Source organism: Lissotriton helveticus, chromosome 1_1 (assembly GCF_964261635.1).
Source record: "Lissotriton helveticus chromosome 1_1, aLisHel1.1, whole genome shotgun sequence".
NCBI classification, from domain to species: domain Eukaryota; kingdom Metazoa; phylum Chordata; class Amphibia; order Caudata; family Salamandridae; genus Lissotriton; species Lissotriton helveticus.
In genome coordinates, this window is record NC_136057.1 from 408695271 (window position 1) to 408767359 (window position 72089).

Genomic DNA, 72089 nt, shown 5'->3' on the forward strand with positions numbered 1-72089 from the left:
ATGCATCCAATTAAATGGGGGAATTGCGCAATGTTGTAAAAATCAAGCTTGGTTTGATCCAAGTCCTGTTGGGTGGTCGGGAATGTGATGTAATGGTGTAGCCGGGTTAGCATTGCCTCCAGGAAACTCCTTAGGCAGCGGGACATGGTGCTCTGGGAGATCCCCCCTCCAACGGCAACTATCCCCTGGAAGCTTCCGGAGGCCAGGAGGTGCAGGCTGCACAAGACCTGGGCATGGGTGGGCACGGCATTGGTCCTCCTTGTTGGGTGCTGCATCAGAGGGTCTAGGTCCCGGATCAGCTTTGTAATCATTGCCCCATTCAGGCGGTACTTAGAGTAGATCTGCTCCGCAGTTTGACCCAGAAGGGTGATCCGCAGGTGGAAGATTCGCTCCTGGATCCTGCGTCTGTTCCTTGCTGCAGCCTGGAGCCTTCGCCGCCTGACCACCATGTAGAGTCCTGACATTGTGAAAGTCCTCATGCTCCTACTGTGTCTCCTTAAGTGTGTTTGGTCAGGCCCACACCTGTGGCTAGTTTTTTTTTTTTTTTTTTTACTTCATGGTTACCACCTGGTTTGGGTTCTCCTTAAATTACGCCTCGCAAATAGCGATTTAGCAATTTTTCGCTATTTGCGATTTTTCATGAATTGGCTTTGCGAGTATTTAGCGAATTCGCAAAATATTTAGCAGAATCCTTGGAATCTCGCTAATTACGAATCGCTAAGGGGGTTCCACCTAGATTCTGTGATTTATTTTGCGAATTCGCATTATGGATTTTGCAAATTCGCTATTTATTCAATTTTCACATCATGAATTGCATTTCATTTAATTGCAATCGCAATAGATGATTCGCAGCTATTGCGATCACAATTTTGTTTGATGAATCTGGCTGCTAGTCCCTTCTATCCTGTGGTTTTCCATAGAGCCAAAGACTATGGGATGCATTCACATCTAATTTAATCGAATGCAGCAATCCACATAGATTCCACCACTGTGGTTGGTATCTCATTTTGCATGTAAATTAATTTATCGACTTGGTTACCTAAATAAGGATTTTTAGTATTGTTCCGTATTGCATGGTAGTTTTATTTGGAATGACATCTTCATTAAGGAATGATTGTATATCACGTTGGCTTAAATGTAAACATAAGTCTCAGCTTGTAGCTTTTCCTAATTTATTAGGTAAAAATCTAATATTGAGTTACTTCGATGCACCTGAGAGAAGTGTGTCCGTAATTATTCTCAGTTTTATGATTTTGTTAATGAAGCTGTTGTAAAATCCTGAAATAGAGTGTAAGGCAATTGTACAGGTTTCAACTATCTATGAGTGATACATGAAAATAAGGGGATTTCTCTGCAGTACCATCTTAGCAATTGCAGGCTCTGAGACTGTGGGGAATCTATACCCATCAAATAGGTCCCGGATTTCATTTTTTGTCTAAAATGATACAGTAACAGCTGCGTAGCTAGGGGGGAGCGAGGGGGGCGGTCCGCCCCAGGCGGCACAATTTTAGGAGCGGTGGCATTTACAAGGTGCACTTGCTCTTTACACGGGGGCCGCGCGGCACTGGCGGTGGCATTTATAATTTATTTGGGGACACTTAAATTCTATAATACAATTAATTATAAAGGCCGCTAGTGCCGCGTGGCCTCCGTGTGAAGAGCCCACCTTGTAAATGCGCAGCCTGCGCGTCCGGTCATCTTACCCCGTTTGTGTTATTAAAAAATCGGATCGTCCTAGGGCCCTCTGGTAGCAAGCGAAAGCGATACCAATGATGGCGGCGGCCCTGGGAATTATGATTGGCCAGCCTTCCCGCGAGTCACGCGCTCCACAACCACGGTTACGCGCTCACCTCTCGTGAGCAAATGCCAGCACGCCTATCACTGGAGGCTGGCCGGACCCGGGCGGCAAATTCAAATTGCCGTGGCCGGACCCGCTGTAACTCATGGACTGAATCTGCCGGCAGCCAGCCTTGCTTACACGGTACACCTCTGCAATGTCTGTCTTTTAAGGGTGGTGTTTACGTGTTTCTCTCTGCAGGATCTTTCATTGGCTGCAGTGTTTGATGAGCATGTGTGTGTGGAAGGCGTGCATGTGAGTGCCGAATTGAAAATCTGTGTCGGTTCTCCAGCGCGTTATGTCCTCTGCACTACAAAGATCTTTACGATCTGAAAACAATAGCTGCTCTCTGAAGCCTCCGATCTTCACTGCAGCAGCACCCACCCCATGATGAATGCGAGAGAAAATAGGAGTGGAAGGGGAAATTAGAGAAAAGATAGTAAGGGGGCATAAAAGAGAAACGGGAGGATACATTAAAGCAGTAATCTCAGAAAAACAAAAGAGGAAAATAAAATTTAAAAAACAGATCATTAAAAATATAGGATAGGAAGGGAAGGGAAGGAGAAACCATAAACCAAAGGACAAGAAAGAGGGGCAGAAACAGGGAAAAGAATGAGCATTTAAAGTAATAAAGAAGCTAATTTGAATGCTGCTGGATAAAACGTGAATGAGATGCCACTTAGAATGTGCCCATCGCAGAGTTATTACTGTAGTCTGAAGTTTACAGATACAGGCAGTTCAGTGGGCTAATAACATGCTGCAGAGATGCACGTTTAGCATGCAGGTTCACAGATTTAAATTACAAAACTACGCAAAGATCACTGTCTATTCCTGAAGGTCCCATATTAGAATCACACTGAGAAAGCTGAATAGGTTAATGCTACCAAAGAAGCGATTTTATGTGATTTATTGATCAAAGTTTGGAGTCATCGTACTGCATAAGTGGGTAACGTGCACATTGCATGAATCTACATGTAACCTTTGTATCACAGGTTCCAATTTCAGTATACTAGCTCCACACTAGAAGAGCACTGATAGTATGATATCTATACCAGCAGAATTCTGGGGTTAAAACTTAAAAAATAAATACAAAAAATAGTAATGTGTTTGTTCTGGCCATCTGATTGATTTAGGTAGTATGTGGGACAAGCAGATTTCCTAACAAGTATATTTCAGTTACTTTTGCCCTCTGGACAAGTACTTTGTGAAACAAAATGTACAGCCCTGTATACGCCAACAAAGGCAGGCGTTGGAGAAAAATTTGGCAGGTGAACTTCTGGATTACTGGGACAAGATCCCTGACACATACTTTTTATCTCGAGTGGGCCTTATGGTACTTCTGTAGGCCATATAAACACAAAAACAAATTATTTCCTTTCATAATGTAGCTTGTGCTACTTTCTAGCACATCATCAATGAATGTACCTTTGATGAGGGGCACTGTTAGAGGGTGGCAGTGAGGGAATCCAAGGAGGAGGCCATGGGGGGTCTGGGCTATGGAGTGATGAAGGGCACTCATAGAGGGTGGCAGTGAGGGAATCCAAGCAGGAGGTCATGAGGTAGTGAGGCTTTGGAGAGATGAAGGGCTGTGTTGGAGGGTGACAGTGAGGGAATCCGAGGAGGAGGTCATGGGGGTGGTGGTAGATACAGAGAGATGAGGGGCACTGGTGGAGGGTGGTAGTGAGGATGTTTGAGGAGAAGGTCATGAGGAGGAGGGGCTACGAAGAGATGAAGTTGCACTGTTGGAGGGTTGTAGTAAAGGTATCTACAGAGAAAGAGGTCAGTGGTAGGGCGCCAATAAATAACTCTCCACATGTTCTGTATACACACAGAAGCAATCCTTGTATCATAGTGACTGTTGGCAAGTAGATATGACAGGCCCGGCAGGTTGACAAATATTTTAAAGTATTAAAAAAAAAATCACACCAGTATAATTAAGCGAGTGGCCCCAGGGTGCTGTGCGCAGCCCTCTACAACTGCGAGTTCAGATAGTTAACACTTACTTGCACTAGTTAATAGACCAATGTAAAACTAGCATTCAAATGATACATGTGAGAAATATTTGGGCCCGAAGTTTGACAGTGAGGTGAGATTCAAAATTCGAGTCCGAAACTTAAGCTCACACAATCACAGTGCTGCGGATGCCAGGGGCGGCAACTTGAGGGATAGCCCCGGGCGCCACAAGCTCTAGCTACGCCCCTGTACAGTAATAATCTCTTGAGAGTGCATAATCTCTTGTGGTGCTACAGATCAGTCCTGTGGGGTCTTTGCACCTCCTGCAAATGAAAATCGAGTACTGTGTGTAGTATAACTGCCATTCCTTGCTTCTTTAAGCAGAGTCGATTGTATGACAAAATAATGTGTACATAAATATAGTGAATCATGAATATTGTGTCAAAAATATTGTAAAATGTATTATCCAGTTTAAATACTTTGTATGCAAATGACTAAAACATCAAACCAATATTTTTGAACAGATTACCACCATAAAAGGTAAGCATATCGTAATACATATACATATAAAAATGCAATTTATTAAAAATAACTTTCAAAATAATAATAACAAATACATATTTTAACTATTATCATAAAGGTGTGTGTGTGTGAGCACAGTGGTTGTGGTGTTTTCAATCTCCATGATATTCTCCCATTGGACAATCGTCACTAACGAAGGAGAGAGGACTGATACTCTAATGCTCGTAGGATGTTATCTGTGTCAGCCATAGCTGCTTGATACACATTCTGCCTCAGTCCAAATGGTAACCCATACGCCGCACCGATTGTACTGATTGTAGTCTGCAAGGGCTGAGTGAGATAAGGAAGTGTGGCAAGACCTATCAGTAGCTGTCAAAACCTTTGCCATATTATTGCACATGGCAGGTGCCAGGTAACTCCCAAGGTAGATTTCTACATTCAGCCACAAGCTTGGGAAGTCCATTTTTGAGGATTGAATGTTGACATATAAAATGAGACCCAAACCAAACTAAAACACACAAAATAAACCCCTACAAAGCGCTTGAGCTCTCCATTCACCATGCATGATGAAACCAAAGAAGTCAGGCAAAAGCACTCTCTGTGGCAAGGTGCCCATACCCGACAAGATTTCATGTAATTTATTTGTTTCAGAACACCATACATAAATACTTACATAAATAAACTCACTACTAGTATTTTAGATGGCACTGAAATACCTCAATCCAGTATACAAAAAAAGGTACCCATGATGCTCCCTGTAACTATAGGCATATTAGCCTAATTGACATTCCCCCAAAAATCTTTTGTTGCTAGCTACTGGGGAAATCATTACATGGATAGAAGACCATAGAATACTATCTGACCTACTTGCTGGCTTTAGGAAAAAGACAAGCACAGTAGATCAGGTCTTTAGTTTTTTTTCCATATATTGGAAGACATAGTAATTAGATAAGCGTCCTCTCTATATTGCAGTTGTCGAACTTAGGTTAGCTTTTGACTTGATCTCCTGCTCAAACTCTTGAGTACGTTAGGCTGCATGGTGGTTCCAGAAAACACCTTTTCCATTCAAGGCTCTCTAACAATAATTATGCACAGGTGAGTTTGGGTAGCAAGTGGGAACTGAGGGGCATATTATCAAGGGGGTTTATCTCCGCTTTTTTGGCTTTAAAAGCCAAGAAAGCGGAGATAAAATTATCTCCCTATTACCTAGCTGTTGCTAACACCAGTTAGCGACAGCTAGTAGGAGATAGCGACCCTCTTGGGCCCCACTCTGCATATCAGTGATATTTATCACTAATGACATGCAAAGTGGGCGTGCCAAGATGTTAGCGACTGGAAACAGTCGCTAACATCACTATCTCCTATTACCAACTTATGGAGATATTTGCGCTAAGCGCGAATATCTCCAAAAGCTAACACCTGCCCTGAGCAGTTCTTAGCCATGTTATCTAATGGGAGGTGGATAACATTGCTAAGAGCATTAGCTCGGTCATGCATGAATATCGCTGACTTTTCAGCGATATTCATGCATTGCGGCCGATTTTTATCACATTTGCGATAAACCTTGGTAATACCAAGGTTTATTTGCGATAAAAATCGCCGCAGCTCAGCGGTAAATTTTTGTCTCTAACCAAGCAATAGCGATAATTATTGCTTTTGCTTTGTAATATGCCCCTCAGAGACTAAATAGCAGTCGAAAAAGGACTAAGGCAATGGGTGCAGCCTTGGCCCAATCTTTTTTTGTTTTGACTTTACATTAATGATGTGGTTGCCCGTCTGGAAATCCTGGGTAGTAATGCCCTAAAATCAGAACACTGATAGGCCTTGCCCTGCTCTATACATACGCTTCTCATATCTAAACATCCAGTGGGCCTGTAGGCCTTATATATAGCTTTATGGGCTTCTGCAAGCAGTCTGGGCTGGAACTGAATGTGGCCAAAACATACTATTTCAGTTTCTATTTGTTGTTTGATTAATTACAATCTTACAATATAGTAGGAATAATTCTTATTATAATAAATATATTATTAATACAAGTCCGATTTAAAACTGTTAAAAACATACATTTAACAAACTAATCAATTTCATCTTCATGGTTAAATGTAGCAGCACTTAATAGTTCAAATTTCATAATACAACGTTTCCTATTATATACACCCTATATTAAATCTCGCATTGATCTCAAATTAATCTTGCTGTTCTAATTTCCTTCCTACTATTAATAAACTTTTACAAAAGCTGAGGTCCATACTATGACATCTCAAAATAATCTTACTGGTCTAATGCCCTTTTTACTATTAATAAAAAACTTTAAAAAAGCTGCGTTCCCTGCTATGTCTTCTACATGAAGGCATTTTATCAGGGCTTGTCTACATGTGCATCTTCCTCGGGAGTTGAAATTAAGTATAGCTTTCCTTACATCTCAAAGTTGTGGGCATATACACAGCAAATTAATAATTTTCACTTCTCACATTTCACGTAGGCGACAGGGCATCATCTCCAGTGATCGAAGTCAAGGCATTACATTGAATGATCCTGGGAAAACACCAAAGCGAGCTTATGTGAACAACTTTTTTTGCTTTAAGGACCAAGGAGTTTCTAAATACGATTGAACTCTCAATTTTGTATACCCCTTTATTACTGACCAAGCATGCATTCTCATTGCCAGGGAATTTTTATCAGTAAACAGTGATAGATGTTTTGTAATTTTGTTCATAGATTTTTTTAATGAATCTGTAGTTATTGGCATATCCAAAATTGTATGTGCTGAATAATCATCTAGAGCAGTTAGTAAATACTTCCAGAATGAAAACTTCTGATTTGTTTTTATTTTCTGCCATAACTAAGTGTACATTTAATTTACATTATCCATTTTTATTCTTTTCCATATTTTTATGTATTGTCCTTATCACGCAAGTAGCTGATTAATTAGGCCAAATTCCAAACTAATCTGTGGAGTCAATTAATTATATGGAAGATAAAAAAGTGATTTAAAGATTTTTTTCACAGCATTATTGATGTTTATAGCATCTTTTCCACAAAGTGCTTCGCTACGATACATTAAAGATGGCAATAACTTTACCGATATCACTTTTAGTAACGGTTAGTAAGTCAGCCTTCCTAATGACTTCTGCAAAGTTCTAAATACAGTCAATAGGGTATTAGATCTTCTCTGGATCTCATTCTTATGTGGATCAAATGATACTTTATCATCGAATAGTACTCCCAGATATTTGTATGTTCTTACTTGTTCTGATGGCAAATTTTGGAGGAACCATTCATACTTATACTTTGACTTTAGGTTTTGTTAACCTCCAAAAATTTTGGATTGGCGTCGTTTATCACCATACCATTCTCTTGGGAGTACCCTGATACAGAGTCTATATAATGGTTTTAACTATCCAAGTCTATCTTCCCAGGTCATGCACCTTTGCTTGTTTCGCACACCTTTTATGCTGCTTCCTTGACATCATGTTCTGAGAGTCGCACAAGGGGGAAGAAATTGATCAAAGATTTAGGCTGCTGGTGGAGACAATTGAAATCAGTGCATTTGTATTGGATTTTACATTGTTGCATGTGCGCCCATATATCATTTTCCAACTATGATGATAGTATTGCAACCTTTTGCCTGTCTATTCAGTAGACTTATCTATAACTCAATTTTTCACCAGGGACTTTTGACTGCTCCACTTGAATTATGCTGTTTTTTATGTGATCTTTATTATGATTGTATTAATTGTTGAGACGTTTTTACAATATTGTATTGTATTTATTCTTTTACGTGCTTTTATGGCAGTCCTTTGCAGAACAAAGTTTTCTAATGAAATGAAAGTGGGGTATAGTAAAAACTCTTATGGAAAGCTGAGAATTACTAGAAGGCACCGAGAGGCCTGGATAGGATAATTGCTTCCGGAGAGGGTACAGTACTCCTGTTAAGATACTGTAAATAAAACGACTGAACCCAATACAGCTGGAGCTCATATTGTTTTTCTGATGAATTTTCAAAGAAAAAGGGTGTTTGAAAAGGGTGTTTGAACTTCCATTTCTGAATTGTCCACATTTGTTGAAGAAAAATGGAGAGTGGACTGTCAGATGCTCTTCCACCCAGAGTAACAGGAGGCAAACACTTCCTGTGATAAGAGCAAAATTACTAGTATTGTCTTTGTATCATTCTACCAGGAACCTCAAAAGCGTGCAGTTGTACATTTGTGCCTTAGTGGACTTTATCTATGGATTACAAAATAAATTAAAGTTGAACAGAAAACCCATATTCTGTGCTACTTCCCCTAAAGTAGACAGCTGGCCAATTTGTCAGTGCCGGTCTATGTCCAGGGGATTCGGGGGTTTTGTGAAAAAATAAAGATCTAATTTTTGTCATTGTTTAGGTAAAGGCCATTCAGTCTGATTTAGTTGTTGATGGCCAACTGTTGATATACATTCATCTCTCTGGAGTTACTTATTCGGTTGACCTGGACTGTGTGTTCTCAGTGTACTTCTGACAACGAGCAACGTGCAAACAGAATACCACTTTAGTTAATTCCAGAGTGACCCCCCCCCCCGAATAGTGCCATTGATGGGTGGAAAGATAAGCCTGGAACCGCTGCTTAGTAAATTGACTCGGCTATAAAAGGCAGTTATTGTGCTACGCCTTCAATATATTTGTTGGCAGCCAATCAATCAAGGGCATGGTTTTATGATCCGCTTACAGTATATGCAAATGCACCTCTAACATGTGTAGTACAGCGTTACCGGCTTTCTCTTTTAAAAAAAATCTTTTTATTCATTTAGACATTTTTTACCAAGGATCAGCACAAATTCATAGACAAATTCATAGTATGAGGTTTAGAACAAAACTTCTCCATTAATTTTACATAGCATAATTAAGGAGTAGAGAAGAAATTTTAAAGAGAAAAAAGCCATATATCTAGCAGAAAGCAGTAATCTAGGTTCCACAAAACATTTGAACTAATACCACCCTAGATAAATCATCTAATCCAATTAATCTTATACACCTGTATTATTACATTTCCTGTGGAACTTGATCTTGATAGGGGGGCCCAGATACACCGTCCCAACAGTTTCGCTTTTTTCCCCTTCCTCTCATACATAGCTCTTTCCACTATATATATTGAGAGTAAGCGCGAGAGCCACTATTGAAAGGTAGGCGGCAAAGGGTCAAGCCAGGCAGAAGCGATAGTCATCCATAATACAGCCATAGCCATAAACAGAAATTGATAAGCCATATCTTGTCATTCACTACTGCTGACTCCCAGCAAAACCAGAGCAGGGGTTATTGTAACTTTCGGACTAAGCGACAAATCTAAAAATTTCGTAATAGATTCTAACAAATTTTGAAGATGTGAGCAAGATGCGAACATGTGTGCGAGATCAGCAGCCAAAGCACCATACTGCGGACAGGTAATCTCTGCTAACCCACCCCACTTTGCTATTCCCGCCGGGGTGTAATATAGGGCAAAGACAGTTTTAAAATGTTTTGCTTGAAGCCCGGCAGAGCACAAAGCCATCTGAGCTAGTTCTAGAGACTCAGAAAGCCTCTCTGGAGCGACCCCCACACGTCCCATCCATTTGCTCTCGTGCTTAACTAGATCATCCTGTTTTAATGCTATCAGTTTGGCAAACAATAGCCTAATAGTGCCCTTGGAACTACCCCTGATAATATCTATAATTTTAATTCTGCTAAACCCATTATACCCACCACCTTCTTACCAAACAAACTGCGTAACTGTAAGTATTTAAAAAAGCTACCTCTTTCTAACCCAAACTCCAACTGAATATCCCCAAAGTGACAAAACCTGTCATTCACTATTAAATCCCCGGCCATCCGGACCCCCTTCATTGACCAAACTGCCATAACCTCATCTGAGAAGATTTCCGGAAGAATAGGGTTTTTATAAAGCTGGGTGTAGTGATTGAGTCTTCCCAGACCAGTCTTTCTTTTTAATGCCACCCGGATCTTAAGGGCAGCTGCAAGAGTCTTAAATGTTGTCCTTTTGTAATAATTGGGCTCCTTAAATTTTATAAAACAATTCTCTTCATGCTCCCCCAGTAGTAACTTGTATACATCGGGTAGCTCTGTTTCCCCTTCCAAAGCTCCAGAAGGTATGCCAAATAATATACCCATATATTGGAGAGCAGCAGCCAAATAGTAACTTCTAAAATCAGGAACAGAACCCCCCCTCGCTTCCATTGCATTGACCAACTAATGATAAATGAAGAATATTAATTCTTTCAAAATCAGCTCTCGCCTTCCTGATTACTGGCTCGATGTTCCTGGCTACCAAGTTCCCGAGATCTGACATAATCATTATTCCCAGATATACTGCTGATTCTGTGACACGAGGATCTTCAGTTGTAGCATACTGGTTCTTTATGACTTGAGTTTTGGTTCTGTTTAGAGCATACCCTAAAAATTTACCAAAATCTTGTGCTACTGATTCCACCATCGTCAGTGCAGAAAAAGGGTCGGCCGTAACAATAGCCACATCATCGGCGTAAGCCAAAACCTTAGAATCCAAACCCTGGCAGATTAGGAGAATTCCGTTGTTGGCCTAAAATAGCCGTATTAAGGGATCCATATATATAGCGAATAGCTGGGGTTAACATGGGCACCTCTGCTGAGTCCCCCGTTGAATAATAAAAGGAAATGTATAGCCACTGTTTACCCTTAGGCGAGCCGTAGGTGCCTAGTACAGTATCTGGATGGCTTTAATAGAACCCTCCCCCAACCCAAACCGTCTCATCGATTCCCACAAAAAATCCCAGGAAACCCTATCAATGCTCAGCATCTAATAACAAGGCGGCCATAGGGTCTCCTGAGATCTCTGTTGCATCAAAGAGTGTTATCACTCGCCGTACATGCTGTGTTGTCCCACGTCCCATTATAAACCCATTTTGGCAGGGATGGATAGTTTTCTTTAAAATAATATTTAGCCTTGTGGCCATAACTTTTGAGAAAATGTTAACTTCACTATTCAGTAATGTTATGGGTCGATATGAACCTGGCTCCCTAGGTGGCTTGTCCTTTTAAAAAAAACTATAACATCTGCTCTAGCCCAAGACTCAGGCGCACCCCACACCCCCTTTGAGCCAGCAGAATAACCTCGATCAGGTCTGGTCCAATTATGTCTAAAAAAAATTTGTAAAACACTAGCGGGATCTGATCAGGGCCAGCCGCCTTGCCAGATGGTAAATCTTGCAAAGCCCTGATTATTTCATCTTGTGTCAACATCCTCTCGAGTATCTCCCTGCCAACGGAATCAACCTTATGTATGGATATTCTGTCCAAATACTCTCGTATTTCCACTGGCATCTGTGATACTTCTTACTATATAAATGTTGGTAAAAAAGCCGGAACGTCTCTCGAATCCCTAGAGAGTCAGTTATAACCCTCCTATTAACATCGAAAATTTCTGAAATGTCGCCAGCAGCCGTTTTTTGTCTTACTCTTACAGCTAGAGTATGCCCCACCCTCTCACTATGTACGTGGCAATGCTCTCTTTTTGCCAAATATATTTCTGCGGCTTTGGCAGCAATACGTTCACCAGCCTCAGCCTTATTTATAGCTAGATGAAGTATAATGTCTTCAGTCGATACTCCCGTACTAATAGCAGTAGCCAGCACCTCTTCTTGCTTAATTAACTTGTCTCTGATCAACTCCTCTCGCTGTAAATCCTTCGTCTGACGGTGCAAGCTATAGCTAGTAGTTTCCCCTCTGACTCCCGCTTTAAAAGCATCCCAGACTATCCCCGCATTCGTACTCCCACGATTAAAGTCCCAAAATTCTTTGATCCACCCCTTCATATGTGAAACATAATCTGGATCGTATAGCAGCCTCCGTTCCAAAGTCCATACGCGGATTTGCTTATCCCCCCCATAAAAGCTGACTGTGAGAACTAATGGATTGTGGTCCAAAAGAATCCGAGGGTACCTCTCAATCCTAGAGTTAGAAATGAGCTGGTGAGATACAAAAAAATAATTTAATCAGGAAATAACCTTATGTGGTGCAGAAAAAAAGTACTACCAGGATCTCTAGGTTTCACTTATGCCCATACGTCTGTTAAACCATTATTAATAGCTAGATTTGTTAAAGCTACACCAACCCTTCCTTTTCTGCCAGAGTATCTACTTCCAGGGAAGCCCCACTGTACCCCAGACCATTGATATTAAAATCCCCGCAATCAATCATTGGAGTAGGCCACATTGCTAAATTAGAATATAAAAATTCTAACATTTACGGGTCATCACATGTTGATCCATAAAGAGAACATAATGTACATTAATTGCCTCCTAGTACACATTAAGCCATCACCCTATGGCCCCATTGATCAGCGGACTTTCTAAGAATCTTTATATCACTTTTCCGGGTGAGAATAGCTACCCCTCGTGTGCAGGAGCCCTGTGTCATATTCACAACCAGTATATATCCTAATTGTTCCAAAATGCAAGCTCTGCCGCCTTCCATATGTGTCTCTTGCACTCAAAGAAAATCTGTACGTAAAGATTTAGACAAGATTGTCGCCCTATGCCTTTTATTTTGATCGTTTAACCCACAGTTGTTAACTGTCGCTATTTGTAAACTCACGATTTAATATTCCCCCTTTCCTTACAAAAAACCCTCATCTTCCTGTCATCTGTAAATCTCTCAGTGCTTAGAGTTGTTCTCCCCACACTCCTTCGACCACCATTTTGCCACCAGATACAAATTTTTTGCATCCAGCTACTCTGTTCGTTCCTTCCCTTCACAAATTGTGCTACCTCATATTGTGCTGATCACAAACCGAACCCCCCCTTGAAGCCGAAGCACCCACCCACCCCCACCCCCACCCCCCAACCCCTTACAGGCAAATAGGTCAAACATGACCTATGTATGGCAGCGGATCTTCTATCTCAGGCAGCGCCAGCTGCCCCCCACCCAGAAATCCCCCATACCAAATAACAAATAACCTCCATGGACTCATCCTCAATATTAATCAAGCCCACTGGGCCCTAACCCTTAAGATGCTTAGACAGCCAGCTTACAACAGCACAAAAAAGAAAATGTCAAATTTCATGTCATGCTTCATATCTCCAATAAACAAACTCAGTGTCACAGTAGAACGTTAATCAGCAACTGTTGCCACTCCCCCCTGCAATATTGCCTGTGGCCCTCTGCCCACACTTTTCCTTTAGCTCTGTGAAAAATTTCTGCGCCTTGACCTCAGAAAAAAACACTCTGACCCTCCCCTTGTTGATAACTTTTAGCCGGGCAGGAAAGAGCAGAAAAGCTTTGCAGCCCACCCCCTGGAAAGGGGTTATCATCCGTCGAAGTATCCATCTCTGCTCGACCGTTGTGTAGCAAAAATCAGGCCGAGCGAAGAAGGTGTGTCCCTCATAAGATCGCTTTCAGTCAGGTCTGGCCCAATCTATTATAGCCTGCCTTAATAAAAAGTTGCCAACAAAGATCAATATAGCTCTAGGTCAGTCACCTTGACTTTTTGCTTGAGTTCTCCTAAACATTGGGAAGCGATGAGCCCGCTGTATTTCCATCTCCCAGTTCCAGTGGGCAAGATCCGGAAAGGCACCCTTCAGCAGAGTGGTAACAAAGGCCATAATGTTCTCTCCCTCCACATTTTCTGCCAAGCCAAGCAGCCGCACATTGTTACGGCGCTGCCGATTTTCAAATTCCTCTAGCTTCCAGCATACTTCTAAGGATTGTTTTTCCTGCGTGGCCTTGAATGATTGTAATTTATCAACCGGGATCTCTACAGCGGCAGTTCATTCTTCCACACAGGGCAGTTGTGTGTGCTGCCGAGCAGGGGGATGATTTCTCCGTGGTATGGGCGTATTTCGTTGATGGGGACCTGCGTGCGCTTTGAAAAAAAAAAAAGCAAAAACGAATTTCGTTTTGCACACATAGGTCCCCATCAACGAAAGCATCCCCCTGCTCGGCAGCACACACAACTGCCCGGTAGCCAGTCCGGCCCTGCTTCCACATGTGTGACTCGCTCAGACATATCCGTGCATGATTTACCCATTTTACGGATTGCTCCCTGCAATTTCTTGGTGGATAGTAGCGATCTTTTGCTCTCCTGTCTCGCCTCCCCCTGCATCTACTTAAGAGCGGCATACAGTAGCTCCAGTTTTGGATGGGGAGACACGCTTCCTGAATTGTTAAATTCTCCAGTGCCACATTGTACTGCATTTCCCAGGTCCGGTCCACTACCGGTGCACGCCATCAGAGTAGTTGCAGAATAGTCCCATTCAAGTTTCCGAGTAGTCGAGTCTGAGGATCTGCATTTGGTCTTAACACGCCGCTCTGAATTCGTAGATGGACTGCGATGTGTCTTCTGTGTGGCAGATGACTCCCCAGATGCCATCTCCTGAGATGACTCCAGCTCACTAACCTCAGATGTATCTGAGTCATCATTTAGCAAAAATAACTTATCCCCTTGTGGGGAGAGCAGGGGGCACTTGACCATGATGCTATTATATCATGGTTATTCTGGTCTCCAGATGCACTACTGATATTGCCTCCATCAATCCTGCAGTGCCTGAACTTGCGCCAAACTTTGCGGTTGGTTGTGAGCTAGTTGAGAACTTGCCATATCTGAGGATGTATCTAAGCCTGCCAAACTAGTCGAGCCATTACCATTTTTATCATTACTGCCGTTGGGTGTCTTATGCACCGTCACTAAAGTCGCTGCGGAATGAGAGTCTAATGCCACATTAGAAAGTGTACTGGGAGGGAGCCCGCCCAATAAGTTTGAGTCTAGACATCTTGCTCTGGTCAGATCCAGACCGGAGTTTACATCTACCGGCGTAGCATCTGTTAGCAGGAGCAAATGACTACCATGCCCAGAATCCCCCTGGACGGCCACTGACAAGTTACTGCCCGTTACCGGCTTTCAATTCATATAATCAACATTCTTTTTATGTAGCACTTCATACCACACCATTTCTTAGTGCTGTACGTAACATGATATTACTCAGTTTAATGGCGACTGGAAAACAGTGCATATTTTAGCAGTGAGCTTTTAAATCACTATGCAATCCTACTAGCTTTCTATATAATGAAAAATCACATATGTGACGCATGATCACCTCTGGTTCAGCAAAAAGGGTACACATTACACAGAAAATAAAAATATCTAACAGTGGTAGTAGTCGAATGTGTTACCAGGATCCGTGAAAGGTATTTCCAGATAGGGTGTTTTCTCGTGCTGGGCGCATACACAATTAACTCGCCACCTTGATTGCCTTCGCTTGTCAGGAAGGAGCCACGCACCATCTCAAGCTGCTCCGGATCTACCAAACCTCACGCGAGAACCTGGAAGCCTCAACAAAAAACCCGCCGTCCAATAAGAACTTGTTTTGGAAATACTGTTTCATATTCCAATTATTTGCTTTCTAAGCGCTATACATAAAATATGCTATTATTACTAGGGTGACCATATTTTCAGAACCGAAAACCAGGATGGCCAAAAACACGTAACGACTTAAGGGCCCGATGTAGGTAAATCTAATTTACCACTTCTAAAATACCGAATCATACCGATTCGGTATTTAAGAAGTGGTAAATTAGAGGGGGGGAAAATGTAGGTAATTCTGATTCGGTAAATACCGAATCAGTAAGATTCGGTATTTACCGATTCTGTAAATACCGAATTGGTATCCCCCATTGATTCCTATGGGCCATGAAGCCCATAGGAATCAATGTGGAATACCGAATCGGTATTTACCGATTCGGTAATTACCTATTCTTGCAAGGGTGCAGGGGGTGTCACTTTGACACCCTCTAGCACCCCAATTACAGGCTTGTGTGCCATGTGGCACACAGACATGCCCAAAGGTCATGTCTGTGTGTCACATGGCACAGGTGTGCATGCACAGATGTGCATGCACACCTGGATCCGGTATTTTACCACCCAAATGGATTGGGTGGTAAAATACCGAATCTTGAAGGCCTGTGGCACTCTTCAGAGTGCCACCTACATCTCTATTTACCGATTCTGTACATTTACCGATTTGGTATTTTACCGAATCGGTAAATGTACAGAATCGGTAAAATTACCGAATCTGTACTTATGTAGCCCCCTACATAAGAAAACCGTAATACCGGTCAGAAACGGCCGAATTCGCCCGTTTCCGACCGGTATTAGGGCTCCTACATCGGGCCCTAAATGTTAGCACCAGCCATGGACACCAAAGCCTACTATAGTGCAGTGCACCCCCCCACCAAAGAAGGAATGTAATGCCATATCCTACAAGCCTGTACCAAAGTAAAAATACAACAAGCATTGGCATAGCCAATAGGTCTCGCCTTTGGAACCTTATAAGTGTTTAGCCATGCAACACATGATGATGTTGCACCAAGGATATTGTGCTGGATAACTAAACGCTGATAAGGTCCCAAAGGCGAGACCTGTTGGCCATGCCAATGCTTATTCAGTTTGAAGATGGCAAGGGGCAGGAGGTTCATCTTATGGTTTCAGAAATAGTGTATGGCTAAAAATACAAAGGATTTTTATGATCTTTATAAAGCACCACACTGCATTTCAGTGGGTAAAGCTGTGGGAAATCCTGCTGTTGCTAGGTGGAGTTCTACTACTAGTTAAATGAATTGTAGATTTATATCTGACCAACTTAGTACAAGTTCGGTAAATAATATGAAACACAATAAATGATTTGTTCAGGGCTAAAAAAGCTTTTTCGTTGTATCCTTCTCGTGCAACTAAAAATAGTTTGTGTGTATGATGCACGTGCATATGTTACATGGAAATATGTATTTATTTACTTATCATGCATACAATGTATACTAAAGAAGAAAGGGGAGAACAAGGAGAAGCTGGGCTGCCTGCTCCTATGTTAGAGAGTTATAGTAAAGGGGAAGGAATCTTGAGTGAGTCTTACAGGTAGGGTTGTAGTATCAAGGTTTGGGGCATATAGTATTAGGAATTGTGGGGAAGATATAATGTTCTCAACAATATTAAACCTACGATTGTGGTTGTTGAATGATCAAACTGCCTGAAGTGACCTTTTGTGAGTTCAGAAAAAAACAGCACTCTCGGCCAGATGTACGAATGATTGGTTGTAAAATACTGGTCACAATTTGTGTCAAGTAATTTTGCGACCAATGTGGTATTTGGCAAACTGACCTATCTACCAATAGGTCAGTTTGCAAAATGGCTATTCATAGTAGGTCGCAATTTGCCCAGTCTCATGAATGTTCATGCGGTAGGTCACAAATTGTGACCTACTATGAACCACAGCCATCACAGGGATTTTAATGCAACCCTTTTTCCTAAAAATATATAAAGTGTGACTCAAATGTTTCAAGAGTAGACAGTGGTAAATATATAAAGTGTGACTCAAATGTTTCAAGATTAGACAGTGGTCCATGCAACCACCGCCTACTCTTAAAAACTATTTTTTTCAACATTCTCAAATGGGAAGGGGTCTCTTGGGAACCCCTTCCCATTTTGAATGGGGTACAACTACATTTGTGTAGTTGGTAATATATTAATGTTTCGCAACCTAATTTTGGTCACAGAACATTAATACATACTGTTAGAAGTTGAGGTTTCTGGTTGGTAGAGTATACACCTATTCCAAGCAGGATCCACAGTCCTAGTCAGGGTAAGTCATATACACAACCTAAGTAAATCTGAGCTCACCCTCTGGTAGCTTGGCACAGAACAGTTAGGCTTAATTTAAGAGACAATTTGTAAAGTATTTGTGCACACTTTAATTAATGTAACACAGTGAACTCACCACAAAAAGACTCTACATCGGTACAGAACAATAGGGAACATTTAACTGAGTAGAACAAGACCAAAAGGACACAAATCCAATAAGTAGAACTCAAGATATGAATTTTCAAAGATTAAACCTAAAAATAGTGCTTAAAAGTCAACAGCACTCAAGGGATAACTGAGGTCGCGCTAGACTGGGGTAAATCCAAAGTTCAGACCAGCCACGATGGAGGGCAGGTGAGCTATAGGACTCGGACAGGTCCCACTGACAATGTACGTTGATTGGAGCAAGCGTGGAAGACTTGATGAGAGGACTCAAGGAGGCGTTGTCATCTGTGGAAGGAAGAGAAGCCTCTGCGCAGATTAGTAAAGTCAATGAAGGCTTCAGCGTCAAACCCTTTATGATGCAGGCACTGCATCGATATTGAGCCGCGTTGTTGAAGTGATGTTGTCGGCTTCAAACCTCATGGTCGGGACCCGCATCGTTGTGAATCCACGCAGGGATGCATCAGCGTCAAAGGGCACACAGCTGGTTCCGATTGGCCCAAAGTCTTTACTGCATCGATTTTTAAGCTAAGACAGCTGCAGAACCCATTTCTGAGGCCCTGGACTGGATTGGCACATCATGCAATCCAGAGTCTAGCAGCTGAAGCAGAGTTGAAGGAAGCTTTTGATGACCCTGAGACTTCAAGAACAGGAGGGAAGTCAGCAAGCCTTTGGAGAAACTTGGGTTCAAGGATTTGGAGATCAGGTCCAGCCAGTCCTTCTCACTCTCAGGCAAGAAGCAGCAGGCCACCACAGCAAAGCAGTTAGCAAAGTAGCAGTCCCTCCTGCAGCATAGCAGCTCCACTTCCAAACATAATGTCCTTGATTCCAGCAAAGATCTGATTTCATGGTGTCAGAGGTCCAGTACCTACATGCCTTTAAAGTTGGGGAGACTTCATAGAGGCCTTTGAAGATCACATGGTCCCTTGCCTTACTGCCATGGCTCCAGACTCACCATAAGGGGGTATGCAGCTAATTGTGTGGGGACAGCCCTATGCAGGTGCAGGTGTCAGCTCCTCCTTCCCAATCTACCTCAGAAAGGCCCATTAGCCTGGTCATGGGCAGGCCAAACAGTCATGCACACTACTCATGTTCTCCACCCAGGCTACATTACAGCCTGGGTGGACAGCATGCCCAGGCCCCTTGTCCCCATCTGAGCCCTGAACCATGGTGCTCAGACCTATCACAATGCTGCATTGCAGCGTTGTTATTGGCTTAGGGGAGCCTGGGTGCTTTCCAACTCCTGATACGACCGCAGAGAGGCGACAAGGAGAGGCGCCGTGATCAGGTAAGCCTATTTTTATTTTTACACACACCCAACTGTCCTTCACCCTACCTGCCCGCCTAGCCACTCTGATTCATGCAAGCCGCCCCTGTATATGATGACAATTTTTGACTGGTGGGCGCTTTGTGTAGTATGGCTGTCCCTGAGCACATGAAAACCATATCGGACAGAGTTTTACAGTGCATTCTACCATATGGACATATATTAGCAAAGCCTAGCTGTGGCCGCATTACATATTATCACTGTTTGCGCCCCGGCACACCTTTCAAAAGGTACACCGGGCACAAACAGTGATAATGCGCCTCATCATGGTGTATGTCCCCAGGGCAGCGCATTCATGTGAAAACACGGAGCAGCTGCTCCATGTTTTCACAGTGCAGGCGGCACCCGCTTGCACTTTCAAAGGGGTTTAGAGACCCCCTTGCAGGTGGGTGCAGTCAGAGACTGTACCTGCCTGCAAGGGGATGACTGGGGGTTCCATGGGACCCCTCTTACTCCCTGCAGAGGGCTGCTGTAAGGAGGCACACTGTCAGTGTCCCTACTGAGGGCTTCTTTGACTCTGCACCCACGTCTGTAATATGATGCAGGCGCAAAGTCAAAGGAATTTCCTCATTTACATAGGGCACACCCCTATGCAAATGAGGGAACACCCTCTATTGATAGCACTAGCGCATAAAGTGCACCAGAGCTATCGGTATTATAGAAGGGGACGCACAAGCGTCTGTGTCCCCTTCTGTAATACCAAAGTACCCCGGGGCGTACAAAGTGGGCGCAAACACCTGTTGCGCCCCAGGGCACAGTCTGTAATATGGCCCCTAGTGGTCAATATAGTGCCACTACCTGGCGTTAGAGGGAGTATGTGGATATAAGAAGGCATTACCTGGAATAGATCATGAGTATAAAGGCACATGACAACAATACATGGCTGATCATGGGAGTTTAAACAATACTGTGATACTATGATAATAATAGGGAAATAACTGCTATTAGAAGGGAATATGTGGCCATTTGATAGAACTGCCTGTTCTGCCTACTTCCACATGGCTTGGTAGTTCGGACTGGACTGTTCCCATGAGGCACAGGGTCAGAGCTGATTTGCATATAGCCAGTGTCTAACCCAGGGTGGTGTGGAGTGCAAAAAAACGATGGATTTAGGCCCAGATCTCTGTACTGGGGTGAATGTATGACATTGTTCTACATTCTGTCCATCAACTGTGTTTTTTGCAATTTTCACCCCGAGTAGGCTGGGTATGCTTAGACGTGAGTCCCAGGCTCTCCACACCACTGGAGTCAAGCTATCCAGGCTGATGAAGGCTGATAGCCAGAAACCGGTCCTTGGATGCTTGATTCCGGTCTGGGAAAGACATGGCTTGGTAGTTCGGACTGGACTGTTCCCATGAGGCACAGGGTCAGAGCTGATTTGCATATAACCAGTGTCTAACCCAGGGTGGTGTGGAGTGCAAAAAAACGATGGATTTAGGCCCAGATCTCTGTACTGGGGTGAATGTATGATATAGTTCTGTCCATCAACTGTGTTTTTTGCTACTTCCGCATCTGCAGCATGCTCCAAAAGATCTTCAGATGGCTCTTCGTCAGCACCAGGATAAACGTCACTCATGCCCTAGTCACCAGCTGGCTGGACTATGACAATGCCCCCTATGCAGATATTGCCCCCAACTCCTGAAGAGACTCCAGGCGATTCAGAACTCAGCTGCCAGACTCATCCTCGACATCCCCAAATAGACCTACGTCACCTCCCACCTAAGGATATTCCACTGGCCCCCCCATCCAGGAAAGATTCCAATTCAGGATGATGATACACACCTACACAGCCCTCCACAACAACGGGCCAGCATACCTCAACCACAGACTGAACTTCTATTAGGACTCCTGACACCTGCACCTCACCTCCCTTGCCCTCGCACACACTTCCAGCATCCTCCAGAGCTACAGTGGAGGATGTTTCTTCTCCTAACTCGTCGCCAAGTCCTGGAATTACTTTCTCCTTCACCTCTGAACATCATCTTCTCTCCTGGAATTCAGAAAGGAACTCAAGCCTGGCTTTTCACCTGATCCCAGTAAGAACCTAGTGCCTGGATACCCTTGTGGGTGATTAGCCAGGCTTTGTAAATCCGAGTTGATTGATTAACTCCCTTACATGCAGTGTGAGCACCTGGGTCCTTTATAGACACACCGGCCTCAAGGTGTTAGTACCTGGGTGTGTGTCGGTCTCAGTAGCTAGGTATATGATTGCAGTAGTTGATGTGGTGGTGGGACATGACCCTATTATATCATTAAGGAGCTTCTTTTAGAGCTTGGCAGACAAGGTACTCTGTTAAAAATGAGGTGTATGTCCTGTATTACAAATGTATTATAATTGATAGTATACTAAATTTGTAATACAAGACATCTGCCTTGTTTTGGCACAGTATCCTTTCAATCAAACTCTGAACAAGGCCTTTAGTTGCCATATTATGCCATATGAGAAAATTACTGCAATCAATATGAGTAATGTTTCTGTCCAAATTATCACAATATTTGGCCTATTGTGTAATAAGCTGGAGCTATTCTATACGTGTGTAAATAGTCACTTTGCTAAGTGGACGTATGTTGTTTATGTGGGCAGTGATACTTTGATCCTCGTTGCCAGTGTGTGTTCATATATATCAAGTTATGTTATCAGCTGTTTGTAGCTAGTAGTTGATGCTAGGTTTAATTCACTTTTTTGTCATGTTCATATCATTTACTATGGAAAACTTTCTTGAGGCTGTGTATTTTTACCTCGGGCTAAAGAAAGTATTTCCTCTCTCTGTTATGGATGTAAAGAAAAATGTGCGCTACCAAAGGGGCTATGATTCTAGTTTGTTGTTGACCTGGAAACATCATGGTTGGCATAATTAGAATGAGTATTAGAAGACTGATCTCATTTAGAGGTTGTTGGACGACCCACAAATCCACTGGGTCAGAAGTGACCCTCATCTACACCACCTGGAAAAGGACCAACTGCCCTATCAGGCTACCTGTGTGTTGGGGATATCTGTGCTCCAAGTGCCTCCCGGGTGCAGCAAATTTACTTTTGGCACGGCTGAATGTGTGCCTTAATTATGAAGGCGTGCAACACTTTTAAGCTGCTGTTGCATCACTTTTTGTGACACAGCGGCAGCGTAAATAATGAGTCACGTTACAAAGTGACGTATCTAAGCAGAGGCATCAATTTTTAAATGCCTGCGCTACATTATACCTGCGTCAGTTATAATGTATGCAGGGTGGGCGTTCCCACGTGAAAAGCCTTGTAGAAGTGGCATAGTGAAATCTGTCAGATTTTACTGTGCCACTTCTAGGACGCTACTGCATCACAACCTTACGCCTCCCTCACAACAGGCATAAGGCTGATGCAGTGGTATGGCAAAACGCCTCCCACCTGCATTCCTGGAGTTGCATCATGCTTACAACACAACTCTAGTAATGTGTGGGTTTTGAGCCGACAGATACGTCAGGATTTATGACGTATCTGTCATTCCTTGTGGCATGATGTGCCCGTGCAATAAATACGGCACATCTATCGTGTCGCAAGGAGGACTTTCATGCAGCGATGCAACACTTTTCATAAATGAGGCCCCGAGTCTGCTGCCATAATAAAGCACTTGGATCAACATTCTTTTTTTTGTCTCAGCAACAAACCCCAGAAGAAGGAGTTTGTGAGCGAGTTAAAGCTCTGTAACCTGGTGTCATAAAGAAACATTACTTGGCTAAGTACCCACAGATCAATGCATTCTGTCATCTTCCTAATAAAGCATGACCCTCACATTTGCCCAGCATTTCCCAGTTTGCTTCATGTAATATGCAGCTGTTTTTTGCCCGTTGAAAGGATCCCTGTTTTATCTTCAAGGTAAATCACGGTCATTCATGATAGACATGATCTATAGTCTTAACACATGGCCCGCCTCACCCACAGAGCATGGGGGGGCTGGGCTCCAGTTAATGTGGGGCCTTTTTCAACCACCTGTCATCTGTACCATGCACCAGCTGCATTAGATTTTAAAAGGCATCTGGCTCCAGTTTCTATTTTTGGATGATAGTATGTCCATTTTGTATGGGGGACTCTACATACTTTACAGGGGTGACTCTCACGTGTCAACACGCGCTTAAAATGATAAACCGCGGATGACCCTGGTTTAGCTTCGTTCTCTGTTTCTAACTGTGCTTGATATTGGGCTTTTCTAAATGCCAAACAGCATCTGCTTTCAGATGAGTCAGAAACTGGACAATGAAATACGACTACTGGGGAAAGAATGATGCACACGTCTTCCAGAACTGTCGAAGTACTTGAATGACGTTATTAGAAATTTGTAATAGTTTCCCTAAACTGTTTTATAATGCTTTCTTACAGGATCCTATCCAAGATTATTTATGTTTGATATTTACAAAGCCAACTATCAGATTATGAGTGAATACATAATAGGGCAAGCATTGGGTTATGTGGTTCTGACTTTACTTCACAGCCTAAATGGAATGAGAAAATCGCACGCAACAATCAGAGGATTTACAGCATATGAATAACTGCAGAAATACAGCAATAGAAACCTGCAAACCAGGAGAAACAGGAGATTACACATAAGGAACTCAATAGTGAGTTATTCAGGGCACCCTACATCAAATTAGACCTCTTTATTGCTTTTGCTCTGTAACCTACCAAATTTACATGGAGTTAAAATAATTTTTGGAGAACGAATTTAGGTGGATATTCTCAAGAATGGGTGATAATTTCCGCAAAATTATCTTAACGCAACTCTTCACATCGCATTCTACCGCGGGAAAATAACTCTGTGTTAAAGTCGTATTCTCATCCCGGTGGTACCACGCGGTAGACTCACGATAACGCATCAAATGTCTGCGATAAAGTCAACGCCACGCCGCAAAAAGGCAAAACACGAACGCAACAAAACTTGCGATGAGGCCAAACGTGATATAAAAAGCAGCGAAAACAAGCGACAGGCCTGCAATCCCCATGCGTCAAGCGGGAAAGGGCACCATAACAGCAGAACAAAAACAAAGGGAAATAAACAGAAATGTCATAGCACCATGGATGCACCCGGACCGAGTGCAGAGGTCTACTTGAACCCCACAAGCCCCACAGACCACCAGCAAGGAACAAAGGGGTCAGGGAAGGCCAAGGAGAAGAGGGAGAGGAAGACGGGGTGCAGTCCGCAGGAAAACCAGATCAGCGTCACAGAGGTGACAGACCACAGCAATCAACTGAACTACAATTAGACAAATATGAAGGCAGTTGGAGTGTCGAGGAGGTCAATGGAGGAGGCCTAGAGGGGCTGGTATTATATGAAAAGCCAAGCACAAACCCGCTGTTAACAGGAAGGCAGCAACGATGACATGAGGTGGGAGTCCTGCGTCACAGGAGGAGCTGGAGGATACGGAGGCCACAGTCATCAGTGTGGAGATGGTGCACAGAGTTGGGAGTTCGGACACAGATCGATAGGACCTGACACAACATCAACAGGTGAGTAGCAACCAGGGACTGGGGGGACGGGGGAGATAGGCACAATGGCACACATGCACAATGATGTGTAGCACACGGCACACCCACAATGACCCTGGATCATGTACCTGATCCCCATGACAGACTGCAGCACACACATATAGCAATATCAGCACATCCACATTGATGACAATGTGGTACAATGTACAACCCCGACACTGCAGACTAGAGGGCACATCCGGGTCCGCTCTAATGCGCAGAAACAGGCCAATTACATGTAACATAGCAGGAAACCGTGAGTTGGAAATGTACACGTACGACCTCACATCCATCATGTAGTCCAAATGTCCACTGTCCCACATAAAAATCCAGCACCTCCCAAACAGTCATAATGTACATTTTCATACAGTCTGCATGTAAACCGGCTAGGGCGCTCGACCTCGGACCTGGGGATCTGGGTTCGAGTCTCGGTAACGACGCCAAAAACCTCCTGTGATTCTGGGCAAATCACTTAATCTCCCCGTGCCTAAAATGAATGCGTGTTCTTATGTAACGTAACTGGTGCTATGTAAAGCGCTCTGATACCCGATTCAGTTCGGGTCTAGTTCGCGCTATATAAAACTCAGTAAAAAAAAAAATAAAGCCGCCAAAATACATCTCAACACAATGTCAACGTGCATCTCACCTTCACATTGCAGAGGGACACACAACACCTCCAGCAGAGCAGACCAGACAACTCATCAGTGATGCTGGAGAGGACCACCACACCTTCGACACTGACGCCCTACAACAGGAAACTGTGGTTACAACGCAGGTGTTACCACACAGGTAGGTAACAACGTGGTCATTACAATGACCGCGTTGTTACCACTTGTGGCTTTACATCGCAAGTCGTTTCTACAACTTGCGCTAGGTGGCGTTCAATCCCAGGGAATGTGTTGGATTTAAAATCCAACACATTCCCTGCTGTTGCGCTAACTGGAGTAGTAATAGTAATTTATACTATTCCTAAGTCCAGCGCGCCATCTAGGGCGAGTCGTCAAAATGACTTGCGATGTAAAGCCATGCGTGGTAACAACGCCATCGTTATAATGACTGCGTTGTTACCTACCGCGTGGTAACACCACGCGTTGTAACATGAAATATTCACCTAGAACAGCTCATGGACATCCTAGGCAACCCACTCCCAGGAGAAGGGCAGCCCAGCTACATAGAAGAGGCCCCAGCCCCTGCACAGACCACACAGCAGGAAGAACCCGCCAGCACGGCTGGTGCCCAACACTTCACCGAGGCACACATGGCATTCCAATGCCAGGTAACAGAAAGCCAAAGGGGCATGAACAGGTGCTGGTGGGGTCAGAGCTCATGGAAGCCGAAGTAGATCACATACATGGGTGTCTAATTCCCATCAGGGACCACCTACACCCCACAAAGGAGACCCACACTGTGACAGAGACACATGCATTTGAACGTTTCCTGTACTGGACCACGCCCAGAGCCCTGCAATTATCATTCACTCACCCACGCTGGACCTGCGTATGACGGCCCAGTCCAGTCCTCTTACGTATTGAGTGGGTGACAACAAAGCTACATGTCCAAGGTCTTACTCGCTTCCTGCAGTGACATGGTTGCGTACGCTGTACACAGCACAATGTAATGTTGTAGGGCCCGGGCCCCTCATGCATACATTATGACCACACAGACACAGGCAGATAGTTTGTGGAACTGGTTGTGGACCCATGCGCCCGGCCCCTTTATTGGCAGGGCCACATGTACAGTGACGGCTGTGCTGGATGTGTGTGAGGGGAGTGTAAGTCAGCCCTCACGGAGTGGTTGGTGCTGGCAACAACTTGAACAGTGAAAACTATTAAAGAGGAAACAGAAAACACCAGCATAACAGAAACAACTGTGAAGCATCATGGTGGTACCTGGAACAAGTACAGAGGTCACCGAATATGCAATCAGAAGGGTCCCTGAGTTGCAGTGCACTGAGGTTGGGGCACCAGAGCTAAGCGTGCTCATGTGAATAAATTGTCTAGGATTATGTCCCTTCGGGATATTCCTGCTGCAGTGGGGTGTGTTACACCTGCATCATCGTTCGAGGTCTTCCACACTGCCTGAGGTGATATTGCTGCGCAACCTCTCCACAGCACAAAACTCAATCAGTAACGGTCCATGGGTTGCGGTGCACTAAGTTAGTGGCACCTGGAGTGCTGAGCATGGTATCAGGAAGATGATGGCATCTACGACAGGTGTGAGCAACTCCGTTTGTCTGCCAGTTCCACTGTTTCGACTCTGGCAGTTGGCGTTTGGAGGTGGTCCTGCCAGTGGTGGCATGTGCCTCCTGAAGGGATGTGACGTCCATGTGGGACACGATTTGATGTGTGAGTTCAGTTGAGGCCGGAGGCAACGGACAGTGCAGGGCCACAGACACATGGCGTTGATGACCCCAAGGCCACCGACCCAGAGGCCATCCAATATCTCTTCAGACAGGGTGCCTGACTTGAGCTGTACAGAGTTCGTGGCCTAGGATGCACTGCAGCCGGCACAGGCACACCGCCACGGGTCGGTGACTTGCGGTGCACTAGGTAGAGCCATGCGTATGGAGCGGGTCCTCGTCGATGTCGAAGGTGAATGTGGCGAAGGGTTGCGGGGGAAAGTGGAAGGTGTCCTCCAGGGCATGATGCAGAGGTCAGAATGTGGAAAATGACTAAAATTAGGTATATATAAGCGGCGTTCATTCATGTTCACCACAGCCACTGTTGAAAGTAAAGTGAGAATCGTGAAACAGTGGCCACACCATCTTGTCCCTTTTAGGCCCCATCATGCACGTAAGTGGCAGCCATTTTGTGTGTCGTGGCCTCTCTGCCCACTGCCAATAGCCTGCGCGTCTCTCCCCCTCACTCCCCGGCCTCGCAAGCACCCCCCCGCGCCCCGACAGCCCCCGGTCTCTCCTGCTTGGGCCATAAGCGTACCTCTAACGCAACCCTGTCTCCGAGCCACATCCCGTGCTGAACCCCCTCACTCTTTCATCTCATTCAAAAGAACAGGCCCTTTTGATAACCTCTTCCTCCCTGCCCGATTGTCCGGCCTGATCCCAGGCCATCACCTAGCCCAACAGATGCAGTTTATTGCCCCCTTACAGTAGGACCTCGCCTCACATCAAAGGAGCGGGGATTAATCAATGCTTTCGCACCCCGAAGATCCGACTGATCACACACACCCCCGTTCCCAGCGGAATGTCCTGCTGCTCGATAACCACCACATGCTGAGATCGGGGTGGGAACTCTACTGTAGATGTGTGTGGGAACGGGCCTGGACCGGGGATTCCGAGGATGTCTTTTCTGTCCTTCAAAGAAACATTACGGATGCAGTGTATGTAATAAAGCCATAAACCTGGGTATAAGAGACCAGGCCTCAGAGATGCGGCTAGAGCACCTCGAGAAGATACCCTGTTGTCTGATTTGACGTGTTCTGCTCCGTCGGAATAAACTCCTGTTTCCTGCCTTCTGTCTCCAGCGCCTGCCTCTTTGTTTGGTAATCTCGAATGGTATGAGAGGCGGCTAACGCCGGGCAAATACTGAAGGGTTCTTGGTCGACATCGGCCCTACCTTTTTAACAATTGGCGCCCAATGTGGGGCCCATCAGTGACACGTGGATCCAGTGGGAGAGGTCCCAACGACAGAGTGAACGACTGCAACGATCGGGAAGTGCACCTGCCCGATAGACCCTCGCCTGGCAGCCGATCATCCGAACTTCACTGGTTCCGAGCAGACCTCTCTCGAGTGATCTACGGTCCTGACTGGGAACCATCAGGAGTGCCACAGCAATTATGGAGAATAGAGGACGATCAGGTGCTGGAAGCGGAAGACGAGAAACTGTCCATGCGGTTCGTGTAACACGACGAATTGCGAATTGATTGTTTGATTGTCATTGGAAAATACTAGTATTACGCATTTGATTGTTTGGTTCTGAGAGATTCTCTGTCTACAAATGGGGAAGGATAGGAGTATTCTCCCTTTGCAGATAGTGAAGGGTGGGTAGCGCAGGCTTTTGCCCCCGTTGTAACCCGTCGCGCCTACTTCCCTCTCCATTTGATTGATTGTTATCCAAGCATTTATTGTTTTGGAATTGGTTCTCTTTTGGATCATTCTCTATTTGCAAACATGCACAGAGTCGCAATACTCTGTTTAGTCTTTGCAGATAGTGAAGGATAGGTAACGCAGGCTTTTGCCCCCATTGTAATCCGTCGTGCCTATTTTTATCCCTCATTTGATTGATTGTTTATCCGAACATTGATCGTTCGGAATTGGTTCTCTTTGGATCATTCTCTATTTGCAAACAAGCACAGAGTCGCAATACTCTGTTTAGTCTTTGCAGATAGTAAAGGATAGGTAACGCAGGCTTTTGCCCCCATTGTAATCCGTCGTGCCTATTTTATTCCTCATTTGATTGATTGATTGTTTGTCCGAACATTGACTGTTTGGAATTGGTTCTCTCTTTGGGTATTCCCTATTTGCGAATACTGTAGAATAGAAATATTCTGTCTAGTCTTCGCAAAGCAGTGAAGGATAGGTAGTGCAGACTTTTGTCCCCATTGTAACCCCTCATGCCTATCTTCTCCCCATTGTTCAGATGTTGGTTCAGCCCGGACCGTTTATTAGAGGTAGACCATCCGGCTCCACCGGAGGACACCCCTAATAAAAAGGACAAATATATAAAAATACGGATTAGCCGCTGTATCATGCTAGCAAACTATAACATAAAAATCGTTAGGGAAAACAGAAGGAATCGAGCAAAATCAGTAGGCCACTGATGGGGTCTTTTTGACCCCGCTAAAATAGAAACATTAGGAACAACCCCTCATGAGAAATATGAAACTAGTGAGAAGAACCGAGCTCGACGCCATGATGGCTGCAAGACAGCTCGGATCCATTGCCCGCCCCGCCCAAATAACGACAAACCCTATGCAAATATTATAAATATATACAACACTCCAGCAAAGTAACATGTTAAAACTTTTTATTGGACTACTATTTGGAACTTTTTGTTGAACAACCATTTAAAACTTTTTATTGAACAAACTATTTACATGGCAGACGGCTGCAACAACAAACCCAAATGCATTTGCCGTCTGCTTGACGCTGTTCCTGATTGGGCTACTTTGAGCTACTTTTTAGTAGGCTTTGGGCTATAAAAAGTCTACAAAAGCCGTCAGCCGGCGAGGTAGCGTCGGTGGCGGCCCGTTGTGCAAATAGGCCGGAGGCTACCCAACGCGCCAAGACCTGTCCCCGGACCATCCAGAGGTGATGTCCAGCAAGTTGTGTGCGGGGGATGCCTTGCTGATGGCTCCCCCCCCTTTTTTTGTTGCCTGGTCCAGCCATCCTATAATGCTGCGCCAAGAGATGGCGTGGGGTGCCCTGGGGGGAGACGACGCGAACGGGCCTCCCCCACCTCCCCAGGAGGAGGTTCCTCAGCTGCAGCAGGGCGACCCTTAGCGTTTCACTCGCCGGTCAGCTGCATCAGGGCGACCCTTAGCGTTTCACTCGCCGGTCAGCTGCAGCAGGACAACCATTAGCGTTTCACCTGCCGGACGGCTGCACCAGGACTGCCATTGGCATTCCACTCGGTTGGATGGCCGGGGGACCCGCTCCGGTGGCCGGGGTGAAGAGCGGCTGCTGCTACGGAACGCTCGAAATGGCGGCTGGCTCCCTGGATTTGGGCCCGGTCCACTAGAACGGCTCTGGACTACTCTGGAACTCGAATGCTTGCCTGCCCAGGCATGAGCCACACTCTTGAAGACGTTGACCAAGCTTTAAAGATTCTACGAGAGTCGTTGGCCCTCGACTCCCGCGGGCTTCCGGTGGGGGCAACCGCCACTGTTGCTCGACTATCCCCCATGGATATGCCACTGCCCCGGGTGACCACCGCCTTATCCCCATCTGGTGCCGTGAGAGAGGCTGATTCAGCGCATCGGTGGAGGGATACGCCTGCTGTCCCGCTCTCCGGAGTGGCCGCGACGTTGCCGCAAGAGGATGGTGCTCTCATGATGACGCCAGCCTTTGTCCGAATTACTAAAAGACACTGTAGACTGCCAAATCGATCAGCTCCGGTGGGACCTCAGCGTGACCCGGTAGGGAAGATTTTACCTTCCTCGCCTTTAAGTCGCGGTTTATGCCGCCTGTCCTTTCTGCTGGCGTTTATGGAATTTTTTTGAACTACCGAAAGGGATTCTGGTCCGGCCGCTAGTTGTTGGAGGCATTTGGACTATACTCTGGACCCACCCGGCCTAGCCCCAAAATGGCGCCAGTATAGGCGGGACTTGCAACTCCTTATGACGTTTTAGCTACGTAGCCTTGATGTTATGGGATATGTATGCGGTCCTTGAGCCCGTGGCGGGCGGGGAAGGGTACTGACTGGGCATGCGGACAACCTTACTGATATTGGTTTTTATTCACTATTGATTATTGTATTATTTAAGCTCCGAAGTAAATGTTACTCATGATACTCGCCCATGGTATGCGTATGAACGATTTTATTGTAACTGATCCTGTTTTACTTTCAATTATAAAATCAACCTTCACTGATCCTGCAACCATTTGTCACGTTTAGTTTTTCCAATTAAATAGCTCGCTCGTTACGTAGTCCTGTACTACAGTGTAATATCTCCTTACCTCATGTGTTTCCCGTCTGCCCCGTGGCCGGCCTGTATGGTTGGGGACCCGTACTTGAATACTGAAATTTTTTTACAACCAAGGTTTTAAAAGAAAAATATATGGAGCTAGCATCGTAACAGTCATTTAGATTGATAGGGTTGTTTTTAAAAATACCATGTTCTGCGAACAGGAACGACCCTATACCACCGTAAACCTTTTCTTTCCCTCGAATGAAAACATGAATCCGTTACCCTCCCACACCTTATACCGAATGACCCTGGCTTTTGACCCCTCCCTACACGCGGTCTGTACTACCGCCCTCGGGCGACCTATGTAATGAACAGCCTGTCATTGGTAATTTTTTCCGCACTACCGGTTCCTTTGGGCTTCAATGCCGAGATAAAAGGGACTGCATCCCAGAGAGATAAGTCAGGTACGTGGTAGGTAAAAACATTTTTTATGTTTATGCGCGCTAATGTGCTTTGAACACTGCCCCCTCCCCCTCTTTTCTTTTTCTGCAGGTTACATCGGAAATTCCGCTGAAGTATGGAGTGGACCTAAAATGCACCATGCTCCACGCGAGGAAAACAGGCCGGCTCTGTGAGATGATACATTATATGCAGGAGCTATCTCTGAGAGCATGAAAATTGTATGGTATGAATGTGCGCATGGGCCCCGATGTGTACGGTATGAATGTGTATGTGTGGCGCACGTCTGGGTCGATAAAAGAATGCTTTTTGTATGACGGAGGTGTTGATCGAGCGGTTAATGGAATAAGAAAAATAAGGAATATAGCACTTACCTTGCTTAGGAACGACTCTCTCCCTCTCTGGAGCTAGTGAATGGGAGAGTGGCCTACACCAGAAACTTGAAGGGTTATTGTAGTACCTCGGACCCGAACCGATATCCCAAATGTACACCCAAAATAATGCGCACCAGTGAGTCAATTTACGTGCTGACTAAATAAGAGAAGTCAAGAGTACCCCGGGTTGGGGTTCATCCCAAATACCCCTCAGCCCAGAAATGAGGGATATTGTTATGTTTTAGATTTACCCCTTCTTCTTCCATCCTCGTAGGAAAATCAGAATTGTACCATTACACGTCCGACCGACACCCCTCCTTTACCTCAGCTTGGATCATCATTTGCTAGATGTTGGAAGGCCCCACTGTGAGTATAAGCACGACTGGACTAGTGTCCGACCAACTAAGAGGGAGTAAGTATTTTCAAAAACGAGGTTACCAACAAAAAAATTGTCCACTATTAGGAAGGAAGGAGAATAAAGAGCTCGACCACCAAATGAATTAAATATAATACTGAGAATGCGCAACACGCATGAAAAAGTCCTTTTGCCCAAAATAGCTCTGTGTTTTGTCTTAGGTTTTCGCACTGGATGTATGTACTGTCGCACCCTATCCGGTATTTGTGTGTACGTAAACTGTGAATTTATGTTTTCTCACAGCTTGTGTTTTTTTACGTGAAACCAACCCGTATTGTTCTATATATGTGTGCACTGAATAACCTATTATCATACACGCTTTTCTCTCTCTCTCTCTATGTTGAACGTGTACTAATAGCCTATTTGGTGCACACGACGCTCTCTCTCTCTGAGGGCTCCCTTGCTCCCTTTTGAATAAACGACGACACTGTGCCTCGCCGGTACAGGTATAATTGGCTTTAGACACGGCAGTGTTTGAACAAATTGACAGAAACAAAACGATCATATTTTGCCATGTTACTACCTCTCCTTTCTGTAAAATGATGGAACTTAATTGGCTGAGAAAGAAAGGACAGGTAAGACGACTAATGTCCCCTAATCTGACCCTTAAAAGGGAACTATATGTCAGTGGCTTTTGTTTTAGTGCTTTAGTAACACCACCCTCATCATTTGGATTACCACCGCCCATTGCACAAAAGTAGAATGTCCAAAACGTCCCCGTTTTTCCAGAATGGTCCCAGTTCTGTAACTAGCCGTCCCAGAAAATCTTAAAGACTGTAGCTGATGACCTTGTTTTTAAAGATAAATAGTCCAAAAACTGATAAAAGTTAGCCGTTGCTGAAAGAAAAAAAAAATGCTTAACGTATGTCCTTCCTGGAAAAGGTAGCTGTAAGCCCATGATAATAAGCACTTCACACTTTTTATGAACTAGCAGGCCTTGAAGAAAGATATAGCTCAACAGGATTAGTTTTAGAAAAACACTAGTCTCTACTGGAGGAGCCGGTTTGAATCCGATGCGAATATGACAGGAATAGACACCAGACAGACATGATGTTTGAAAATAGAAAGATACTTGCAGACCTGCACCACAGTCACGATGCATGAGTTAACAGCATACAGCGATGTAAGGGTTACTAAGCATCCACCCTACCGTGACCAATAAACGTTTCCCCGACTACTTGGGGTTGGGAGAGAAATTAAAGTGTGTAAACATTTTCCCCTGCCAGTTCTTTAAGACTTGTTTTTTTTGTACTGATTTAAAGATAACGTGCGGTCATCGGAGGAGAGGGGCCGGATGTGGCGCACAGCCTGGCTGCAGATCGGGGAATATCAATGACCTCGACCAAGATGGAGCCACAGAGAAAAGAGTTGCGGGACAAGGCACCATTCTCAACGTGGAAAGTGAAGGAAAGAAGGGCTGTCCAGAAGCCCCTGCATGTTGATGAGCTCGTGCCGAAAGTCCCAGCCCATTGTGTCCGATTGATGGGCCCACTTGCTTGAAATTTCTGCCCTCCTTGGTCCGTTTCAGACCCGATCCCACTCCACCCTCTCTTCCCTCGGCCTCCCAAAGCACGCCCCCATCGCCCCTTTTTTCCATACGGAGTTTTTTTCTTTGAACTTGACTTAAAGAAGAAGCACAGCACAAAGATAGAGTAGGGTTTGTCACGAAAGAAGAACGGAATGCGGGTACCCCGCCTAAGGTACCTATGATAGATTAGTTAGGGAACAGGACAACCAGGACTGTGGTCCGAGAGCAAAGAGTGGCCACACCCTGCAACGCGAAATCTGAATTAGAGCTGGACGCATAGCTCCACCGCCGGTGCTCAACAGTGCCAACGAAAGAAGAAGAACAATGAGAGCCTACCAGGGATGGCTCGCTGCAATAAGACACTGGAAAGACGAACCCTTTTTGAACATTGCCACCCCTTGACTGACACTTGTATTAATTTGAATTCCTCTCCCAACCACTTGTATTGATTATCACCCAATTGAGCTTTCGAAACCTTACATCGGTCACTTTCAACTGTACATGGATAACTAAGAAAGCGTTAACTCTGTATCATGATGATTGTAGAACATCAGTTATGCACATGAGCATACTGTCTAGTTTTGACAACCCTTATCCTGCCAGAACATTTTTGTATGACATCATGTTTGTATTCGAACGAATCTCCTACATCGTCTAATGTAATGTCCCCGCCCCCAAGGTCTAACGTATGACGCAGCTAAATGTAATTTTGTATGCACTGTCTCCCCGCCCACCACATTGACTACATATGGTTATGCACGGTTCTGTCGGCATTGATAGCGGAAGTATTTCCATCTGTCTGTAATACATATGGGCTTCCAAAGCGAATTGTATAACTAATGTCAGCTTGTACATCCTCACCTATGACATGAACAGGAATGAACTAACTTATGATAAAAACTGGGGACTGTGGAAAATGACTAAAATTAGGTATATATAAGCGGCGTTCATTCATGTTCACCACAGCCACTGTTGAAAGTAAAGTGAGAATCGTGAAACAGTGGCCACGCCATCTTGTCCCTTTTAGGCCCCATCATGCACGTAAGTGGCAGCCATTTTGTGTGTCGTGGCCTCTCTGCCCACTGCCAATAGCCTGCGTGTCTCTCCCCCTCACTCCCCGGCCTCGCAAGCACCCCCCCGCGCCCCGACAGCCCCCGGTCTCTCCTGCTTGGGCCATAAGCGCACCTCTAACGCAACCCTGTCTCCGAGCCACATCCCGTGCTGATTCCCCTCACTATTTCATCTCATTCAAAAGAACAGGCCCTTTTGATAACCTCTTCCTCCCTGCCCGATTGTCCGGCCTGATCCCAGGCCATCACCTAGCCCAACAGATGCAGTTTATTGCCCCCTTACAGTAGGACCTCGCCTCACATCAAAGGAGCGGGGATTAATCAATGCTTTCGCACCCCGAAGATCCGACTGATCACACACACCCCCGTTCCCAGCGGAATGTCCTGCTGCTCGATAACCACCACATGCTGAGATCGGGGTGGGAACTCTACTGTAGATGTGTGTGGGAACGGGCCTGGACCGGGGATTCCGAGGATGTCTTTCCTGTTCTTCAAAGAAACATTACGGATGCAGTGTATGTAATAAAGCCATAAACCTGTGTATAAGAGGCCAGGCCTCAGATATGCGGCTAGAGCACCTCGAGAAGATACCCTGTTGTCTGATTTGACGTGTTCTGCTCCGTCGGAATAAACTCCTGTTTCCTGCCTTCTGTCTCCAGCGCCTGCCTCTTTGTTTGGTAATCTCGAATGGTATGAGAGGCGGCTAATGCCGGGCAAATACTGAAGGGTTCTTGGTCGACATCGGCCCTACCTTTTTAACAATAAGCCATATGGAAGCAGCAAATGGAGGAGTGGAATGCTACTGCCTCGTTATTGCCACCGAATCGGTATCAGCTACATGAGGAGGAAGACAACCCCCAGTCAATAGACTCAGACGCCACCAAAGTTCAACCAGAGAGTGTTCATGGATGTCAGGAATCAGACTTAGTGGCACTGGGGCTGAGAGGGGATGCAGTCTGCGATGTGGCCGGGACAATGATATGAACTCTCTCATGAATAAATCAAGACTTAGTCCCAAATGTGTGACCTACTCGACTGCAGTGTAGGCGGGAGGCTGCGGTCAGCAGGGGCCCACAGCCACATGTCGTTGGCTTGAGAAGCACAGAGTTAGTGACACCAGAGCAGTTGTTGGTAGTGTTCGATCACCTCCGTAACGATGATCCTTTTTTCCTCCTGACTGAAACGCGTCTTCCTCTTAACCTCTCCTTGCGTGCAATGATGAGAACTCTGTCATGAAGAAATCAAGCCTCAGTTCCAAATGTGTGACCTACTCGAGCGCAGTGTGGGCCGAGGCCAGTAGTCAGCGAGGGCACACACACACGTGTGTTTGGAATGCTATTCACAGACTTGGTGGCACCTCATCGATGGAAGAATAGGGATATAAACTCTGCCATGAAAAATGTACTCTGCCATAGTGTATTCAAGACAGAGATTGTATTTGGCATCAATTGTATTTGGCACTAATTTGTTTTGCGCTGCTCGCGCTTAGAACGCCGTCGCTCTTCTCTTGTGTTTGGGGTATTTTAGTTAGAACGTACCCGCACGTTAATCGTTTGGCACCCACACTTGTTGGGACAGAGGGATAGCTTGGGGGCTCATCAGGAAGTCGCTGCTTTTGGCCGCCATATTGGGTTGGACTTTTAGGAGGTCTACACTTTCTCTAGGCGCCATCTTGTGTGAGGGGCCAGTGGCTTGCCCTCACAGGACTCTCGCGATACCCTGGTATTTAAGATGGCCACCTCCCGAGCGTGCAGCGTTGGCGCACAGCGGGCGCGACGTAGGCGGTGCGCCAGAGGTAAACTCGTTTGTGCACGTTCGCGCAACGGACGCGCCTAGGGCCTGCCATTATGCCCCTCCGACTATCCCACGCACAGTATATTCTAGGGCAGACCTTCTGCAGTTTAGGCCTGACCCGACACCCTGCTCTCAGCAGGTTGTTCTTACTGATAAGCCGGAGCAGCTCTTATGTGGACTACTTAACGTCCGGTCCCTCTGCAAGCATCATACGGAGATCGCCTTTCTCATTGAGTCCTGTGGACTTGATGTGCTGTTCCTTACGGAAACATGGACACGGGCGGATAGTAAGATAGAACTGGGCCTGGCCTGCCCTTTGGGCTATAAAATTAGGCATACTCCTCGCTTGAAGAACAGAGGTGGCGGCATAGGTTTTATCTTCCGGGAAACCCTAGCACTCTCGCAGCTACAGATCAAGGAGGTACCGGGCTTTGAGCTCATGGCTTTCTCCTTTAAAGGGCAGGAGAGAACGTTACATTCAGGGGTTCTTTGCTATAGACCGCTGGGTAATGTACCATCAACTCTGCTGGACTTTATTGACCTCATTTATGACCTCTCTAACTCCCATAATAGACTGCTAGTCCTGGGAGATTTTAATCTGTGGCCGAACGGGCCTATGGACACTGCTTATAATGATCTCTGCCAGGCTTGTAGCAATATTCAGCTGCAACAGTTGGTCCTCTCCGCTACTCACCTGCGGGGTCATGCCTTGGACCTGGTCTTTGCTGACGCTCAACATGTAGTGGTGAATGACATCTTGCCCCAATGTTGGACGGATCACGCACTTGTCTCCTTCTATCTTTATCTACCGGTGACCCCTCTAAGTGACACAGGGCTGAGACACACCAAAATAGGTAGACCTTGGTCTAGACTCCTAAAATCTCCAGTCCTGCCTATTCTCCTCCCTGAAGGATTTACACTGGGAGGTGGTGTTGACGAAAGCTATGCCAGTCTGTGTCGGCAGATATCCAACTCTTTGGACAAGGTGGTCCCATTGCATAGATCAAGGGACAGACGGAACCGTGCTATGCCTTGGTATACCAACGACCTCTTGCATCTGAAGCTGAGATGCAAGCGAGCAGAGAGGGCCTGGAGGAAGCACTATTTAGATGCAGCGAAAGTCACCTTTAAGCTGGCACTACAGGAATTTTAAGCACAGATCAAGTGTGCTAAGGCAGCCTACCTGGAGGATATGCTGAATCAGGTGACCAACAAGTCACAGACCTTGTTTAGGATTGTGAACGATCTTACCCACCCGACGGGGGCCACGAATAATATTCCAGCCTCACAGGCCTTATGCGACTCTCTGGCAGCCGCCTTTGAGGATAGGATCGCCACGATTCTGAACGGACTTGCTGGAGGGGCTTTGCCCATGTTAGCTCCATCGGACAATCTATCCAGTCGAATTGCTCCAGAGGGTCCTCCTTGCTGCTCTCAGTTGGGAGCTCCGGAAGGATCCTCCAATTGACCCCAGCTGAGTTGTTCTCCTCTCAGCTTGGGAGCTCCGGAAGAACCTTCCAGTTGACCCCAGCTGAGTTGTTCTCCTCTCAACTTGGGAGCTCCAGAAGAACCTTCCAGTCGACCCCAGCTGAGTTGTTCTCCTCTCAGCTTGGGAGCTCCGGAAGAACCTTCCAGTCGACCCCAGCTGAGCTGCTCCCTTCTTAACCAGGGAGCTCTGGAGGAACCCTCCAGTCGATCCCAGCTGCATCGCTCTTCTCTCAGTTTGGGAGCTCCGGGAGGACCTTCCAATCAACCCCAGCTGAGCTGTTCCTCCTTTAGTCTAGGAGCTTTGGAAGAATCTCCCAGTCGACCCCAGCTGAGTTGCCCCCCCCCTCAGTCTGGGAGCTCCAGTTGAACTCCCCAGTCAACCCCAGCTGAGTCGTTTCTCTCTCCCTCCTTTTGAGGAGTTTTGTAAACTGGCACAGACTGTGTCATCAGGTTCTCTGCTGGATCCACTCCCGCATAAATTCTGGAAACAGTTCCAGAAAGAACTCTTTCATCCTCTGTATTCCATCTGCCATCAGTCGCTCGTCACCGCGACGGTTCCGGAGAGTTGGAAGTTGGCGGTGGTCTCTCCCCTCCTGAAGAAACCCACACTCGACCCCACCTGTCTGTCAAATTACAGGCCCATTTCCTTGCTCCCTTTTCCGGTTAAGATCTTGGAGAAGTTGGCCACCCGTTCTCTATCCAGATTCTTAGAGGATAACACCTGGCTGGATGTGGCCCAGTTTGGGTTCCGGACAGCGCATGGGACGGAGTCTGCGCTGGTGGCCGTGTTAGACAATCTTCGTTTGCGGGTCGACACGGGTCGGGCAGCCTTTTTAGTGCTGCTCGACATGTCGGCCGCGTTTGACACGGTCAGCCACTCCACCCTTATTGGGAGACTGGAGGAGACCGGGGTCACGGGGTTGGCTAGGGACTGGTTAGTCTCGTATCTTGACAACAGGCAGCAGGTGGTGGCTTTGCCGCCTTTTAAGTCGGATGTGCGGAAAGTTGGGCAGGGGGTGCCACAGGGCTCGGCCATCAGCCCTATATTATTCAATCTGTACCTCCGCCCTCTGATCCAATTGATAAGTTCTTTTGGTATTTCGGTGTTTAATTACGCCGACGATACCCAATTGGTCTTTTCTCTGAAGGGCAAAGATGCTGTCTCCTTAGAGACATTCCACCGCTGTATGACTGCCACATCGAACTGGCTGCGCTCAAACTCCCTCCAGTTTAATGGGTCAAAAACGGAGGTGTTGTACTGCTCCAATGACCGTGTCCCACGTTCACTCCCGGATGATTTTTGGCCCTCTTCCTTTTCGGAGGCAGTGGCGGCAGCAGAGTCTGCTCGTAATTTAGGGGTCATGTTTGGCCCCAACCTGCAACTGGACATTTTCGTTAACAAAACCGTAGCCACCTGTATGATGCTGCTTCGGATGTTACGTAAACTCCTACCACTGCTCCCAGCGCAGGCTAGACCAGAGGTAGTGCGGGGTATTATCCTAAGTAGATTGGATTATTGCAACGTACTGCTTCTGGAGGCGCCTAGAACGCTGGTGGGCAAGCTGCAGCGGGTCCAAAATATGGCAGCTAAGCTGGCACTTTCTCGACCGCGCGCTGCCTCTTCCACCACGGCATTACGGGAACTACACTGGTTGCCGGTTCATCAGCGGATCCTTTTCAAAGCATCCCGTCTGGTTTTTAGAGCTTTGCATGGACAGGGCCCTGTTTTGCTGCAGAACTTATTCTCATGGTACTCTACATCTCGGAGCCTACGCTCCTCCTCTGCGTGTCTGGTGACGGTTCCAGAGTCCAGAGGATAAGGATGGGAGGTCGGTCGTTTAGTTTTGCGGCCGCTAGACTTTGGAACTCTTTTCCGTTTTCGCTAAGGAGTCAGGGTGAATTCCTCGCCTTCAAGAGAGGGTTGAAAACCCACCTGTTTCCAAGAGCAGTGTGATTTCTGCATCGGTGGTTTCGGCTTGCCGAGTCAAAGCGCCAGGATACCCTCTGGGTGGCAGTGTAGCGCTATATAAGTATGCAAATACATACATACATACAGATCCAAATGTGTGACCTGCTTGTCCGCTGTGTATGCCGGTGGAGTACGTCAACAAGAACGGAGAACTGTGGACCTTGCTCGCTGAGGCCGTGATGGTCTGAGCAGGCTGCCAAGGTCACGAGCCTCGGGCTTAGAGCTTGCACCGGCACGTGGTGGGCCCTCTTTGACACATACCGGTGTCGGCCGGTGAGCAGTGAGGCCTGGGTGCGCAGGAGCGGGCAAAACGTTTTCGTGGGACCACCGGCCCAGGATGCAGCAGGCGCACAGGACGCAGGCAACACCGCTCATGGCGACGGCATCCTGCTAGTGGCAGGGTGAAAGGCGCCGCCCTGGCAGAGACGTTGGGCATTCCGGAAGAGAGACACGCCCAGTGCTATGTGCTTTTTATTCACACCCCTACGCTAGCCTGGCGTACGCCGGGCCAGCCCACTCCGCTCATGCCTATGGGGGTGGACGTGATCTTCCCCACTGGATGGGTGACATGGTTGCGTCCCCTAGTCACTACACTCCATGCACCAGCGGAGTATGTCAACATGGCTATGTCTCTGGTCTGCATACTGCAGTCTGGCCATCACATCCACGCCACATGTGGCATTGGGTACATTCTCATTTATGGGTCACTTGCCCCCTTCGCACATGCCTGGTTCCCACCTCTCCCCACAATCTGCTATTGTGATGTTTTTTGCAGCTGCTTTCACAGGTAAACTGGTGATATGGTCTTGTTATCACCAGCTTGTGAATGGGGCGATCATTTTATCATCACTTTGGCTGCAATGAAATGCCAATAACTCGGCGATAAATCCTTGAGAATATGCCCCTTAGCGTCATATGTACTGTTCTTCTGGTCACAAAAACGATCACAAATCGTGCACAAACATTTTGCAACCCATAATTTATTTTGTGACCTACCTATGTACTCATCGGCCAAGTCACAAAATGAGGAATCAGAGGGGGTCACAGAATGACCTGTCTAATTATTATTCATTAGGCTGGTCGCAAATCGTGACTTTCTCTGTTTGGCTACCTTCACAGTGTTGGTGGCCTGTGTTAAAAATAAAACACAACACTCTGGGAAACCTACAGTCTGAAGGCAAAATAGAAGGCACCACAGCAAAAGATCAATGAAGACTAATAGTTAGATTTAAGCAAGGATTTCCACAGGAAATACCTTTTTAGGTCGAGCATCAGCGAAAGACCTATTGTTGCCCGTATTTGGGAATGTAGACACGAGAGGGGCACGAGCGCAGATTTGACCTCGTGGGCGCGCACGGCGCCATGCCCCTCTCGTGCCTCATATTCCCGTGCGCACACAGCCAGCCCCCACACCCCTGCACACACACCACACAGGCACACGTACACACGCTGCCGCCCCCCCACCACACACACACGCACACACACACACGCAGGCAGGCACACACACAGGTACAACACACGCAGGCACATACAAGCGCACCCCCCCCCAGGGCTTACATACACACACAAACGCGCACACACACACTCCCAACCCCGCTCACCGGGCACACGCAGGGCTTCCATCACTGGGGGGGCGGGCACCGTCAATGTGCCCCGACGCCCCCCCTCGCCGGCTCCTCTCGTCCTGTCCCTCCGTGTCCAGACTCCGCAGCCCGCTCCGTTCTTTCTCCGCCCCTTTAGGACAGTTCGTGCGTGTCACGCCTCTCCTTTCTCCCGGCCGGGAATCCTATTTGCGTGTCAGGCCTCGATCCACCACGCATTTTTTTTGTTTTGTTGCTGGCTTGTTTAAAACTGCGCTTGGTACTATACTGACTGCGTCGGGTTTGAGGCTTGGAAATTAGATTGTGAAATCCTTTTATTCACGTTTTCCCTTCCTACTCAGGTTTTCATTTCCAATCTCGGGGCCCTTCTTTCGGTTTGCTTTCTGCTCCTAGATATGCAGAGACAGGGTTTGCCTCGAGGGCTGATGTCACTGCCGTCTCCGGTAGTGGGGAGACGTTGTGTGCCCAGTACTGCAATTGCGAAGACAATAGCTTATTTTTCTGCAACAAACAGCGATAGAGTTATGTGTTGGGATTTCCTTTTTAAGTTAACCTTTCTTGTGTCAATAAAACTATTGTTCCTTCGATTCACGAGGAAGGTAGACTATCTCCTTCGTAGTTTATATACTTTGGCACAGAAATCTTACCTAACAGCATTTTATTTCTATAACATACGGATTAGCAAAGCTTTTGGGGCCACAGGACAGTTTTGTTTTGTAAGTAACTGTGACCCTCGTCCTAGGCTGATAAATTCTTGTTGCGCTACAATTTAGTTGGCTACATTTGCTGAAGTGTTTTCTTCATTCATTATAAAAACTTGTGTCAAAGCGCTAGATACTGCACTGTTTTGTCATTCAACATCACTGCAAATAATAGTTGCGAGTAATTTTATCGTACCAAATTTACCTACTTCAGAAGAATGAGAGCCAGTATTGGCCCTGTTGTGATTCAAAATTGTGACATATAGGCTATACGGATTTCAAAACCTTGCTCTGGCATTGTGGCACTGTTTGTTTTCAGATAACTCGTCCTGACCGCCACTGACTCCCGTATTTACTGTATGCAGTAATAGTCGTACTGCCCTTTTAATGTGCATAATTTTCATGAGATTTATGCATTTCACGAGATTTAGATTAAAGGTTTTATTATTTAGAACTTTTCAACATAAAGTGAACTGGAGGTTCTCAAGAAAGATGGTATTTTAAAGAAAAGGGAAAAGGCACGGCCTTGGCTTTGATGTCAGAAGTATATCAAATGCCTTACTTTGCCAGTCATTAGTTCGCCCTTTCCCCGGCTCACAGCAACATTCCTCCTGTCTTTGATTCACTGCAGCGTCGAACAGGAATTTGACTATCCCTTAAACATTCTTTTAAAATTAACAGTTTCTGGGAGGAGTGCGAGCAACGGTTGTAAGATGGCGGCACGGGGGCCATATCTCCCAAGTATGATACTTTTAACAGGTCCTCTTTACACCCCGCAAGCTTTGCCCCAAGAAACGCACCTATGAAGACGACAGCAGCAGCATATAGAAACAGAATAGCAAATGCTCGTGATACCATTTTTATTAGTTTCTCTGTTTTGGGGACAACGGGCACGGTGTCTGTTTAGGTCGAGCGTCAGCGAAAGACCTATTGTTGCCCGTATTTGGGAAACGAAACTGAACTGTCCCGCAACAGTGTATATAATATCGGCAGTCGTTCTGCGCACTTGGTATTGCGGTCCTCGGCATGGGTAAGAAGAGACCTTCGGGGAGCGGTGTGCTGGCAGCGGGCGCGCTTTCCAATCTGCCCTCCTCATCTCTGTGGTTCTATTCGGCTGGGGATTGCCAGCTGAGCCGGTGTCCCCTGGAGTTCAGTGGTATTTGTCAGGTGATCTGCAGCCTGCGCCATGTGGCTGTGGTGCTGAGCGACGGCAGAGTGGCCCCGTGTGCCACACAAGAGGCTGGAGCACTTCTGACTGGAAAACGGAGTGAGTGGCTGATGGCTAACAATATATGTATTTTTTATATGAAACGAAAACTTAAAACATCTTCTGTCTGGGAGTTCCATACACTTTGGCGATTTTAGAACGTTGCATTTTTAGAGGGGCTTGTCATATCTTTACATTCACTAAAAGTGTTGTTTTTTTTACTTCTGGCGTTAGCCAATATCTTCTGATGTTACTAAAATTATATACGTAATATACTTACAGGTGTTTTCGGCCAGCTCTCTCCATTCAACGGTCTGTTGTTGTGTCATTCACATATTTTTTTGGCTTGGTTTTGGAAACGCAGTTTAATCCATTTGAGCCATATGTATGTTGTCACTGATTAGGGAATGAACTGCTTTTTGGTGGGACATGTGCGATGTTTGTGCTATTCACATTAAACGTGTTCTATACTTGCTTTGGGCGATCGGCCTTAACCTGTTGGTTTCTTTTGCTCTGTAGCCTTCATCCATTGATGTGCGATATTGTCAAACTCCTCTTGTGTTGATTGACTGGAGTATTTAATTATCCGTTTTGTGCCTTGTTTTTCTTATGCCCCCTGCCCCCTCTATTCCCTCCCTATTGCCGTCTCTTCCCCTCCGTGCTTTTCGCTACCCAACATGCAAAAGCCCCTCATTCCTCCTTCCCTGGCGCTTTTTCCCATGTACCTTGCTTTTTCTCCAGCCAGTCACAGCCCTTATTCCTTCCCTCCATCACTCCCTATTTCCCCTTGTTTCCTCCTTATTCTACCTCCCTTCTCTCCCACAAGCTTCTCATTAGTGCCTCTGAGCCATGGTATATACTTTTCGACTTACAAATACAAGGCTGTGTATACTGAAGGCTCCCTTGCTTCAACGCACACCTCTTTGTTTCTATGTCTTATGAAAAACACCCTCACACACCCCCTCACACACCCTCTCACCCCCTCACACCATCACCCTCACACACCCTCAACCTCACATGCCCTCAACCTCACCCCCCTCACCCCCCTCACCCTCACAACCCCACACCCTCACACCCCCTCACCCTCCCCTCATCCACCCCCTCACACACCCCCTCACCCTCACACACACCCTTACCCACACACACACACCCTCACCCACACTCACCCTCACACACACCCTCACACACACCCTCGCCCTCACCCCCCCTCAACCTCACACCCCCTCACCCTCACACCCCCTCACCCTCACCCTCACACCCCCTCACCCTCACACCCCCTCACCCTCACACCCACTCACCCTCACACCCCCTCACCCTCACACCCCCTCACCCACCCTCACCCTTACATCCCCTCACCCTCACACCCTCACCCCTGTTGCCCTCAACCCTGTCACCCTCACCCTCCCTCACACCCCCCCTCACCCCCACACCCTCACCCTCACACACCCTCACCCGCACACCCCCTCACCCTCACCCACACACCCTCCCTCACGTTCACACACCCTCCCTCACCCTCACACCCTTACCCTCACACCCCCTCACACCCTTACACCCCCTCTCACACACCCTCACACCCCCCCTCACAACCCCTCGCCATCACACCCCCTCACCATCACACCCCCTCACCATCACACCCCCTCACCGTCACACCCCCTCACCCCCCTCACCCTCACACCCCCTCTCCCTCACAACCCCCTCACCCTCACAACCACCTCACCCTCACAACCCCCTCACCCTCAAACCCCTCACCCTCAAACCCCCTCACCCTCAAACCCCCTCAAACACCCTCACCCTCAAACACCCTCACCCTCAAACACCCTCACCCTCAAACACCCTCACCCTCAAACATCCTCACCCTCACACACCCTCACCCACCCTCACCCTCCCACACCCTCACTCACCCTCCCCTCATCCACCCCCTCACACGCCCCCTCACCCTCACACACACCCTTACCCACACACACCCTCACCCACACTCACCCTCACACACACCCTCGCCCTCACACACCCTCTCACCCTCACACAGCCCCTCACCCTCACACACCCCCTCACACACCCCCTCACCTTCTAACACCCCCTCACCCCCCTCAACCTCACACCCCCTCACCCTCACACCCCCTCACCCTCACACCCCCTCACCCTCACACCCACTCACCCTCACACCCCCTCACCCTCACACCCCCTCACCCACCCTCACCCTTACATCCCCTCACCCTCACACCCTCACCCCTGTTGCCCTCAACCCTGTCACCCTCACCCTCCCTCACACCCCCCTCACCCCCACCCCCCTCACCCTCACACACCCTCACCCGCACACCCCCTCACCCTCACCCTCACCCACACACCCTCCCTCACGTTCACACACCCTCCCTCACCCTCACACCCTTACCCTCACACCCCCTCACACCCTCACACCCCCTCACACACCTCCTCACACCCCCCCTCAAACCCCCTCGCCATCACACCCCCTCACCATCACACCCCCTCACCATCACACCCCCTCACCATCATACCCCCTCACACCCCCTCACCCTCACACCCCCTCACACCCCTCACCCTCACACCCCCTCACCCTCACAACCCCCTCACCCTCACAACCCCCTCACCCTCAAACACCTCACCCTCAAACCCCTCACCCTCAAACCCCCTCACCCTCAAACCCCCTCAAACACCCTCACCCTCAAACACCCTCACCCTCAAACGCCCTCACCCTCAAACACCCTCACCCTCAAACATCCTCACCCTCACACACCCTCACCCACCCTCACCCACCCTCACCCCCCACACCCTCACTCACCCTCACCCACCCTCACCCCCCACACCCTCACTCACCCTCAACAGCATAGCATAACAAAACATAGCATAGCATAACAAAACACAGCATAGCATAACAAAAAAAGCATAGGATAGCAAAACATAGCATAGCATAACAAAACAAAAGCATAGGATAGGATAGCAAAACAAAACATAGCATAACAAAACAAAGCATAGAATAGCAAAACAAAAAATAGCATAACAAAACAAAACATAGGATGGCAAAACGAAACATACCATAGCATAACAAAAAAGCATAGGATAGCAAAACATAGCATAACAAAAAAAGCATAGGATAGCAAAACATAGCATAGCATAACAAAACAAAGCATAGGATAGCAAAACAAAAAATAGCATAGCATAACAAAAAAAAGCATAGCATAGCATAACAAATCAAAACAGGATAGCAAAACATAGCATAGCAAAACAAAAAATAGGATAGCAAAAGAAAAAAATAGCATAGCATACAGCATCAATCAACACACCACAGCATCACTCAGGGGCACTCCAACATCACTATGCGCTACCACAGCATCACTGAACTCCACAGCATCACTCATTCGCCATCACAACATCACTCAGCGCCACCAAAGCATCAATCTGTGCAACTATTCAACAAAAACTGGTTCAAATATGTTCTCTCAATGTTTGAAGCTTTATTACAAATGTAACAAACAGATGTTAATATTTCACTTCTGTTCTTGGATTTTCGTCACAATAAAATGCACTGAACATAATCTTCACAAAAGTTATTTACAAAAGTTTAAGCTATTGCCATTATAAATTGCAATAACTTTTATTTAAGTATTAATTATTTTAAAAAAAGTAAGACATTGTTATTTGTAATACTAATACATCTAAGTCACGTAAATACAACACATATTGCATTACAAATGCTATAGGTGTCACATCTGCAAAAGTTATAACTATTGGTATTGTAAATGACGAAACTATTAATTTCGCTATTTAAAAAAAAAACATAAATAAAAAATGTGTCAATTACAATACCAATAGCTCAAACATTTCTAATGCGAGACCTATTGCATTGCAAATGCTTGTTTGTTTTGCTAATCCCTTTGGCGCAGTTTGTGGAATCCAAGCAACTTTCTAAAACATTTGTCTTTTTGCCTAGTTTGTGCATGGAGCTTTTTGGGGTGATCCATCAAGTGGGGGCTGAGTAAAAGAGGGGGTCCCAAAAAACAAACTCCCCATACATTTTCCATAGACTCTTTAGACAGTGCTACAGCAGAAACTGCTGGACGGAGTTGCACCAAATTTGGAAGGAAGCTAGATCTTGGTCCAGAAAGCATGCTTTTTGTAATTTCAGGTCAATCTGTTCAGTAGTTTTTATGAAAATGCGTATTAAAAAGATTTGAATAACCGGGCAGTTCCTGGGGCCCATTCGGGCACAGGGTGGGGAGCTGTGCGCACCCACCCCTAATATAAATGTTTTTGGCCCCAGAGTATAGGGTCTCCAGAGCCAATAGTGGCTGGGGAGGAGGGGCGTGCAACCTCCTCTCCCGGCAGGGAGCTGGCAGCCTGCAGGGGGTTCGACGCAGGGCCTGGCTGCAGGGCAACCACATGATGCACACAGCCAAAGGCAGCGACCATAAAATTTCCATATTGATGCATTCTGGATTATGTACACAATCACTAACATTCTACTACATAGGAGTATATGAAACGTATACTGTCAAAATATACGTTATCACAGCTGCAAAGGTCAGCAGACCACCATCCATCTGAAAGGGTTTCAAAATGGATTGTTTAAGGAGCCTGAGTTTCAAATTACAAAATTGTACAATTTGGAAGAGACATAGTTTATGGATTTGCAATTTGAAAGGAACGCCTCAAACACACCCATACGAAGCTGAAAATTGTTAATCATGTAAAAACCTATTTAGTGATTTGGAAAAACGTTTTTGAATTGCTAAATGGGTTTAATACATTAAAAGCGTTTTACCTGTCACAAACTCTCTGATTTAGTGAATCTGTCCTCCTAGTTCTATTTAAAAAAAATGTTATGTTTCTATGCTAGATTAATGCACATAAAGGAAGAGACTTTATAGTGTAGCCTATGACAATGCTTGGGATAGAGAGCTGTTCTGGAGTTCTGGTTTTGATTTTTGACTTACACACAGTATGGCTCTTACGCATTCATTTAATTTCTAAGAACCACTGCTCGCACTGATTTTTAGCGCAGGACATTTGTCCCATGCTGTAACGTCACTACTTCCTGTCGCTCGAGTAGACATTTGAGTAGATATTCTACTCGAGCGGCAACTTCCTCTTCATGACATGCCACAACTGCATGCATTGAGAAATCTTGCCTGGAGGAGGTCTAGCGTGCAATTTTTTCAACTTAACATTGGCGACCATCTTGAGAGAAAAAACTTAGGTCCGTGTCACTTCGCGGAGGTTTTCGGAACCCCGCACGGAGTGGGTAAAAATCCGCAAGCTCCACCAGCGGGGCTGAATTCTTCGCCCTGCCCTAGTATGAACACTGGTACCATGAGTTTCTTAGTATATTTGCTCAACAGACTGCTAGTTGAGTAGATGACTGCAGTGCACCCTGTGCTTCTGTCATCATATGACAAAAGTGCTCACTGCATGATTGATTGTTACTGGCTGTTCATTCCATGTCCATATGTGCGATTTCGTACTTTGTTTCCAAACGCTGCCCACCAGTTGTAGACGTGAAAGGCAGGCAATTAGCAACATACAACACTGCCTGCCTGCAGCAGCAGAGGATAACCGGGGTGGGAGCAGAAACTGCCGATTTCGTCCCGGTGCAAATATTAGCAGTGAGGGTGAAATTAATTTTAATTAGTTTTTTTTAAAATGGTATGCAAACTTAAGCCAAACAGCTACGATTTAATTCAGACTCAAAGGCTCTCAATAAAAACCTGATGGCAGCTTTTGCAGTTATTTCGATCTTTCCGAGTCAAATAAAAACTGTCTGTCTGCATTTTCTGAATTCTATTCGTTTTGAATATTACAATAATGAATGATTGAATAAAGTTTGTACCTTTTTTACTATTAGTAATCACCCTTTAACATAATAAATTGCTTGAATAAAATGTGGAAACCGAATTTATTTAAAATAAGAGCATGGGAGAGGATTCAGAGCAGAGCTACGTTATCTCTGTAGTGCAGTTGCCATGAATGAACCGCCCACCACATTAAAGAACATCTTTCGGTCCAGTCACTAGAAAGATTTTCTTTTGAAAGAAAGATGGGATGTGAGGGAACATTTTCCCTTGGATTCTGAGTTTGTATTTTTTCCACACAACTTGCTGACATCACACAATTTAAATAGAATATATTCAGCACCATTAGGCCCCTTTCCATTGGTACTTCTCCATAGTCAATCCCTGCTTGGGGATTGCCCCAAGATTGTGGTGCCCAAGCAGAAACCCGCCCACTAGGTATTTGGGATAATTTTGGGGCTGGGGTCAGAGCATTCAAGGATGAGGGCAAGTGCTGCCCAAAAAAGCAAAAACGAAGAGTCTTTTTTTACCACCTGGGTGAGTGATTTGAAGAGTTTAGCCCCAGTTGCTCCACCACGGGGGCGTACAGCTCACTGGACTACAAGGAATATTTTGGGGGGAAGGGTGGTAGCCCACCTGGAACTGGGCATTTCCCTCACCTTAAAAATGACAAACAGGTCTGCCTCCACTTGGACAGGATGGGAAGATTTGCCTCAATATTCCCACTAACCCTGGGCGTAGTTTGCGAAGTAGCGCTACGCATTGCTACGCGAAGTGCACTTCGCACTACGCGAGCTACGCGTAGCTACGTGAACTGCATAGTGCACTGTGAAAAATGCTGTTCGCACTGATTGCACAGTGCCGGATGCTTGTCTGCACTATGCAATCAGTGCAAACTGCATCTTGCACAGTGCAAGCGGTCGTTTTCTGCCGCTCAAGGAGATTTCTTCCACGCGCAATGAGAAACCTGACCTCCCCGCGTTGAGAAGCTCGCTGGGAGGTTAATTTTCCATGCTCGCGATCAGCAACTTGATGTTGCTGATCGCGAATGAGGAAAAAGTCTCCCGGGATGTCATTTTGCTTGCTCGCGGTCGGCAACTTGACGTTGAGGACCGTGAGCAAGCAAAAAATGACCGCTGCACTACGCTACGCTACTCTACGTATGTTTGCACTGTGCTACGTGCAATTCGCGTAGTGCGAAGTAGCGCAAACTTCGCAAACTATGCAAGCATAGTGTAGTGCTTTGCCCAGGCTTAATTTCCACCCCATGGGTCTAGAGAACCTACAAGAGTCTATGGGAAAAGATTACATAAAACAAGAAGGGATGGGGTGGCCCACCTTGTATTAGACGATTCCACCACCACACGAATGAGAACAAGTTTTTTTGCCTCCCCTCTAGGAGTGAGCGATTTGGATGGTTATTTTTTAATATATATGTCATGCCTAAGATAGGCCATAAGCAACCCATAGGCAGAGTGCATTGCATTTAAAAAGTGAGACATGTAATGTAATGTAATGTAAAAATTACTTATAAAGCGCGGCATACACCGGACGGTTTCTTGGCGCTGTTCAACTTATTTGGTGAGAGGCAGAGGGGGAAGTGAGAAGAGCTTAAGTATAAACACTACGGAAAAGATGGGTTTTAAGGAGAGACCTAAATTGAGAGTAAGAGGAAGTGAGCCTGAGTTCCAGTGGGAGAGAGTTCCAAAATGAGGGGGCCAGAAAAGAAAATCTGAGACCTCCGTGTTTTTTGCGCCTGAATCTGGGTGCCTGGAGGAGTGCATGGTCAGAGGATCGAAGGTGCCTGGAAGGGACATAGCGATGTAGGAGGGAAGAGATGAAGGAAGGGCCGATACCGGCCAGAGATTTATAAGTAAGGCAACCTAGTTTAAACTTGCAGCGCTCTGATACAGGAAGCCAATGAAGGGCTTTAAGCAGGGGGTGGACATGATGATATTTAGGTTGACGATAGATTAGGCGAGCTGCCTGATTCTGTATCAACTGCAGTCGTTTGATTTGATATTGAGGGATGCCTGCATACAAAGTGTTAGCATAGTCGATCCGAGAGATGACTAGGGCCAGCAGTGCCAGAGTGAGGGCTTCGGTGGTCAAGAAGTGGGCTATTTTTCGGATCTTCCTAAGCTGAAAAAAGCAGGAGGATACAGTGGCACTGACCTGATGCTTCATAGAGACATCGTGGGAGATATAAACCCCCAGGCTTTTCACTTTATCAGCGGGACAGGGAGGGGGACCGAGTGAAAGGGGCCAGAAAGTGGAGTTCCAAGGGTTGGATGGGCCTCCGACAAGAACAAGCTCCGTCTTGTCGGGATTAAGTTTGAGATGGTGGGCGCCCATCCAATTACTAATATGGCAGAGGGTGGATTGGAAATTTTGGCCCGATTCATCAGAGGAGTCAAGATTGAAGACAAGCTGAATGTCGTCTGCATAATTAAATGCAGAGACATTCCTTCCCCGGAGGGAGCGGATCAGAGGGGTGAGGTAGAGATTAAAAAGAAGTGGTGACAAGGACGAACCCTGCGGAACACCGCAGGTAAGCATCCTCCTGTCAGCCGAAAACTGAGAGAGACGGACGGATTGGTGGCAGTTCGTCAGAAAGGAACGGACCCAGTTAAGGGCCGTCCCACCGATGCCCGCTTCTTTGACACGGTCGACCAAGATGGTGTGGTCGACCGTGTCAAAGGCCGCCGATAGATCCAGAAGGACCAAGGCTTGGCTGATGTTGGAATCAGCGCCTCTACGGAGTTTCTCCATGACTGAGAGGATAACCGCCTCTGTCGAATGGGCAGGTCTAAACCCGGCTTGCTGGGAATCCAAGAAGTTAGAGTCTTCAATAAAGGAGCTGAGGACGCTGGTCACGTGAGTCTCAAGTACCTTACTCAGGTTAGGGAGAAGGGAGATGGGACGAAAATTTAGATTTTTCACAGCCTGCTGGGCAGAAAATCTGGATTTTATTAAGGACACGGAGGCTAATATTATGCAAATCTCCTTTATTACCACAGCTCAGTAGCAACAATAGAATGTAGAACATCAATGAACATTCTGAGTAAGAATAAAGTCCCATAGAAACCATCTCTCAGCCTTCTTTGTTCAGAAACTGCGAAGAAAGATCAACGTGAGATAAACTTGAGGATCCAAAAAACTTGAAGATCCAAATTCCACAGATAAAATCCAAAGTCAGGTTATTCTGAAAGAAAAAAGTAAACATCGTAAAAATATTCTAAATGGGAGGGTATAATAAGAGGTGGGATAATATTAGCCTCCGTGTCCTTAATAAAATCCAGATTTTCTGCCCAGCAGGCTGTGGAAAATCTAAATTTTATGGCACGACACGGAGGCCATATTATGCAAGTTTAAAGTGCATTAAGAACATTGTCAATCACATTAGGTATTGGTTTGAAATAACATGCTCTAAACATACTATCACTTGACCAATCTGCAGCTCTAAGGATGTCTTGTAATCCTCCTCCTAAGCAGAAAGCTTTTGAGGCTGAGGCACCTCTTAAGGAATGAGCACCAAAAACAGAAATATCAATACCACTTTCATGCATGACATTTTTAACCCACCTGGCTAAAGTAGGAGAAGAGACTCCTTTATGAGGAGATCTAAAAGAAATCAGTAGTTGTGATTCATTCATTCTAAGATGTTTAGTTCTTTTTTCATATTCTTTTAAACATTTAACCACACACAGTCTATCATTAGCAGGGAAGAAGGGATAGAAAATTGTAGAGGACATTGTTTTTGTCCTTTTCTTAAGGAAGAAACAAACTCCTTCGGGTTGAAAGGCCCTACTAGAAATGTCTAATGCTTTAACGTCGGAAGTTCTACGAAAGTACACGAGACATAATAAGACAGTAATCTTAAAAGAGATGCGTTTAAGGGACAGAGAGGAATTATCTCCCCAAGACGATAGAGTCCTAAGAACGAGAGTGACATCCCACAATGTAGTGTATCTAGGACCAGGAGGTTTTATAACTCTTATGCTTCTCATTACTTTTTTAGTAAGAAGATTGTGTCCAATAGAAATTCCGTTAATTAAGGAATGACCGGCAGAAATAGCGGACCTATAAACGTTAACAGTTCTATAGGAAAGACCTGAGGTAAAGAGATCCGAAAGATAGTTGATAATGTTGACTAGATCAGTTGAAATGGGATCGTAACTTCGTTGAAGGCACCAGCGAACCCATTTGTTCCATGCCAGTCTATAAGCTTTTCTTGTGCCAGATGCCCATGACTCTGAAATGAGTCTGAAAGCAATTGGCGAAAGTCCAGGGACGTTCCACTGTCTCCTGAAATCTTCCATGCCGTCAGAATTAGAAGGTCTTGTTCCACAAGGGGGTGTGTATGACCTTCTGGATCTAGAAGGATTTCCCTGAAGGAAGGAATTAGGATTGGAAAGTCTATACTCATCTCTAGGATGATAGGAAACCACGCTTGGGATCTCCAAAGAGGGGCAATCACGACCATGCTCTGGTTGTAACGTCGAGCGTGAAGAAGAAGTCGAGGTAGCATTGAGAAGGGGGGGGAAAGCATAAGGCGCTAGGTTCGTCCAGTCTTGTAGAAAGGCATCTACTTTCGTGGCTTGGGGGTCCGGCCTCCAACTGAAGAATTGTTTCAGGTGTGTGTTTATACGGTCTGCAAATAGATCCATTTTGAATGGGCCCCATCTTGACTGGATGGATAGGAACACGTCTCTGTTCAGTCTCCAGTTGCTGGAGTCCCTGAAATTCCTGGAGTACCAATCTGCAACTTTGTTTTTCAGTCCGGGAATATGTTCCGCCACAACTGAAATACATTTGCTCAAACAATAGTTCCATAGGCCCTTCGCTAAGTCTGTCAAGTCTTTGGAGTGAGGGCCGCCCAGTTTGCTGACATATCGAACTGCGGACACATTGTCCATTCGTAGGGTTATAGAGCATTTCATTGAATCTTGAGTGAAGCAGCGAATCGCAAATGATCCTGCTAGTAATTCTAAGCAATTGATATGCAATTCTTTTTCTTGTTGGGTCCAACGACCCCCTGTTGATAAGTTCCCGCATGTTGCACCCCAGCCTTCTAAACTCGCATCGGATTCTATTATCAGATCTGGTAGGTCTCCGAAAATGGCTTTGCCATTCCATGCTTCTAAATTCTTGAGCCACCAGAGTAGTTCGGTTTTTGACTCTTGGTCTAGGGTGATCAGTTGGTAGTACGATCCGTTGGATCTCAAGTGTCTCGATTTCAGTCTCTGTAGAGCCCGATAATGAAGGGGACCTGGGAATATAGCTTGGATTGTAGAGGAAAGAAGGCCCAGGATTTTGGCTAAATATCTCAGGGGAAAAACTCTTAGAAGAAGTGTTTTCCTCACTTCTTTTCTGACTTTCCTCACTTTCTCGCTGGGAAGACGGAGTTCTGTCTTGACAGTATCCACCATGAAACCTAGGAACTGGGTTTGTTGAGAGGGAATTGTGCAAGATTTCTTTAGGTTTATGACAAAACCCAGATGTTGTAAGAGACGTATTGTGAGGTCTGTATGGGATGAGGCAGTCTTTCTCGACTGAGCCATAATAAGGATATCGTCGAGGTAAATAATCATCCTCACTCCCCTCTGTCTCAACCAAGATGCGACGGGTCGTAGTACCTTGGTGAAACACCAGGAGGAGGACGAAAGGCCGAAAGGAAGGCTGCAAAATTGGTATAGACGGCCTTCCCATGTAAATTGAAGGAACCTTTGGTGGGGTTCCCAGATGGGTATCGTTAGGTATGCATCCTTTAGGTCGAGTCTCGTCAGCCAGTCTCCTTTTCTTAACACGTCCCTCAGGAGGTGAATTCCCTCCATTTTGAAGTGTTGGTAAACCACCCATTGGTTTAGTTCTTTCAGATTTATTACTGGTCTCTGTTCTTTGTTTTTCTTTTCTACCAGGAATATGTTGCTGAGGAAACCCAAGGAAGAACTCTCGACTATTGCGCCTTTTTTTAGGAGTTCTTGAACTTCTTGAGAGACTAGAGTTTTGTCCTTGTCCGAAAATGTTATTTCTCTCGGTGTCCTTGTCTGAAAGGGGGTGTCTATAAAATCTATCTTGTAGCCCTTTACTGTATTGAGTACCCACGGGTCTTTTGTCACCAAATGCCAGTTTCCAGCAAATTGGCGTAACCTTCCTCCCACCTTTGGAGGGGTATGTAAACGGTCTGGTAAGGTTCTTACCTGCGGAGAAGGAACGTTGTCTCCTCTCGCCTCTGAAGTTTCTTCCACGGGATCTTTGTCGTTGGGGATAAAATTGTCCAAAGTTGTTGGAGTTGTTGGAGTTAAATCTGCCACCGCCACGAGACATGAAGCGTCTTGAGTTCGAGTTTCCTCGGCCGGGAAAACGACCCCTCATTCTCCCGGCCTGAGTAAAAACACGATCCTGGAATACCCGCTTTATATCTTTTTGTGACTTTTGGATGGAGCTAAGGGCTAGATGTAGGTAAATGATATTTACCGATTCATAAATACCGAATTTTACCGATTCGGTATTTATGAATCGGTAAATATGAAGGGGGGAGATGTAGGTATTTCCAGATGTGGAAATACCGAATCGTTAAAATTCGGTATTTACCGATTCGGTAAACACCGAATCGGTATTTCCTATTGATTTCTATGGGCTGTGAAGCCCATAGGAATCAATGGGAAATACCGATTCGGTAATTACCGAATCGGTAAATACCGATTCCAGCAAGGGTGCAGGGGGTGTCACTTTGACACCCTCTGGCACCCCAAAAATAGGAATGTGCACCATGTGGCAGGCATACCTGCCCTAAGGGCATGTCTGTCTGTCACATGGCTAGGTGTGCATGCACACATGTGCATGCACACCTGGATTCGGTATTTTAACACCCAATTGCATTGGGTGGTAAAATACCAAGGCCCAGATGTAGGTAAAATAGATTTACCGATTTTTAATTACCGAATTACACCGATTCGGTAATTAAAAATCGGTAAATCTAAGGGGTGGATATGTAGGAACATCCAGATGTTCCTTTTACCGATTCGGTAAATATCTGTATTTACCGATTCGGTAAATACCAACCGGTAATGCCCCATTCATTCCTATGGGCTTTGAAGCCCATAGGAATGAATGGGGCATTACCGGTCGGTATTTACCGAATCGGTAAATCCCGTTTTTGACAAGGGTGCAGGGGGTGTCACTTTGACACCCTCTAGCACCCCCAAAAAAGATTCGGGTGCCATGTGGCAGGCATACCTGCCCTAAGGGCAGGTCTGCCTGTCATATGGCACAGGTGTGCATGCACACATGTGCATGCACACCGGAATCGGTATTTTACCATCAAATATATTTAATGGTAAAATACAGATTCGGTAAGGGTTGTGGGACTCAGAAGAGTCCCACCTACATATCAAAATTAACGAATAGGTAAAAATACCGAATCGGTATTTTACAGATTCGGTAAATTTACCGATCGGTAAATTTACCGAATCTGTAAAATATTTGGCCCTACATACCATTTTGTAAATACCGGTCGGTAACGGCCGAAAATACCGATTTTCGGCCGTTACCGACCGACCTACATCCGGCCCCAAATGCTCCTACGTACCTAGCCATGTCTTTAATGAAATCTTCACCGAAGAGGAAGCCTTGGGTAGTTTGACCCCCATCGTTTTTTGTAAGTTCTATTAGTTTAGGATCGATTTTGAATAGGACTCCTTTCCTTCTTTCTATAGATAGGGCGGTATTGGCATTTCCAATTAGGCATATAGCCCTTTGGACCCACTCCCTTAGTTCCTTAGGATCGACCTGACGGTCCTCCAGGTAGGCTGTTTCGGCCATGTTGAAAAGTTTGGTTATAGGGCCAATTGAGTCTAGTAGGCGGTCCTGGCATGACCTAAGGCCTTTGTCTAACCCTTTTCTAGGGTCTCGGGAAGATTTAGTGATAAAGGCCACTACTTTGGGGTCAAGTTCAGGGGTTGTTGTTATTTTATTGGGTAGAGAGGGTCTGGGGCACTCCGATCGGAGTCTTGCCCTGACTTCTTATGGGATTTCCCTCCGTAGCCAAAATGACAGGTAGTCAGCAACATGTTGGGAGGGAGCCCACTCGGGGGATAGAGGGTGTTTTATCAGGAGTGGGTCGAACATAGGGTCACCAAAGGGGTCTAGTAGGGTCGTATTTTTGTCTGGGACCTTAGGTGTCCCCTCTGAGCTCCCCGTACCTCTTTTTTGGTATTCGTCTTCATCGGTGTTGAATTCCGATGAGTAGGATAGGTCTATTTCTGGGTCCGAGCTATCCTCGGTATCCATATTAGTAGGGGGCTCTGGGCCTTCATTTTGCCCACATGGGGTGCCCGAGGCACCATTTTTGTCACCACCCGAGGGTGTGAGGGGGCGGAGGTGGCCCTGGCTTTTTTTGAATCCTTGCGATCCTTACCTCCTATTGCCCTTTTTTTGGAAGCCTTAGTTGCTCCTGTTTGGGTACCACTGGTAGAGGGGAGGGGGAATGTAAGGCCTCAAGCCTTTTATTGATATTGTCATCAATTGAATTAAGGACCTTCTCAAAGGCCTTATTAACCAGTTTCTCTAGGTGACCCTCGATGTTGGGAATGGGTTCCGACATTTTAATTTTAATCGGAGTCAGAATCTGAGAAGGGGAGTAAATATTAGAGTATTAGGTTAATGGGCCCTGAGCTCGAAAAAAACCGCTGCAGGATCACGAAGAAAAACGTTGTCTGTGTGGATAACTGTCATCTGGTCGACGTAGACAGTCAGACCAACCCTTTAAAATGGGTGGATAATGTCAAGGCATAGGTGTTGCCCAAAGTCTTAAGATGGCCGACACGCACGCCTCGCGTTCGCGTCGGCCGTTGCCAAGGGCCGTTTCTTTAATCCGGCCCCTCTCGAGTGACGCTGGTGAGGGGGCCGGAAATATCGGAAAAATGCCGGGCGGGTGGCAATCTCGTTGCCGTAGGCTGCTCCTTGAGCGGGGAAGCGTCTCCAAGGGGAGAAGGAGTCGGCCCGTGAGCGCGGAGGTGAGCGCCGTTTGGAGGTTGGTGCGCGGTGAGCGCGTGTGGTCGCGTAGAGCGGAGGGGCTCAATCGCGTTGTGTGTGTGAGTATTGAAAAGTAAACAAGGAGGGCAGGCCGGTCCGAAATAGGACCGGAGGGGGCATTTGCGAGGGGTGTAACAGCCGATCGGCTGGGAAGGGGAAAGCGCTAGAAATGCAGTGATATAGGGCACAGCTAAAATGGCGAAATACAGTGAAATTATATATAGACTATATATAAACTATTGGTATTATCTAGGGAGGCGTTCCCACGTTAGTAGTTTCCCATATAAGGTAAATATATCAGTCACTAGACATATAGTATAAGATTAGATATCACTAAGTCTGAGAGTATAGAAGAGTTACTTATCTTTCTGAGCAGCAGCAACAAAGAAGGCTGAGAGATGGTTTCTATGGGACTTTATTCTTACTCAGAATGTTCATTGATGTTCTACATTCTATTGTTGCTACTGAGCTGTGGTAATAAAGGAGATTTGCATAATATGGCCTCCGTGTCGTGCCATAAAATTACCCATAACCCCGGAGTCAGCGTTGGGTTTCTTTAATATAGGAATCACCTCAGCGTTCTTGAACTGGCTGGGGACCTCACCGAGCAATAAAGAGTTGTTCAGGAGGGCGAGCGGAGGGGCGGGGCAAGCCGAGAAGGCTGCCCGGAGAGTCGCAGGAGGGCCACAATCTGTGGGGGAACCAGATGAAACTTTATTGAGTAGGGAGAGAAAATCATCCTCTAGTATAGGGGGGAGCTGAGTAAGGGAATGGGGATTAAAAAAGGGGATGACCTCAGAGAGGGGCATCGCCGGCAATCCGGAGGAAATACTGTTTTTAATTTTGCTGATTTTTTCTATAAAAAAACAGTTGAGGGAGTCGCAGAGAGCCTGGGACGGAAGGGGTTTAATAGTCACCCTGTCCGGATGTGAGAGCTCCTCCACAATGGCAAAAATTTCTTTGGATTTTTGCGCAGAGTTAAGAATTTTTTAGGAGAAGTAGGCGGTTTTAGCTGCTGAGATAGCCTGTTTATATTCTCCAGAAAGTTTTAGGAAATGAAGTTTCTCTAAAGGGTCGTAATTTCTGCGCCAATGACGCTCAGCTTGGCGAAGTCCCAGTTTTAGGGATTTGAGGCTATCTGAGAACCACCGATGTGCGTCATGAGGACGCTTGGCTCTGATTAGTTTGAGGGGAGCGACCTTGTCGCTGGCGGACTCTAACCATTCAGTTAATGCGGCTTCTTGAGAGTCTATGGAGCCTAGGCAGGGCGGAGCCGAGGATGTTAAAGAAGTGAGGAAGAAGTCGAGGTCTGCTTTATTCCAATTGCGAGCCAGAAGGCTAGGGCCTCGACTGTGGGGGGGCGATGGAGGGACCAGAAGACAAAAAGAGATTAAAAAGTGGTCCGACCAGTGGCAAGGTAATATCGTGAGCAATTTGATTTCCAGAATATAGGTCCACACCTGATCTAGGATGTGGCCTTTATAATGCGTGGCTGTATGAATATGTTGAGAGCCATTGAGCCCACTTAGTAGGTCAGTGAAAGCCAAGGAATGAAGGCTTTCATTTGCATCTGATGGCCAGTAATTAAAATCACCTAGGACCAGGATTTTGGAGTTATTAATAGTGAGCTGAGAGAGTAGATCACCAAAAAGGGAGGGAAAGTTGGGCATGGGTTGAGGGGGGCGGTATACCAAAACACAGATAAAAGAGGACACAGGGATTCAAATCTGATTGCCAGGCAGTCGACCTGGGGGATGGTGACTAGAGAAAGGGAACTGAACCTGAGATGAAATTTGATAATGGCGGCTACGCCGCCTCCTGGTTTACCAGCCGGCCGGTTGGCTTGGAGAATGTAATAACCCGATGGAATGGCTACCAAAATATCGGGGAGGGAGTTGTCATTCAGCTAAGTCTCTGTTAAAAGGAGAATATCAGGTCGGTCTGAGTCCAGGAGGTGGTATATGTCATGTTGATGCCTGACTAGCGACCGGGTGTTGAGATACGTGATTGCTAGTTCCATATTCGCAAGTGCTTGAGCAGACAGGGGTTTAGAAAGGGGGGGGTGATTGTGAGTTCAGGGGTGAGGGAGGATAGGAGGGTCCTGATCTCGGGAAAAGAAGTGCGGGCTTGGTAGACGCCAAGCTGTTGTAATTTTTGGGAGCTGGCGGATTCCAGCGGCCAGGGTGAGTGTAGAGCAATCAGGTCCCTGGGGGCATAGGATGTGAATTGGGCAGAGTGGCAGGCCCCAGGCCCCGGCCGGCCGCGGACGGGCGCAGACGGGCTTGCCTTAGGCGCTCCATCGGCGCGCAATCGTCGCGCCCGCTGCGCTCGTCCGCTGCGCTTCCGGTAGGGGCACATCCTATGTACAGGTGAGGTTGGGAAGGGGCGTGGCCAGCGCCGGTGGGCGTGTCCAGGGAAGTGCGGAAATGGCGGCAAATGTCAACACAAACACCTCGGCCGCACCAGCGCTAAATCCGCCGTGCAGGGGTGTCAGGAATCCAATGAAATGCGCGATGCCAAAAGCAGGTAAGCATGTAGTTTAAAAACACAAATTTCAAGCAGTTTTTAAAAGCACAAAAATTCGAACTCCCGGCTGAGCCTCAGGAGAAATAAATGAACAGAGCCGCGCTAGTGATCAGCGCTTTAATAGGCTTTGGCAAGAAAGGGGCGTGGCCAGCGCCGGTGGGCATGTCCAGGAAAGTGCGGAAATGGCGGCAAATGTCAACACAAACACCTCGCCTGCACCAGCGCTAAATCCGCCGTGCAGGGGTGTCAGGAATCCAATGAAATGCGCGATGCCAAAAGCAGGTAAGCATGTAGTTTAAAAACACAAATTTCAAGCAGTTTTTAAAAGCACAAACAATTCGAACTCCCGGCTGAGCCTCAGGAGAAATAAATGAACAGAGCCGCGCTAGTGATCAGCGCTTTAATAGGCTTTGGCAAGAAAGGGGCGTGGCCAGCGCCGGTGGGCGTGGCCAGGAAAGTGCGGAAATGGCGGCAAATGTCAACACAAACACCTCGCCCGCACCAGCGCTAAATCCGCCGTGCAGGGGTGTCAGGAATCCAATGAAATGCGCGATGCCAAAAGCAGGTAAGCATGTACTTTAAAAACACAAATTTCAAGCAGTTTTTAAAAGCACAAACAATTCGAACTCCCGGCTGAGCCTCAGGAGAAATAAATGAACGTACTTGTATTTTAAAATGTTATATGTCCTGGTAGTGAAAAACTGTCAAATATGTTTTTCACTATTTCAAGACTATCTCTCCCATAGGATAACATTGGGTTACCTTATTACATTAAATACATAATAATTTGTATTTGTGAGCAGGTAGGAAGGTCATGGTTGATGTTTGAGGAATTGTAACTTAAAACCCTCTTTAAACGTAAAGTTGGAGTTTTATGTCACAATTCTGAAAGTGCTACTTTTAGTAAGTTGGTATCTTCTTGTCCTAACCATTTAGTGTCTGCTATCCTGACCTGATGAGAGGGGCAGAGCAGTCCCCTGCCATACTTGTACTGCAATAGACACTGCTCAACTTGCACCCAAAGGACTGTACACTGCTATTGTGCCTCCAGAAAGACTGGGACCAGGGCCAGGAAATTCCAGATACTTCTGTGGAGGGAAAACTCCAGAAGCTTCTTCCACTTCAAAGAGGGCACTATGTTTAAAAATAGGACCCGCAGAGCCACTCTTCTGTACACTCCTGGATCTGTGGATACTGCAGAAGGACTGCCCTGCTGCCAAATGACTGTCCTGCTATTTGAGTCCTACCCTGCTAATAAGTAAGACTGGGCCAGCGCCTATTTTCTTGTGCTGAAGTGCTCCTCTGGGCCTCCTCCATCAGAAACGGAACAGTTTGTGCTAGCCTTTAGAAGGTAACTATTTCGACGGGACTAACCTGGTCCCTATATCCGACCCATGCTCCATTGTGTTTGACCTGAACTTATGACTTTCAACTGGTCTTGCACGACCAGATAGCTGCAAGAGGCACTTTGTGCTTTTAGGTGCTAAACGTACCTGAAACCTGTAAAATTGCAGCATATCTCCGGCCTTACTAGTTGGATTTTTGTAATTTTGGTGCCAAATAACGTATTAAATTTCATTCTATTAATCTATATTTGTGTGGGATTATTCTTGAGCTGTGTTTCCACCTTATTGTTTGTGTACTGCATAAATACTTTACACTGTGCGTTTAAGTATTGCTTTTGCGCCCACCTGCCAGAGGGTTAAGCACAGGTTAATTTAGTGACTTATGTGGTTCACCCTGACAAGGATTGTGGCTGTTGATTGAGAAGGGCTCACAACTCTTTTAACCTAAAAAACCCAGTTTCTCACACTGCATTTTTGAAAAGTAGAGACCTAAACAAATCCAGCGCATCCTTTTTATCAGGAGAAGTGTGGGAAGGCTGGGTGGCAGAAATTGTGTGGATCCCCGCAGATTCCGTAACTCTACCTCCAAGTGTATGAGGAATTAGCCAATATTTAATGTTTGATTGCATTCTGGGTCAGGAAATGTTGTGGGATCTTTAAAAGTAACACCACTGTGGGCTCCCTTGGGTGTCTAGGTTTTACAAAAGTCTAGGTTTAGTAGTTTTCCCTTGGTGGTGAGTAAGCCTGGCCCAAATATTACAGCTGCTCTCTTCTGTAGACCCCCACACCTGGCAAACTGGAATAGGAAGAGGCCCAGATTCATGCAGTACATAATTAATTACCAGAAATTGAAACAAGTTTAAATAACCTATTCGCTGCTTCTCCAGTCTTTATGTAACGTTGCCCATGATATTTTCTTTGTAATGTGACCAGCGTTGCCAATATATTCTGATTGTTGATAATATTGTATTATCCAGGATGGATGCCTCAGTAGGACTTCCCATTGTAACACCTGCACAGGCATAATGGTGGTACTCGTTGTCAGATTGTATGCACTCTTAGCATGAAGGTGGTGATCCTTGATATAATGCTTGCACTAGGAGAATGGTGACAGTTTTTTTTAAATATTCTATCCATTCTTGGAAAAATTGTGCCAGCCCTGGTGTAATGTTTGCACTTGTATTATACTGGTACGTTTTTTTATATGTTTAATATATAACTACTGTCTTCTGAGGTCTCAGTCTGTAACCTGCTGTAACCTCTATGCATCCCTCCATCGACTCATTCACGAATACTTTGGTATATTACTTTTACATCACCGTTTTTACACAGTTAACTGTTACAGCACAGATAAGTAAATTGGAAGTCTTTACACTGAGGTATTTTAGTACTCTATATTGCAGTCCTTTCCTTTGCAGAAACGCCTGTTTCTAGCTCCTTTTTTATATATTTACATCTATCTATCTATCTATCTATCTATCTATCTATCTATCTATCTATCTATCTATCTATCTATCTATCTATCTATCTATCTATCTACATTGCCTTAAAAATCATTAACTGTAATCAATATTAATTTTAAATTAAAATTATAAAAATATTAAGATTAAGAAAAGTTTATGAAACCATAGTCAATAATATCATACTAACATAAATAATATGTAATGAATTTTTATTAAATATATAGAAATTTCCTTTAATGTTTTTAAATAATTTATTGAGGTGGTAAAATGTTTTACACTTTAGGGATGGAAAGTACACTGGGGTAGTAAAGAGATTTAGGCCTTTGTGATGGGTAATACACACGGGTAGTGAGGTGTTTTTAGGGCTTCCATGTCCACTCCCGCCTAATGATTACCTCCTGCAATGTGTGGAATCTAGCTATCCCAGAATGCATTTTTCTTCCCACTCCCAAGATGGTAGAACTCTTCTCTCTTTGTGTGAAGTTTGGTAGTTCTCTCTGGAGGTATGGCTACCTGAGGGCCACACACTCAGTGAAAAACTGATTTGGCAACTGTGTTCACCTCTCTGTCTTCAACGCCAACCTGTCTAACAGACCAAAAGAGCTGCAACTCTCGTATGTGTCCACCATTTGCCCTTGAAAGGTGGATAACTTTTTGAAGCTCACCTTTTGGGTTCACACCTTGCGTGCCTTCATGCCAGGGTGAGGTAACACCTCTTCCAACAACAGGCCTCTATTGTGTCCTTTCCAAGGAGTCATTCACACCTCTCCCCAGGAAAGCAGAAGTTTTTCTTATGGCCAGCATCTGTGAATGGCCACTGGAAAACTGTGGGCAACAGAGTGGCAACTTTCTAAAATTGCCTTTTACTCGTATGCTACATTAAATTTGTCTTTGGCATCTAGTCGAATGTAATGTAATGATTCTTTGAATACCTGGAAGTACCAACTTTGGTAGTCAAATTCAGGAGTTAGCACAGCTGAGTTTTCAGCGTGTAGCTCTGTACTTGCCAATGGGGGAACTCGCCTATCCGCAGTAAAATGATAATTTTGGGGGTTTACTGTTAGGACATATACAAATACAGGTCCTACTTTTTAATATATGGCACCCTGCCATAGGGCTTGATAGGCCTGCCTATACTATTCTATTGATTTATAAGTAAGTTAGTTTGTGCAATTGGGTATAATCCAATGAACCATAACATTTTAAGGGTCAGAGCACTGGCACTGAGGTCTGGTTTGCAGGCCTCTGTGCACTGTCAAAGTCATTATACCTGTACCTAATAGCCAAAGGTGAGACAGAAATTGGGAGTGACCTGCTAAAAGTCATTTCCTCACACTATCAGGACCACAGTGTGCCTAAAATGATAACCACAACCCAATCTCTGCCACATGTCAACCAGGCCTTGCCCATAATTAGTGTAGCCAATCCAGTGTTCCCAAGGGGTCCTGGATTGTCCCAACAACCGAAGCATCCTAGAGGGGTGCCCTTCAGGCTGCTCATTCCCCCTGGGCTCTTCGGCCAATATGGGACAATAAACCAGGACTCTAGATTGAGTTTAATGGCACTTTATGACGATAGGCATTCAGCTGAACTGCTTTTACATTAAATAATATAAAAGCCTCACCTCACTAATACATTGAACAGACTATCCCTCACACCCTAAAACTTTCCCTCCAACATTAAAGGTCTCCCCAACCGCTACAATTCACACATTAAGTCCCGCCCCAGCCTGATCCCTGGACTGTCTGCCAACCAGGAAAACCTTTCCAAGGCGTTTTCCTGACCCTCCTGGTAATCTTTGGCCATCCCCCTAACAGCCACAACTCCAAATTCAATTACCATGCTCTGCACACACCCCTGGGCAGTCATGTGCATACCATAGTCTAACTTAAAACGTTCAAGCTAAACTCTCCCTTAGCTCTAACAGAAAATATTTATTACACAAAAGAATAGATGAGCCCCATCCTGCCAAAGCAAAGTTAAATCCTCCTCAGTGATGTTGCTATGCTGAATGATTCCAAAAACGTACCCTGAACAAAACTGTTGCATTTCTCTATTAACTTTTGTGTCAAGCTCTTTCCACAGCCCTGTGTTCAACACGCTTCACCATACTCTCCTTGGCACAAGTTCAGTCAAGAATATGTATATTTCTGACCAAAAACTACTTATTGCCAACAAATCATTCTTCATTACCTTTATTAGACCTAAACCCTACCCCACAATTCAATTGAAACTTTAATGGAAGTTAAACCTAAATTCTTCCAGAAAGACCTCGTGCCAGCTTGTTTAGCTGCCCATCTTATAGAGGAATGGCTGGCGATCCACACTGAAAATACTGCCAAACAAAGGCCCGCCAAGCAGCCTATAAGAAAGTAAACACAATATGTTACACGCTCAATTGGAAAAACGTTCAACTCGTCTTATATAACACAAGCAACAATCCAAAGACCACCTAACCAGGCTCATTATGTCCCTCAGTGAAAACCCCAGCCTGGTTGCTGCCCACATTCTAAAGGAATACGTCCCAAAACGTCTGCCACCCAGACCAGCTTTCCCCAACACATTTTTCTTACAGCCAAGAGCTGAGATGCCGGCAGTGTAGAATCATTCTTGTGACAAAAATCCTACTTACTGATGGCTCCATCAAACTGCCTGAATTTGAGCCAGGTCCCCACCTGGCACTTCAATCTCCTACGTTTTTGAAGTTCACCTTTGCACCTTTTCCTATTTGATCAGTTTTTGATTTTGAATCCATAACCAAATGCATTCGCCCACAAAATTAACATCTGCCAACTTAATACCTGATATTACCTTACTCACCAACAACTTTTAAACCCTGAACACACCAAAAAACAAGTAAGTTGATCAATTCACAGCAGGCAATCCTGTAAGGAGTAATAGTAAGGGGCTGATTATGATGTTAGGCGGAAAGCCTCCTCCCGACAGTCGGAATCTCCTTGACCGCGTTGGAGGCCTTCTAACCGACTCGGTCGGTTTATATTCTGTCCGCCCAATTACGATGTTCGCGTTCGGAACATAAACTGGTCGGTCCTTCTGAATAGGGTCTTTTCGACTCTCAGAATATTTGTGTCTGGCGAAACACAACGTACACCCCTATGGACAGCGTTTCCGCTCACATGATGTCATTTTCCAACAGCCTTTCTGCATCAGCCTATCTGACAAGAAAAAGCTGTCGGAAAGTGACTTTGGGGTCCCCTGGCAGCGCCCCCCCCTTGGCCCTGTGGCCTACAGTTGAGGGTGTAGAGGTACATAAGGGACCCCCCTGTAAAACCCTGCACTGTGTGGCAGGCACCTGCGAAAGGGTGCAGAGTTTTCTGCAAACACCCCATTTCCCCATAGGATCCTGTGTTACGGTCAGTTGTTGGGCGGAACCTGAGCTCCCATAGGGGAAAATGGGACTCCGACTGAACAGTGTTCGGTTGCATCGTAATATGTCGGTTGGAACCGCCGTCTGCAAGTCGGTCGGTCCGGAATCCGAGATGGTGTTGGTTGGAGGCTTTTTGAGCGACATCGTAATGATCCCCTATGTGTCTCATCAACAGGGTGCCCTTGTTATATTCACCCAATTGTTTTGTCTAGCCTAACTTTATAATAGTCTTCTGCTAAGCTCACTTGCTGACAAATCATACCCCCAGTTAAACTTACAGTAAAAGATCAATTCCAGATAATTTACATTTGTAATACCTTTGTGTCATTTCTTTAGTTGATCTTAGGTTATCTCCAAAACTCCTGAACCGTGGGCCTTGGTACCCCAACCTGAAACCTTCCTTAAACCCCCATCCAGTATAAACGCAGTTTCCTGATTCGGGTAAACATCCGGTCAAAAACATCATCAAGCCCAAAACATAACTAATTAAAATCAATAGATGTTGAATACCTTGTTTCCGCTTTGTTGTTATGCTGACGCTCTGCCTTCCTCAGGGTACCTGACCAGGGCCGGAAATCTCCCTGAAGCTTTGGAAAACGACATGTGTCCCTACACATTTGTCACACTTGTGTTTGCATTTGCAAGGGTCTCGATTCAATAACCTCTGTTAAAACCCAGCATGCCCCTCTGTTAACTGCACATCCTTAACCCCATGCTCCTTCCTTTCAAGGGTGGGGCACCATAGATAGGGCCAGTACTGTACTGGAATCCTACTGTCTGTTTGGGGGGCCAAGTGGGAAACATCCCCAGTAACCAAAGATCATTATCAACTTTACCCCAAGGTTTATACGGTTTCAAACACAAACTGGCATGAAATTCTACGCCATATTAAAGCCATGCCAAAAAATCCATTCGCGCTTTCAAATTGTATCGATGTACTTAAAAATAGAAACAGACCTGTCTGAAAATTTCTCAAAGTAGACATTTGGATAAATGAACAATGCCAATGACCATGAATCCCCAGTCTGCGAGCAAGCTTCCAACCTCATCTTTGGGCCCTTTTTATCTTGAATTTCTTTTTGTAACAGCTTATATACATCAGTGAATTCCCTTTTCCAAATCTTTTCTTTTATGGCTGTAGATAACTTTAATCCCAGGTGCATAGAGACGCCATATGGCAATTGTTTGCACACATCAGACCCTTCTCTTTTAGTTGGCCCAGACTCTTTCTCCTCTGCCAGCTCCATTTCCTCTTTTGGTTGTATGCTACTAATCACCTGGGTTGCCTCCTTTTGTATTTTTTTGTCTTTACTTACAGCCATCCCCACAACTGAATATGAATTATCTTTTATTCCAATTCCTCTGTCCTTATACATGATCACAATCTCCTTCTTCTTTTTCAGAAGGTTTACCTTGTGTGCCACCCCCATTTCCCAACATTTCCACCAATCATACTCACTAGGCAGTAAATCACTCTTCTGCCTTTGGTGCACTGCTGCTTTTGTCAACCCGTCTTCTTTCTTTCCATGACACGGTCTCTTGTCTCAAGTTGGTGTCATACTATTGCCTCCTGCCATCAGCTACGGTTGTACTACCGCCTCCTGAATTTGAGTCCCCACCTCATGCCTTCAGGTTTTTCTTTGCCCCTTAGTTTCGCCACCACTGAGTCTCGCTACAAACTTACTCCCTAGCACTGAGGTAAGCTATAAACTATGTCAGCCTCCCAGCGCTGTGTTTCCCGAGTCCTGTTGCCCGAGCACTTAGTACTGTGCTTCCTTAGCCCTGTCTCAGGCCCTAGTAGCAAGGATCAGCGTGATGCTGTTTATGTTTCAACTGTATTTATATGTCAATTTCATCACATTCAGGAAGTAGCATGTCATTGGTTGTCATCATCACAGTGCTCCTGAGCTACCGCATGATTTGTCGAAGTCCTCTGCGATTTCGGCAAATCTTGGAGGTTATCTTGGGCCCGATCAGTATTTATACCACTTCCAAGCTTAATCACATACTTTGCAACAAAGACTTCACAGCAGAAAGTTCTCCACTTTGATACTCACCTGAAAATTCCTAGCCTCCACCTCCTTCAGGATTTTGGATTCTATATATTTGCCTTGAGTCACTTGTCCTGTTACCAGACCACTTTCTAGACACTGAGCTCACCTGGATAGACCATGGCATCATCCACTTCAATATCATAGGATCTTCTGGCACCGCCACCAATCCTCTGAGCATCTCACACCACAGCAGGAACAGAAAGCAGTGGACCGCCACCCTCAACACCTCCCACCCTGACACCGCAACCAACCAAGAACAGGCTGTCAAGAAATTCACCCCGTCAAGCCCTCCAAATGCAAGAAACACAACTGAGAGCTACCTCCAAGTCATCCCACAACTAATACCAACAACTACTGAAAGAGACAAAGAGGATCACCCTGGTCGACTGTATTGAAACCAGCTCTAACCACAGCAAAGCACTCTTCTACATTGTCAGAGAGTTCTCCAACCCCTCAGTCACTGAAAACATCATCCACTCTTCTCAGGAACCATGTGACACCCTGGCAGGCTTCTTCCATGACAAGATTATCACCATCTGCAAAAACTTTTAACCCCAACCCACCCTCACTCCCATCGATGCAAACCCTGAGGCTATCACCTAACCCCTGCTTACCGCCATGGACCAGCTTCCCACACAAAACACCACTGCCTTCCTGAACTCCTTCCACTCAGGGGCACCCATGGACCCCTTTCCCTACCACATTTTCAACCTCTGGAGCAAAATGATCAGCAGGGAGCTCACCGCCATCTTCAACTCATCCATAACCACGGCCACCTACACTGAATCGTGGACGAATGCAGATACAAACCCCTTCTCAAGAAACTTTCCGCCGACCCCAGAGAACTCAAGAACTACCATCCCATCTCTCTGCTTCCCTTTCCCACCAAAGTCCTCGAAAAGGCAATCAATAGCCAACTCACTGAACACCTGGAGATCAACAATCATCTGGACTCCTCCTAATCTGGATTTCACACCAATCACAGCACCAAAACCGCCATGATCGCTGCCACTAACCACATCAGAACCCTCCTTGACTGGGGAGAAACGGAGGCCATGATCCTCCTCAACCTCTCAGCAGCATTCAACAACTTATCCCACCACTCCCTTAGCAAGAGGCTCCATCGGAATCTAAGGAGGCGCCCTCAAATGGATTGCATCATCCTTCAATGGAAAAACCCAGAGAATCTGCCTACCACTTTCACCTCAAAACCCAGGAACATCATCTGTGGCGTCCCTCAAGGGTTGTCCCTTAGCCTTGCACTGTATAACATCTACATGACCTTCTTGGACAACATCGGCAGAACCCATGGAATGAACATCATATCCTACGCAGACGATTCCCAGCTCATCCTCTCAGAAGACCCCTCCACCACGAAGGCCAACTTCCACTGGTGCATGACGTGCATCACCAACTGGATGAATATCAACTGCATAAAACTCAACACAGACAAAACAGAAGTGCTAATCTTTGGAAACAACACCTCTCCATGAAACAAATGATTGTGGCTGTTAGAGCTGAGGGTCTCTGAGGGTCTCTAGTTGGCAGAGATAGGTACCAAGGTAGAGGCAAAAAGATAGGGGGAAACCACGCCAAGGATGCCAGGTCTAACAGTGGCCTACTACATGAGGACCAGCGGAAACTCCGACAGACCACGCTTGTAGCCTTGACATCACCCTGCACAGCAAGCTCACCATGAAAAACTAGAAAAAGCAGTCTATTCCACCTGCTTCCATACCCTTCTCATGCTCCGTAAGATCTTCAAATGGCTCCCCGTCAACACCAGATGAACCGTCACTCAAGCCTTAGTTACCAGCCAACTGGACATGGCAATGCACTCTGTGGAGGAATCATCACGCATCTCCTGAAGACACTACAGACCATACAGAATTCAGCAGCCAGACTCATAAACAACCTCCCCAAATGGACCCACACCAACCCCCACCTCAATAAGCACCACTGGCTCCCCCTTCAGAAGAAATGTTTAATTTAAAATGCTGATCCACACAATCAAGGACCGGCATACATCAACCATCACTTGAACTTCCACTAACCCTCTAGACACCTGCACTCTGATTTCCTCTCCCTCGCACCCCCCGCGTCTGCCGAAGCGACAGTGGAGGATGCTCCTTATCCTACCTTGCCATAAAAATCCTGGAACAACCTCTCCCGTTTCCAAAGGACCTCATCCTCTCTTCTGGAATTCAGGAAATGACTGAAGACCTGGCTGTTCAACTGAACCCCTTAGCAGCTATGTTCTCAGCACCTGGATAACCGCACAGGTAATTAGCCATAATCTCTTTGATTGATTGTTTAAATCAGTATGGTTAGCAAACATGAATATAGAGAGG